General features: G+C 53.9%; 1 protein-coding gene, 2 long non-coding RNA genes and 1 pseudogene across 6 annotated transcripts; 2 read left to right on the plus strand and 2 right to left on the minus strand.

The window, feature by feature from the left end:
• Positions 1–8,490: 8,490 nt before the first annotated feature.
• TEX44 (testis expressed 44) lies at positions 8,491–9,642 on the plus strand. The gene has a single exon (XM_090288488.1). The coding sequence runs from the start codon at positions 8,491–8,493 to the stop codon at positions 9,640–9,642; it is 1,152 nt and encodes a 383-aa protein (XP_090144614.1).
• A 13,455-nt stretch (positions 9,643–23,097) lies between these two features.
• LOC150022784 (uncharacterized) lies at positions 23,098–28,283 on the plus strand. Of its 3 annotated transcripts, none has more exons than XR_016509694.1 (2): positions 23,098–23,317; positions 27,982–28,283. It is a non-coding gene; the product is annotated as an uncharacterized LOC150022784 (long non-coding RNA). The 3 variants fall into 3 exon arrangements; XR_016509696.1 differs by lacking the exon at positions 23,098–23,317 and adding an exon at positions 23,332–23,797; XR_016509695.1 differs by lacking the exon at positions 23,098–23,317 and adding an exon at positions 26,358–27,244.
• Positions 28,284–41,950: 13,667 nt separating this feature from the next.
• On the minus strand, positions 41,951–42,073 carry LOC150022785 (U2 spliceosomal RNA; annotated as a pseudogene).
• A 13,504-nt stretch (positions 42,074–55,577) lies between these two features.
• On the minus strand, positions 55,578–59,068 carry LOC150022786 (uncharacterized). 2 transcript variants are annotated; one of them, XR_016509699.1, is made up of 3 exons: positions 58,951–59,068; positions 56,379–56,491; positions 55,578–55,838 (listed from the first exon to the last, which is right to left on the minus strand). It is a non-coding gene; the product is annotated as an uncharacterized LOC150022786 (long non-coding RNA). The 2 variants fall into 2 exon arrangements; XR_016509698.1 differs by lacking the exon at positions 58,951–59,068 and having other exon boundaries at positions 56,379–56,942.
• Between the last annotated feature and the right edge of the window lie 10,736 nt (positions 59,069–69,804).

Consider the following 69,804-nt stretch of genomic DNA (forward strand, 5'->3'; position numbering starts at 1 on the left):
TCACAGGTCTCTTCTGAAATGCCTTAGCTGCTATTGAGCAAAATACCTCAAAACTTGAGTGGTTTAAAGCAAGTATTATTATCATTATTTGGCCTGGACTCAGCTGGGTGGCTCTGCTAGTCTATGTGGCTGCGGTCTGGGTGCGGGATGGTCCGGGTCCCAGATGGCCCCACTCACACGCCTGGCATTTCGCTAGTGTGCTGAGTGGAGAGTAACTGGCCACATTAATCTCATTTTCCAGCAGGCCAAGCCCATGAAAGAAGGGACTGAATTGTGTCCCCCCAAATTCATATGTTGAAACTAACCCCTAATGTGACTGCATTTAGACACAGGCCTTTAAGGAGGTAATTAGGTTAAATGAGGTAATAATCAAGTGACCTAATCCGATAAAACCCCTGTTCTTGTGAGAAGGCAAAGAGGCGTGAGCGTTGCCGCGTTCCCTCCCTCTTCTTTTGCGCCTCCCCGCCTCTCTCTCTCTTCCTCTATCCCCCCCCCCCCCGTGTATATATGGAGAAGAGGCCCTGTGAGGACACAGTAAGAAGGTAGGTGTCTACAACCAATGCTGCCAACACCTTGACCTTGCATTTGCAGCCTATAGAACTATAGAAAACATCTGTTGTTCAAACCATGGGTCCCGAACCCCACCTCCCAGCCTAAGCTCTGCCTCCTGTGCGTGCACACGCACACACACGCACACACACGCATGCACACATGCACGCACACGCACGGATGCACACATGCACACACACACACGCATGCACACACACCCGTCTTCCAGTCTTTGGTGCCAGAAAGGTGGGGGACCGCTTGTTTAAACCACTCAGTCTGTGGTATTCTGTTATAGCAGCCCAAGCTGATACAAAAGGGTCTCTTGGTTAAATAAGTTTGAAAAATGTATGTTCAATACCGATCCTCTCCCCTTGGAAATGCATAAAGCTCTGTGGCCTAATTAAAGGCTCTGAGAAGTTCTCATCCAAGAAACCTATAGTTTAACACAGTGTTTTCCAATTTTATTCAAACACAAGGTCCTTTTCCAGCACCTGTGATCCCCATGAGAAGCTGTATTCATTTCTAATTCTGTTGTAAGAAACAACCATACACTTGATGGTCTTATCCTCTCACAGTTCTGGAGACCAGATGTCAGAAATCAAGGTGCTGGCAGGATGGGTTCCTTCTGGAGCTCCGAGGGAGAAGCCTCCATGCCTCTCTCCTTGCTTCTGGTGGTTGCCAGTGGCTCTCAGTGTCCTTGGCTTGTGGGTGCATCACTGGCTCCCACCGCTGCCTCTCTCTTCGCATGGCCTTCCCTCGTTCTCAGCTCCTCCTCTTTCTCTTAGAAGGACCCCAGTCATTGGATTTAGGGCCCCCCTTAAGTACAGGATGGTCTGGTTATGTCATACTGCATTGTGAAGGTATTTAATGCCACTGAATTACACACTCTGAAATGGTTAAAATGGTATATTTTATGTTACATATATTTGAACACAAAAATAAACACCTCAACCGCAATGCAAGTCAACTCCTATATAATTATACAGAACTCCCATTTGATGTGGGGTTTGGGTGACCTTCGGTGTATCTAATATGATGTGAGTGGGACTCCCAAAATAAAATTGCCCTAGAAGAAGCAAAGACCCTTATTCCAAATAGTTCACATTCTAAAGTTGCAAGTAGACCTGTCCTTTGGAGGCCATAATTGAATTCATTGCAGAAGCCAAAGGACACCCAAGGTTGCCAGCTGAGTGTGGACACAGAGTGGGACTGAACGGGACTCCTCTAGGGGACACGCTGGGAAGAGCATTGTCTCCTCTTGGACACATTGCTGTTGGGGGAAGGTCAGGACTTACTGTTCTGTTCCCTCAAAACCTGAAGGGAACTTCCTGACCCTGATCTTTCAGCTTTGTCCTGGAAGACAGAGCCTGTCTTTCTGGAAAACATTTGCAAAAACTGATGCTCAGCCATCGTAGCAATGTGGTGAGAACGCTCTCACAGGCCCGTGCTTCTAGAGGCTTCCTCCCAAGTCTTCCCAAAGCTCTGCTCCCTCCACGCCTCGCTCCTGCCCAGAACACTCCAGCGCTCCCGAGGCCTCCAGGAGGAAATGAGACCTCCTCCCTCCAGCGGCGGCCTGTGGAGATTTGCCAGTGTTCCCACTGTTGGCACCTCCTACTGCCCGGAGTGCGTCCCTGCCCACCCACCCTGCCACCTGTCCACACTCCGTTTGCCTACAAGCCACATGGCAGGTGAGTTTCAGGGATCTGTAGGCTCCTGGAATGCAAATGACCAGAGAGGGCTCAGATCTTATAGATGGGGTTCTGGGAATACGTGCAAGTGCCTTTATCTGGGAAGGGGGGCCCATAGTTTTCATCACTTCTCCAGGTCGTTTCTTCCTAACTTAGAGGTGAAAATCCACTAGCTTAGAGCTGGGTCAGCAGTGAGTCCCAGTCGTGGGAGACACAGGCATTACAGATGGGTCGCCACCCCCAGGATGCCCCCGGGATGGAACAAAGCTGGCTCCATGCAGAGAGTCCCAGCATCTCCCACTCAACTACCAACTATAGAAGATTATCAGGCCGCTGGGAATCGAACCGGCAACCCTTTGGTTTCCAGGCTGGCTCTCAATCCACTGAGCCACACCAGCCAGGGCAGGAATTTATTTTAACTTGCAAATTTGTTCTAATACTTAAAGTAATATCTACTCATTGTTGAAAGGACGAATGAACAAAAACTTGAAAGCAAAAATTTGCTCAGGACCCACAACTAGAAATTTCTGACTCTTGCTCCTCACTTGTTATTTAACAGTAACAGTTTTTTAACTTTTAGGATCTTCTCTAAATGTAAGCAAAAAAGGTTACTGTAGAACAATTCACTGGAAAATGCAGTTTGCCACAATAAAACAATTTTAAGTTATTATAATCCCACTACCTAAAGATCATTTGTTTTTTATCTTATATTTCTGTGACTACTAATATATTTTAATCTTTTCCTTTGTTTATTAGTTATTTAGATTTCTTTGGTGAATAGTCTGTTTTCGTCGTCTGCGTTTTGTGTCACTGGGTATTTTACGGTGTCTGATCCGTGTGTCTGGGATCTTAATACATACAGAGAGAGATTAATGCTTAGTCGTATCTGTGGCAAATTTTCTGCCCCCGTTTGTGGTGTGCCCTTAAAATTTTTAGAGCGTGACCTGGCTGGTGTGGCTCAGTGGATTAAGCGTCGGCCTGTGAGCCAAGTGTCACTGGTTCGATTCCCAGTCAGGGCACATGACTTGGTTGCACATCAGGTCCCCAGTCGGGGGCGCGAGTGAGAGGCAACCACACAGTGATGTTTCTCTCCCTCTCTTTCTCCTTTCCCCTCTCTCTAAAAATAAATAAACAAACAAATAAATAATTTTAAAAAAAATTTTAGAGCGTTTTTTGATTTTTGTCTATTTTCCCCTTCAGAATTTCTTTACTGGCCTTTATGTTCAGAAAGTACTTCCCCTTCCCCAAATTAAATATTTTCTGTTCGTTTGTTTTTGATCTCTCTTTCTTTGCACTTACCTCGTTAAAATCTGAACGTGAAAGTGACACACTAACCCGGTGTTTCCCTGAATATTGAATACTTAACCTATCGTCCCAGCACCATTTTGTAACTCAACCCTCCACTGTCTTTGTGTCCCCAAAGGCAGTCACCGGCTTGGAGCCAGCATCCAGGAGACACACGCACACACACACGCACACACCCTTGCATTTCCCTGGCCGCCAGCGCTCACACAAAAGCACTAGCAAACAAGGTGTGATTTCTGACGTTGGGAAGAAGGCGAGGGGTGTACCCCAGAGACCTCCGCACAAACAACTTAAAAATTCCCTCTAGATATTTCTGTTCTCTCAGGCTCCCCTACTGCAACCCCAGGGAGGCCTGGGCTGACCCTCCCCCTCAGCACAGCCGCCTGGCTGCTCACCTCTCACTGGGCCTTCCTTTCCCAGGGACCTCAAAACCCTCCCCGCCCTCTCCTGGGTATGGGCTGTAGGCGCCTGGCCCATACCCAGCTCTTTGCAAACAAAGGCTCGGGGGGCTAATGGCGTCCACCTCCTTAGAAAGCTGGGCAGCCCCGTCCTTTGTCACTTGAGAATGCCTCTGGGGTTTCGGCCCCCACCCCCTGGGGCTGATTAACCGGTTCCTTCCAAACAAACTCGGTGGAAGTTCTAGGTGGAATTCTCACACCATCTGCTAAGGACGCCCAGGTTTTGTCCCTTCAGCGCCCTGAACATGCAGGGAGCGAGAGTTTGGGGAGATGGAGAATCTGGAGACCCACTTAGAGCTGATATGCAGAGAGGCTGCCTTGGGAGCCCCAGAGCAGCCAGCCAAAGACTCAGGCCTCCAGGGGCCTTCTCAGGTCTGCGCCCCCAGCTGCCTCACTGGCAGGCAGGGCCCGCAGGTGCCGCCCTTCTCAAGGTGGACGGGGCCATGGAGGACATGCTCCTGAAGGCTCCAGGCCCACACTCCCAAGAGCCACCGTGGGAGGCTGGGGCGTGGCCAGATCCCAATAGCCCCCTGGAACCCCTAGAGTAATGACCGTGGTCAACAGCGCCTGTCACAGCAGCTATAGAAAGCAGGTGGCAGCACCAGGGGCTCGGGAGGGAGGAGGGCTGGTACCCCCCGAATGTAGGGGGACGCCAGTTCCACAACATCAGTTTGCACAGTCGTGCAGGGGCTGGGAGTGAGGGGTTATGGGCTTGGGCCAGAAAGCCTGGCTCTCACCCCGGCTCTTCCCCGCGGGCTGAGCCCCAGTTGCCTCATCTGTAACGGGGGTGGGGGCAGTACTTACCACAGGCGTTGTCAGTAGCACAGCAGTGTCTGAACACGTGTGAAGAGCGAAGACTATAACTGGTCATCACCGTTAGATGCCCTATCAGCTCTCCTGAAAGCAGAATCAAAGTGTCAGCAGGCCGCGTCCCCGGGATGGCTCTAGGCAGGAGCATTGCTCCCTCATCCGTCCAGCTCCTGGCGGCCCCAGGGATCCTGGTCCTGCACACCACGCCAGCCTCTGCCTCCACCCCCACACGGCCGGCCTGTGTCTGTCTGTGTCTGCTCCCTGTCCCTCCCCCTCACTGTGCCATCTGTACCCTGGGGGGTTTATTTTATGGAGACGAGTGCGTGATAACGTAGAGAGGTCAATGTCATGGAAAGAATTTATTGCTTAGATTTCCCAAGATAAGGGGCACGCGTTGCCACATGGGGCCACATGAGGAACATCAGGGTGGCCGGGAGATGGGAGACAGGAGCGAGCGGAAGGCCTAGGCCAGAACCTTCCCTGGAGCTGCCACGCGAAGGGCAAGGCGGGCAGGCTGAACAGCTATAGGGTCGGCTGGTTTGAATAATGCCCATGACCTTGGAGCTCGGGCGAGGCTGTCCAGTTGCCTGGTACCTGGCTCTGGGATGGCTTAGGGTGGGGGCAATATTGGCTTGGTGAGGGTTAGCTATGAAGGAGGGTGGGGGCTCACCCTTGGATCGGCCTGTCTGCACAGGAAAGGAGAATTCCAGGCAGCTGATTTGCAGGAGAAAGGTAAATACTTTGGCCAGTAATTTGGCCTTGTGATTAATGGCAGCCAAATAGACATACAGAATCTTACAAACAAAAAACAACAGTTAAAATGCTTCTCCTCTGTTATAAAGACACTAGTCGTTGGATTTAGGACCCACCCTAATTCCAGATGATCTCAGGACCCTTAATTTAACTATGTCTGCCAAGACCTGCCACATTCACAGGTGCCAGGGGTTGGGATGTGGTCACATCTTTTTCGGAGGCACAATTCAACCCACTACAGGCTCCAGTAGGCTAAACTGGTTTGTAGTCCCCTGTTCACTAGTGTAGACCCCAGGAGACAAATGACAATTTTTGCTTTTCAGATGATGAGCCCTGTAGTGCTCAATCTGCGGAGGTGGCTTTAGCTGAGTGCCTGGGCCAAGGAGGAACCGGAGGGAGGGTGTGGGAGGGACTCCGTGTGGTGATTTCTGGACCAAGGTGGACAGAAGTCTTCGGGCGCAGGAGTCTAAAGCCAAGGCAGAAGGGAGGTGACGCGAGAGGAATGGCTGCGGTGGCCAGCGGAGCCAGGGTATCCCGGGGGGAGGTTGGATGGTGGTGTCTCAGGTTCTCTGGAACTTTTAGGCTGGGATGCTGTTCCTCAAGCTGTCTGTGGCTGTGTAACAGAAAGCCCTGGCCCAACTGACTGGAACAATTTAGAAACAAATCTCCTCCCATCACAGGATGTCTGGTCGCTGGGGCTTCAGGTGCAGTGTGATCAAGGCTTTGCCCTGCTTTTCTGCGATCCTCCTGGCTCCACCATCCTCTGTGTGGGGCTTCTTCTCAGGCCAAGTGAGGCAGGTCGCCCCCAATGCCCTTGGCTCGGTGGAAACTCACTGTCCGGCAGTGGCCTCAGGATCGCAGATAAGAGACAATAAGTAACCCAAACACTGTATTTTGTCTGGGAGAAGGAAAGGTGGCTGATCTCTCTAAGGGAGAAAAGCCTCGATCATGCCTTCCAAGTTCCTTTTATTGAGGAGGGTATCCAGGAGATGTAGAGTCAGGACACATAAATCATCAATCAATTTCAAATGCTTGGATTATTGTTAACAATCACTGATTACTGATAACAATGCAAGGAACACAGGGAACATTCTAGGTCACGGTCTGTTAGGCATCCTGGCACCAGGTGGACAGCAGGTGCAAAGCTTTATGTACCCTCCAGGTAGTTGATGTCACACAGGGTCTGCAGCTAACTTAAGAGATGAGGAAAACAGAGCAAGCTTCAAAGCAGAACGTGCATCCTTTAAATCCAATCCCCACGGGAACCCCCTGAATGGGCTTGTGGGTCATGCCTGCCTCTAGCCTTCCTGCTCTTCTGGTCAAGACTTAGAGGCCTCCGAGAGGGGCCTAGCTTGCAGCCGGGCTACAGTTCCTGAAACCACGCAGGGCAGTCCACTACGGCCAGTTGCCCTCGTGGACATAAGAGGCCCAACGAGACGTGATTGTGTACAGGAGCAGAGAAGAGCCGCATCTCCGTGGGTCTCCTAAAAAGCAAGGAAACTTCCCAGGGGCCCTAGCGGACCTCTCCTCATTCTTAAGCCTTGGCGTGATTCATTCACCACCCCCAGAGCTGGACTGGGACAGGTCCCTCCTGCTATGGGTGCTCCCAATCAATGATTCCTATCACGCACACACTAGTGCAGCAGAGGGTCTAGGGTTAACCCACCTCAAAGCAAAAGGTACCGGATGCCCCAGGGAGCCTGGCAAAGGGGCTGTTGCCCTGCAGGACTCTCCCTGGTGGGGGCAAAGCTGATAAGTCACTCACTGCAGCAACTACAGGAATATGACCCATGGGGCAGGGTATGGATTTCTGCTGAGTGAGGTCTGGGAAATGACTTGGGAGACACCGCAGGCAGCTGTCCCCTCCAAAGGAACCCTGGGCTTACCTGGGAGAACGACCCGTGGAAGGGCAAATCACCCATGAGCCCCTGGCAGCAGGCAGCCTGTCCAAAGCAGGACAGTCCACAGCAGCAGCACGCTAAGACTCCCCGGACGCCTGGCTTTCTCGGGGGTGTGCAAACCTTTGTTCTTTCCTGCGCTCCCAGCCCAGCTGAGCCGGGAGAAGATGGGGATTATTTATCCTGAACCACAAGGCTTAATCCCTGTCTTACTCTATTCGGGCTGCAGGTTTGGTGACTGTTCATAGACAGGTGTCTTCTCTCTGTCGCTGCACACGGAGGAGGAGGCTAGAGAGCTCCGTGTGGTCTCTCTTATGAGGGCACTGATCCCATTCGCCAGGGCTCCACCCTCATGACCTAATCACCTCCCACAGGCCCCACCTGCAAATACCATTACATTGGGGACAGCTTCCCACATAGGAATTTGGGGCGGGGATATGAATTTGGGGGCGGGGATATGAATTTGAGGGCGGGGATATGAATTTGAGGGCGGGGGATATGAATTGGGGGGCAGGGAATATGAATTGGGGGGCGGGGGATAAAAGCACTCATGTATAGCACCCCCAGCCAAAGACGCTCAGGGCTAGAGCTGCGCAGGCCCTTAGCCCTCGCTTATTCCTACTCACCGCTGCTGGGAGACTGACTGCAGAAGGGCTGGCCAAATCAGGGTCTGAATCACTGGTGTGGGCACGGGGCTGCTGGGAGTGGTCAGTGCCCTATAACGTTTATTATAAATCAGCAGCTGCATCCTATTCTCTTTCCTCAGAGGCCCAGCCAGCGCGGCTCCTTGCGGCACCTGCACCTGCGTTCACACTGCCTTCCTTTTCTCCGTGCCTGCAGGCTTGGCTACACACAGTCCCCGGACTGGGCCCCCTAAAGCAGCCACTCCAGAGGCTCAGGACCCTTGCTCTGCAGGTGCCTGTGACATCGCCAGATGCCCGCAGCCCCCTGTGACCTCATCACCTGGACAGCCCAGCCCAGCGGGGCCAGCACTACTCCCTCAATGAGCACAGGTAACAGAGGGCCTGGATGAGCACCGTGCCCTCGGGAGAGGCCAGCACCCCCACACATGGCGACAGCAGGTCTTCAGAGGGACCAGCAGTGGGGTCCCAAAGTCAGGTGTCCCTCTCAGCAGCTGTCCCAGCGGCTAGCACTGCAGTGTCAGCTGCACAGCGGGATGTAGATCAGGCCTCCGTCAAGCCAGCCACCTCCGCGACCACGTCGGCATCTGGGGGTAAGGACAAGCTTGAAGATGAAGCTGCTGCCGGACAGGAGCCCAAGGGGGCCATGGTCCAGCTGGCCCGCCTGGCCCCAGATGCCCTGAGACCATCCATGAGCCTCCAGAACCCAGTGTGGGTCAGGCCAGCGCAAGATTGGAGGACAACACAGAGCCCTTGGATTTCCCAAAGCGACTCCCTGGTTAAGGGAGAGATGACACGAATGGCACCTGACCCAGGCAGGAGGGGAGACTCAGATCCGTCTGCCCCTCGCTCTGAGGTGCAGTTCCCCCAACACAGGCCCACTGTGCGCACCGCAGACGCAGACAGCCGGCCTGACCCGTGGGCCACCGGCACCGTTGGAGCTGTCGAGAAACCTGCAGGGCTGGAGGCCTTGAACGCTGACACTGAAGCTTTGCCGTCAGCTGAGTGCCACGTAGTGACCGAGGGGAATTCAGAAGACCACTCAGGAGGCCTGCAGGCTCTGCCAGTGGCTCCCTCCCCAGGTGGCAGTGCCCCGACATTGCCTGGCACCCCCACAGTGGCCCCAGGGAGAAGGCCCCAGGACTCCAGCCTGTACGGGGCCAGTGAAGAGAACCCTTACATGCGCCCCATGACCAGCTTGCCGGGCAGGGACGAGGGGTCCACCAGCTCCCGAGCAGACATCCTGCTCTGGTCTGAGGCCACCATGGGCATGGCCATGGCCATGAGTCTCCTGGTGTCCGGACACAGCTCCGTGACCGACCTGCTGCGCAGCCCGGGACCCGGCCTGCCCGCCCTCTCCAGCCTCCTGCAGAACGCCCACTCGGCCTTCTCCTCTGCGCTGGTGGCAGCGACAGGCTCGGTCCTGTGCTCTGTCACCCACATGCTGGAGAGGATGGAGCAGAGGACAGTAGAGGGCATTGGCTCAGCCAGGCGTTACCTGACCAGCCACCTCACCCCACGCCACTCTGGCCCCAACTGAGACTAGACCCTGCACAGTGAGCCCCCAAGGGACTGGCTCAGCAGCCTCCCGGGCCCTGGGACCCTCGTGCCCTGCTCCTCGCCCACACCTGCTCTGCACGGTTCTCCCCCGACCAGGCAGTAAATCACCAGCAGCGTTTATTTTCTAAGCGCCAGCCTTAGTCCTTGTTCGTGCACTGGGCACAGAGTAGAGGAACAGGAGAGGCCTGGGGTGTCCTGGAAACAGAAGGTCCCCTGAGGGCTTCTCCGGTGGTCCCATTCAGGGGCGGGGGCCAAAGTGCAGAAACAGAGTCTGGGCAGAGGTGCGGGGCAGGGTAGGAGTCTCAGATCTGCAAACATTGATCCTGGCTGGACCTCCAACCGGGCAAGTGTATTCCTGAGGGAGTGAGACCCGACCCCTCCGCAGGCCTCCACGTCTAGCAGGCTCAGGCCGCCTGCTGGGGCTCTCTGAGGGGGCTGAGGGCACGGAGCCGGGCCAATGTGGGTTCAAACCCCAGGGCCACTGCTGGCCCTATCACTTCACCCTCCGAACCTCTGAACCTCCGCCTCTCCTCTGTAGAATGGATAACAAAGCCACACCATGAAGATGCTATGAGACAAAAGGGAAACCTTGCGGGTCCTAACACGTGGTGTCTGGCACTTAATGAGCTTGCACATTTCAACAGGCACTACTATTGTCCCCCAGCAAGCCAGGGACAAGGTGGGAACAGCGATGTAGGTAGCGTGACCTACCATCCCTGTTTGCCTGGGACTCAGAGGGCCCCTGGGATGTGGGACTTTCAGACTTAAAACCAGGCAAACCAGGACAACGGGGTCACCCCAGACCCAGGTCTCTTTAGGTGGTTTTCACTCTTGTCTGGGACTCTGTCCACCTTGGAAAGGCAGCCGCCTGCTTTGGAAATCCACCAACCTACCCTCTGGCTGGATCCAGTGTCATAGTGGTCACGTGACTTGGTCAGTGGAGCTCCCGCGGGACCTCGGCCTCACTCCTGCCCCCGGCCAGGTGCCTTACGCAGGTCGCACCCCACACCCCGTCCTGCAGCAGCCCAGGCCGTGGAGCCAGCCATTCCTCACTTCCAGCAGCATCTCCAGATGGCGCCCTTGGCTGACACCAGCCAGCCCCCTGGCAGATCTGTTTGCCCTACACAGTGTCTCTCAAATTGTAACGTAATTGCTAACATTTTAAAAAACCCAGAGAATTGGCCTAGGCCAGTTTGTTAAAGTGTCCTCCCGACACACCAAGGTTGGGGGTTCAGTCTCCAGCCAGGGCACACACAGGAACGCACCAATGGATGCATCAGTAAGTGGAACAGCAAATCAATATTTCTCTCTCTCTCTCTCCCACATCCTTCCTCTCTCTAAAAATCAATAAGATAAAAATATTTTGAACCCCCAAATTTATATAAGCCTATGAATTTCTGCTTCTCTTGAAAAACCCAGGGGCCTTATTACTTCAGAGCAACTGGCAGCTGAGTTGCTGGCTTTAAGGGAGACCTACCTGGCCTACATCAGTGAGTGATGTCACCCTGCCTGGCCCCAGAGGCACACATTTGCCACCCCTGCCCTGCGATGGCTCATATGAGGAAAGCTGATGTCAGGCCCCCGGGGGGTGGGGGTGGGGGAATGCAGAAATGAATCAGGTGTGTCTGCCTCTTTCCTGGAGCAACCACTACTTCCAGTAGGTGAGCCTCAAACTGTTTCCACGTGGTGATTGTCAGTTCAGATCCCAGTGATCAGCCCCCCTCCCTCCCAGAGAAGTGACTTAGTCAGACCTAAAATGAGAGGAGAGATGGGATCCCCTGACAGAGGCCATAAGAATGAAAGCTGAGCCCTGGCTGCTGTGGCTCAGTGGATTGAGTGTAGGCTTGTGAACTGAAAGGTCATGGGTTCAATTCCCTGTCAGGGCACCTGCCTAGGTTGCTGGCCAGGTCCCCAGTTGGGGGCGTGCAAGAGGCAACCAATTGATGTATGTCTCACACGTGACTGTTTCCCTCCCTCTCTTTCTCCCTCCCTTCCCCTCTCTCTCAAATAAAGTAAATTTTTATAAAATCTTACTTTTTAATGAATGAAAGCTGAGGCAGATGGGCTGGGTGCTGGGTGGGCAAGGGAGGTCCCTTTGGTCTGAGCCTGGAGCAGAGAAGGGGTGATAAAGTTGCCAGGGTGGACCCCAAATGCTGTCAACAAATATCTTTTGTGAACCAGGTAAGTGCCACTATGTGCCAACTACTGCTAGAGACTGAAACTTTAAAGGTGAACTAAAGATCAGAAGGGACAGAAACCAACCCTGATGAGGTGAAGGGTTACTGACTAGCACAGTTGCCGCGTGTGGCTGGACCTAGGGCTCAGCCTTGTCCTCAGGCTTCTGTCTTTCCAGCTGTACGCCCACCCCCACCCCCACTCCCACCTGGGCTGGCTCAGCCATCGTCCTGGAAAGACAGAGGCCCTGGTTCCCACTGGCTCTAGCAGGAGAGTCCTGGGGGTGGGTACCAGCAGGTCTGAACCAATCGCTGTGGCCATGGGAATGGGATACCAGGTCACCTGGCCTGGGCCTCACGCCACCTCCAGGGCCAGGGTCAGCCCACATCAGGGGATTCCCCCCAGGAAGTGCATTAAAGCTGGCAGAGTTGTAAAGAGCCTTGAATCCTGGCTCTGCCGCCTACTAGCTGCGTTACCTTTATCCCTCTGTGCCTCAGTTCCCTCACCTATAAAATGATGATAACAGCACCCACTACACTGGGCTGTTGTCAGGATTAAGTGAGTTAATGAGTCAAGTAAGTGCTCAGAGCAGTGCCTGGCGCACAGGTGAGTGCTAAGTGTGAGTGGTCATCATGATGATAGTGGCAGAAGGATTCTCTGCAGCCATATGCCAGTGCCAGACCCTCCTGCCTGCTCCCAGCCCCCCTCTTTGCTGCAGGATAAACAGTAGTGTTGGCAAATCCACCTGGCAAGGCATCTTCTGTGCAGGTGGGGCCCCCAGGCATGCAGGTGCCAGTGAACCTGGGGAGAAGGTCGGGGCTGCACACTCAGGGCTGAGGAGTCCAACACGGAGGGAAGTGGGCGCACCCCAGTTCTGGAAAAGGTGGCCTGAGCAAGTAAAGATAGCCCAAAAAACAGGTACTTGGGGAAAGGCCCCATCCCCAGGCAAGAGGGAGAGTTTATAGGACACAGGAGCAGTCAGCAAGCAAGAGTGATCCACCCATCACTGCCATGTGGGTCACCATAGCGAATGGGTGAAAACTGAAAGGGGGCCCTGGCTGGTGTGGCACAGTGGATTGAGTGCTGGCCTGCAAACCGGAAGGTCACTGGTTTGATTCCCGGTCAAGGCACATGCCTGGGTTGTGGGCCGGGTCTTCAGCCGGGGGTGTATGAGAGGCAACCAGTCAACGTATCTCTTGCACCTGGATGTTTCTCTCCTTCTCTTTCTCCCTCCCTTCCCCTCTCTCTAAAAATAAATAAATAAAATTTAAAAAAGCTGAGCAAGGGAGCACTGCTGAGGAGAGGCAGTGAGCAGGTACAGAAGGTGGAGTGTAAGGGGGAAATCAATGAGCAGTCAGAATAACAGGGTGGCTGTATTGGGGTGTGGGGTCAGTAAGGTCCTCCTCTGAGACCACAGTGCCCCCTTGAGGAGGACTCTGTAGGGCTGGCCAGTGGAGGTTGAATGGATACTGCCCATCCAGAGACCCCTCTGCCAAGCCCTACCCTCCAAGGCCTCTGCCATGGCCGGCCCCTTCCTGGAGGCCGCTGAACCTGCTGTGGTCTGAGCCTGCAGCACTGTCGTGCAAACCTTGCTGTGATGTAGGACTCTGGCAGCAACTCCACTTGGGGGTCTGTGCCCTTCTGCCCTCCTGGCCTTGATCCTCAGAGCTTCCGAGGGGCACATTTCCAACCTGAGTCAGTCAGCTCAATGGTGGCATCTCAGGGTATGTGACATAAGAAATATATATTGGTCTCTGCCCCCTGGCTTCCTGGCACAGTTTCTAAAGCCCTGGAACCCTCGCTCTTTGGTGTTGCGACCTGAGGCAGGACAAAGTTACAAAGGCACCCCCAGCAGAGCTGGCACTCCTCACTGCTTCTCCTGTGTATGCTAGGGTTACCGCCCGACAACCTCCTGTATTTCTCCAGGAGAGACAAGCATCTTTCTGGGCGTGTGTTCTGCCCCCGAGAGATTGGCCAGTGAGCAGAGGATCTGCTTAAAGAATCATTTAGGCCAGGCCAGGAGCCAGCAGGGCGGGCACAGCGGCCAAGCATCTGAGCCCGGCAGACACTTGGCTCAGGGAAGGGCACCAACAAGTCCTGGCAGATGGACTGTGGCCTCCACCCCAGGGTGGACGGCCCCCTTCAGGGAAGGACTTGTTCCCCCAGCTGCTGTGAGCATGATAAGTGGACAGTCTTCAGTGCCAGCCCCTTCAAAGAGCCACCTGGCCCAAGGTCATGCTCCCCTGGGTGATCCGATCCCGTGCCTTGTCTCCTCAGTGACTGGGTCAGCTTGGAACAATCCCAGCTCCAGAGCTCCTGAGGGGGTGACAGGGGTGATGTGGGGTCTGCATGGCCCTCCCCCGCCGCAGACCCCAGCTTTCTTTCGGCTCAGAGCCTGTATTCAAGAAAAACCAACCGGTGACCAGAGACTGCTATTTTCCCCATAGGAGATGTGTATGTTTGGGGAGCGGGACCCACACACTCAAACAATGTTAAAAGTTGAAAGATTTTGTTTAAAAATATATCTTTTATTGTAAGAGAAGTTAGAAATTTGAGGCCACTTTGAGTAGGGTAAAAAAATAAAATTAATCTTTGTCAGTGTTTGTACTTGTTTGGTAAGGACAATATCCTTGTTTAGTCTATGGCCATTTGGCTAATTGGTTAAAGTCACCACATGACTGCGGTCAAGTTCATAGGTTTGGCTGGTTGAGGCACAGATTCTATCCAGGAAAGTGTCTCCTACAGAAAGCAACCATAGATAGGGCAGTCCCCAGGGAATGTGATAAAGTGTAAAGGTAAACTAAGGTCTTAAGTACGTGTTTAAATATTTAAATGAAAACCCGGACCCTCCCTGGGCTGGGAGGCAGCCCTGTTTCCTAGGCCTCCTGGATCTTGAGCTTTGAGTCCCTACCAGTGGCGGGCGCGCCCTCTGCTGGAGAGAAGGTTGCCTGCCTGAACCCTTCCGGATTTGTGGTTTATCTTGTGCAAGAAGTGAGTTAAATAAAAATTTTTTCCACTCACAACGCTTCCAACACCAAATCTGTGGGTTTTCCACACCAAGAAATCCTTCAATTCTCTGTGGATCCCACTTGGATGTCCCACAAGTTAATTCTGACACTAACCACCTCGGGTTAGTAGAGATCCTACAGGTTAAATCCACAAGACTGCATCATCAAAGATGCAAACCATGTGTAGTGGGTCCCAGGTGACCCACGCTTCTGTTCGACTTAGCTACAAAATCAGGGGTTCCTACAACTCCCTCCTCAATTTGGATAATTTGCTATCACAGCTCACAGAATTCAGGAAAACACTTTACTCTTTATCACCAGAGCCTTATAAACAGTATTATAAAGACTATAAATTAGCAACCAGCCCTGGCTGGTGTGGCTCAGTGGATTGAGCACCAGCCTGTGAACCAAAGGGTTGCCGGTTCGATTCCTAGTCCGAGCACATGCCTGGGTTGCTGGCCAGGTCCCCAGTCGGGGGCGTGCAAGAGGAAACCACACACTGATGTTCTTCTCTCCCTCCTTCCTCCTCTCTCTAAAAATAAATAAATAAAATCTTTTTAAAGGAAAAGAGCGGCCAGATGAAAAAGTACATAGGGCGAGGTCCAGAAGGGCCCAGAGCGCAAGTGTCTCTGTCTCCCTGGAGCTGGGGCGCCACACCTTCCTGGCATGTGGATGCATTCAACAACCCAAAAGCAACCTGAACCTGTTGTTTAGGGCTGTTGTGGAAGTTCCACGATACAGGCGTGACTGACTAAATAAAGCATTGGCCACTGGTGATTAACTCGATCTCCAGACTCCCCTCCCCAGAGGTGGGGGTGGGGCTGAAAGTTCCAACGCTCTCCTCTCAAGGTTGCTTCCTCTGGCGAGCAGCCCCCACCTTCCTAGAGTCATTCCCACCACACAGGAAATTCCAAGGGCTTTAGAAACTGTGCCAGGAAGCCAGGGGGCAGAGAACAATATATATTTCTTACGTCACATACCCTGAGATACCACCGTTGAGCTGACTGACTCAGGTTGGAAATGTGCCCCTCGGAAGCTCTGAGGATCAAGGCCAGGAGGGCAGAAGGGCACAGACCCCCAAGTGGAGTTGCTGCCAGAGTCCTACATCACAGCAAGGTTTGCACGACAGTGCTGCAGGCTCAGACCACAGCAGGTTCAGCGGCCTCCAGGAAGGGGCCGGCCATGGCAGAGGCCTTGGAGGGTAGGGCTTGGCAGAGGGGTCTCTGGATGGGCAGTATCCATTCAACCTCCACTGGCCAGCCCTACAGAGTCCTCCTCAAGGGGGCACTGTGGTCTCAGAGGAGGACCTTACTGTCTCCAAACCTCACTCTCCTCATCTATAAAATGGTCTTCCATTTCCGTCACAGGAATGCTGTGATCAATAGTGCATATTAAAGAGAAACAAACAGCCCTGTTTGGTGCGGCCCTGGTTGGTGTGGCTCAGTGGATTGAGTGTCGGCCTGCGAACCAAAAGGTCGCTGGTTTGATTCCCAGTCAGGGCACAGGCCTGGGTTGTGGGCCGGGTCCCCAGTTGGTGGCGTGTGAGAGGCAACCACACATTGATGTTTCTCTCCCTCTCTTTCCCCTTCCCTTCCATCTCTCTAAAAATAAATAAATAAAATCTTTAAAGAAAGAAAGAAACTGCATTTAACAGCAGACATGTGACAAATGTCAGGTTTTTTTCCCCATCCTTGGGGTGTTCTGCATTGTGTATTGGTCAGGAGTCTTTAAATTGGAAGTGACAGGAACCCAACACGAAGTAGCTTACTTAGGCACCAAGGGATTGATGGGCCGGGCAGAGCAGGGCGAGGGAGGACCTGGCTCTGGAGACGCCTGATGCCAGGGACTCCAAGCTGTAAGAACTCTCTCTCCATTGCTTGTGTCCTCTGTCCCCCATGGCAATCCTGCCTCTTGAGAAACAGAGTGAAGAAATATAATGGAGTCACCATAGTCAAGTCGCTAAATTACTAAAATCAAGTAGGTTGAGGCCTGAGGAACTGATTCTGCTCTTGCTTTAACTAGTCTGGGATCTTAAATTCTTGAACTTTCCAGTCCTGCGTCAGTGCCTGGATACACATCAGAACTCCAGATAACCCTGCTTACCCTCCGAAGGGCTGGGGAAGGATGTGCACGTATCCTGACCACCTGACACCCAGCATGCAGACCAGAGGCCATAGGTCACCGACAGGATTATCATCTCTGACCAGCTCAGAGGCTGAGAATGCAGGACTGATTCTTCTCCAGAACGTACTTCTTACATAAGAGCCCTCAGCCTCCTTTCTGCTTTGGAACACTCTGGGTATTGCCTAGTTGTGTTTCTGGTTTGCAAACCCTCAGACATTTGAATAAATATCACTTATTTCTAGCCAAAGCTTCCAGACCCTCTTTGAGTTTGTTCAGCGCTCTCCTCCAGACTTCTGCTCCCTGCAGAGAACATGGCTCCTGGAGGCTCCAGGCCCAGAGGTTCACACTTCCAGGACTAAGAAGAAAAACCTGTTTCCCTGCTCCAGCCTGATAAATGCCAAGAAGGATCTGGTTGGCCCAGTCTGGATCATTTCTCTTTAACCACGTGCTTTAGAAAGATCTGAGGCATTCTTAAGTGTACTCCCCCAACTCCATGGATTAAAAAATTCCTCTGCATCTCTGAATTTTAAGTATCAACTAATGAGGAAATAGGATTCACCTAAAACACCTGGCTTTGTTTCTAACCCCCTGTATTTTATTGGCACTTGTCAAAACAGTTTTTGGTAAGGAAAATCACACCCCACAGAGGGCCTCCACTGCTTTGAACTCGAACAAGACAAGCAAGGTCCTCTAAGCAAGAGGAGGTGGTTGCTATTATCATCACCCCGGTCACAGTTGGGGAAGTCGGGGCAGGGCAGGGCAGGGCAGGACAGGGCAAGACGGCAGCTTGCTGCTGGCCCCTGTATGCACGTCTGGGCCTTATCTCCGGCCTGGATTTGGGATTCATTAGGTCATAATCTGCACGGGTGAGGGCAGAGGTGGGCAGGGGATGGCGCAGCCCAAGAACAAGGCCCAGACCAGAAACTCCCCTGGGAGGTGGTCAGGCAGGCCCCTCTCTCCCCACTTCCCCACTCCCCCACTCCAGGGACCCCTGCTGGCTCCCAAGGCCGCAGCCAGGGGCAGGGAGGTGGACGTCACCGCACACACGCCAGGGGAAGGCACAGGAGTGGAGAAGGCTCTGGAACGGGAGCAGTGGCATAAGCGGGCCCAGCGTCTCCACCTCCAGAGCAGGTGGCCAAGCGCGACAGATCTCCTAGGCGACTGGGGAGGAGGGGAATGAAAAGGCCCCGTACTGCCACCTGCTCCTTGCTACCAGAGCAGGAGCCCAGGTTAGGGCCTGGTGAGAAACTAGACTGGGACAGAAAACTGGGCAGTCAGAAGGGCGACAGCGAACAAAGGCCTCTCTCCGGAGAGAGATCCCGGCTGGCGGCGGGCCGCACCGGGGCCACCACGGGGCCCTCGCCGACCGGCCCGAGGCCAGGCGGCGCCCTTTCCTCCGCTAGGGCCGGTCCCCCTCCGGGATCCGGGGGGCAGCTCCGGCAAGGGCCAAGGACGCGGCCCCGCCCCACGGTCTCCCAAGTCTGCGACTTCAGCGCGGGGGCGGGGAGAGCCAGAGGGAGAGTCTGTGCCGGTTGCTACGCAACGGCCGGGTGACGTCAGGCGATTGAGTTTGGTTCCCAAGGTAACTGGCCGGGCAGCTGCGCCGGGAACTATTTGTGTCTTGTCCCCAGAGGGGCTGCGGAGCCTCCGGGGTCTGGCGCAGCTGAGGAAATGCGCTCCTGGCCCGCGGGCAGGCAGGGGACGGAACACAGAGGCCCTTTCAGTCCCCGGAGGCCAGCGACCCGGGCGGGGCTGGGCGGGGTCTGCGCCCGCCCGAAGGACGCCCCTCCTCCGCTCGCGGCCGCCCTGGTTTTCTCCCCGATTCCGCTGGGGAGGCCCCTGGATGGCCAGGCTTTGTCCTACTTATAAACTCTGTCCTGAGTAAACGCCTTGAAGAAAGGGGCTTCTGTTTGCAGCAGCCCGCCCCGCCCCCTCCCTGGCACACAGTAGGCGCTCAGCCCGGCCTCCCCAGGGGACCGTGGCTACCCTTTCAGAGCTGCCCCACCACTCCGGCGCTCAGACCCGCTTTCGGGTTCTGACCTTTAGCGCCTCCGGACCTGTTCTGCGTGCCCTTGCCCTCCGTAACTTGGGGGCCACAATGCAAAAATAAAACGGGAGGCTCCTTGTTCGAAATGACCAAGGCAAAAAATAAAAAGGACCGAGGGACAATATAGGAAACAGGCCCCAGCCCTACTCACTGAAGGCAAACTGCAAGAAAGTAGAAGTGACGAGCACATGGGTAAATTGAGGCAGGCGGCATCAGTCACAGAAGAGAGGATAAGGTTCAAACCCAGAATGGAAAGAGCTGAGGGACAAGATGCAGCAGGAGCAGAAAGACCACCAGCCATGCAAAGACAAAGCGATGACCTAGGTTGGGGCCTAAGAGCTGGCCCAGCCCATCTGGGGGCCCCTCAGGCCTCAAGGCCGTGTAGCGGGTTCTCCTTCCTCCTAATGGCACCTGTAGCAACAGAGCACAATCGAGCCTCTCACAACCCCTTGTCTCCCGAGGCTGCCACTACTTCCCCCCAGCACGAGAGGCCAGGCCAGGCTGGACCCAGGGGCACCGAGACCTGGCCCCAGGCCTCAGAGAATGGGCCCAATGTTGACATCCAGACCAGCTGCCTGCCCAGAAGCCAGGGGCTGCTCTGTCTGTGCTGCACAAGGGAAGCATCCGCCCCAACCCTGTAAACCCCGGCATCTCTTGCCAACAGTCTGACAGCTGAGCAAGGGCTCTGAGGGCAGGAGGCATGTGGCCTCTCTGAACGAGCCTCGAGCTGCCTTTCCCCTGGCAGTGAAGCTCCCTCCGTAGCCTGATTCACAGTCGGGAAAAGCCTCCACCCCTCCGGGAGCAGCAGGCCCCATGACCCCTGTTTCACAGGCAGACCCTGTTCAAGGATGCACCTGGGCCCACCTCTCACCCAGGCTCCCTGGTCTCTCCTAGACGATCCCTGGGGATCCAGCCCTAGGCCCAGGAACCGGAGCTGATGAGCAGAACCAGCTGCATAATTTGTGAGGCCCAGTGCGAAATGAAAATGCGAGCTCCCTAGTTCAAAATATATTAAGAATGTCAAGAATATGACAACTAAGAATCAAACCAGTCATGGGGCTCTAGCCACTGCCCAGGTTGCATGCGCATGAAGCGGGCCCAGCCGGGGAATGCTAGACACCAAGCAGGCCTCCTTCCTGGGTACAGTCCACCTGCCCCTCTCTCAGGGTCCCCCTGTTACTCTCTCCCCCACATTGCATCCATTCAACACAATCTGGGCAGCCAGGGGGCTCCTCAGAGAGGCCCCACCAGACACGACCTGGGGGGATGTACCTAGTGCTTGCCCATCAAAGGACTAAAACCACAGAACCCTTCCAGAAATGCCTATTGCAGCAAATGCTGGATGTTCAGTTCTCCAGTCAGCTGAGGAACACCTGCTCTTGAATAAAATACATATATGAGGTGTGCCTACAGAAGACGATGTAGCTGATTGATGAGGACTTGGTACTGACCAACACTGAAACAATATATTAAAAAATCAAGGACGTGCCTCAAGCCTCCTAAGCTCTACAAGCGAGGATCCCCCCCACCCAAAAAGAAATGCGAAATTTATTTATAAAATATCGTGTATGTAGTCTTGGCTCATGTGGCTCAGTGGACTAAGCACCAGCTTGCAAACTGAAAGGTCACCAGTTCGATTCCCAGGCAGGGCACATGCCTGGGTTGTGAGCTGAGTCCCCAGTTGGGAGCACGAGAGAGACAACCGATCAATGTATCGCTTGCACATGAATGTTTCTCTCCTCTTTCGCCCTCCCTTCCTGTTTCTCTAAATATAATTTTTTTTGAAAGTGTGTATTTTTTCTTACATTTTAAAATTTCATCAAAGTACTCCCCATTTGATGCAATACACCTATTGAGATTTTTTTCCACTCTCAAAAGTTTTTGGATTTGTCAATTTTGATGCCTTTTAGTGCTTCTGCCATTTTTATTTCACATCTTCCGCATGGGCAAAATGTTTCCCTCTGAGGACTTTTTCATCCAGGGAAACAAAAAAACATCTCTTAGGGCAAGATCAGGTGAGTAGGGAGGATGGGACACAGGAGTCATGCCGTTTTTGGTCAAAAACTGCTGAACACTCAGCGGGGTGTGAACAGATGCACTCATATATCACCCATCATGAAATGGGCAAACACATTGAAAGAGTCTTCAAAAAAATAATAATTCTCTGAAGCCAAACACAGCCTCTCACAACAACATCAGCTGGTACACTGATACAGATGGGTTCCTAGAACACTCACCTAGTGGGGGAAGCCTGTACTGTAAGGGGCCTACCTGCCAGAAGATCATTTCAGTTTTTTGGGGCAGTCCCCCCTCATATACCCCACCCCTGATTCATCGCACTCTGCCCTCAGGACCAGGGCAAGAAGTTCTGCCCCGGTCCTCTGGTTGATCTCCATCTGGGACTGGGTCCTGTCAACTCCCCTGCCTGGGTTTCCGCTGGGCTCCCTGCACAGCCTTGCTCCCTCTGCCAGCTTATTTGAATCCTCCCTTCCTGTCAAGGTGAGTGCCCCTCCTGCACTGTGTGTGCCATCCAGATCCCCTGCAGGCGTGAAGGACTGAGAGTAAGTGCCCCAGTGATGGGAGTGCTGGCTGCAGCCCTCTCTGGAAAAAAATAAAATGCCTTGTCCAAGGTCACGTCTTCCCCTTCCTGGATGGATCCAATGACTGACAAATCCAGGTAGAAAAGGTCCACCCCTTTGCCCCAACTCGGAGTAATGATAAAAGACTATCCCAGCTAGGGAGCAACTCGTGGGGTCAGCGGAGCCTTCCCTGAGACGGCATGGCAGCCCAGCTTCTCCGTCTGCCTGCCCCGACCCTTCCGCAGATGCTGACCCCACAAGAACTCCCTGTACATGAGACTTCTGTGAAGTTTCCTCTCATCCACCTGGGCACCGTGGGTGCCTCCCACCTCTTACACACCCAATAACAGTTGTTCTTTCATTCATTCAACGGGTCCTCACTGAAGGCCTGCTATGTGCCAGATGGTGTTCTAGGTGCGGGGGATAAAGCAGACTAAGGCTTCATGGGGCTCCAAAAAGCAACCAACCATATGATGCCATAACATCAAACTTAGCATTTCTTTTCCTTTTTTGTTTTTTAAGAATGATCCAATTGAAACTCTCTGATCTGAACCAAACTTCCTGTAGGTCAGGGAAGGTCTTTCAAGAGGCCAGGCATTAACCAGGCAAGTTCAGTCTCTCAGGAAGGAAGTGGGGTACTGCATTCAAGGGAACAAAGTGTGAGTCTAGAATGAAGCTGGGTAATGGGAGATGAAATCAGAGAGAAGGCAAGATGCAGGGTCTGAAGAATCCAGGAGAATTTGGCTTTCATTCTGAGTGAGTTGGGAGCCACTGGACAGATATAAGCAGTGTAGTTACGGACTCTTGCTTAGAGCATCGCCCTGGTTACTGGGCAGAGAAGGGATTCACCACCTACTGTTTGGCACATGTTTGTCCTTTGGCCTGATTTTTTAGTTTTAACCTACATTTTGTGCAATAGCCTGTCTACTGCTTGAGGTTGGAGGCCAGCCCTCGGATCGTTTGGATCCTCAGGCCGTCTTGCACTGAGTAGATGCAGTGTTCTTCTGGAGTCTCGCTTCTCAGTCCAGCATCGGCCCCACCTGGGAGCTCATGGGAACTGTAGAATCCCAGGCCCCACCCAGCCCTACTCAATTAGAACTTGAAATGTAGCAAGATTCCTCCGGAAGTTCAGCTGCGTGGTAACGTTCGAGCACTTCTACAGACAGAATAATAACGGGAGGACCAGACGAGCATGTGTGGCAGACAGAGGTGCACACGGTGGGCTCACGTGGGGAGTCTCTCTTAAAAGGGGCAACCACCTTGAGTCACTGAGTTTGAGAGGAGAGGAGAGCAGTAATAAAACTGATCGGGTGCTTTCTGGGTGCCTGAAACTGGTTTCTCAACCTTTTACCTGCATTAGTTAATGTAGTCTTCACCGCAGCCCTATAAAGTGGTGCTATTACCGCCATCCCCTCGTGCCCGTGTTGCAGATGGAGGATCCGATGCCCGGTGAGGCTGGGGTTATTCCGCAATGAACGCAGCTACACAGGCATTTGCCTGTACCTGGTGTTTGCGGCAGGGTCTGTTCTGATTGGTCGCTGCCGGCCCTACTGCTTATTTACTGTTTTGAACGTCGTCCTGGTTACGAAGCTAGATGGAGGCAGGATCCAAACCGTGTCGGAGCTTCGCTGTAAGCCACGATCGCTATCCATCCAGCGCCGTCACCACCCAGAAACAGCACACCTCAGGGACAAGTCATGTGCGTCTACGTGCTTGTAAGCTGTAGAGCGCAGTATTAACGCCCAGGGCGCGAATTCCTTCGGGACGGAAGTGAACGAAGCCTGTTAATGTGGGAGGATCTGAGCTGTGAGAGGAGAGGCTGCTGTGGAAAACAGCGTGCTCTCTGCTTGTTCGGGGGGTAACCGAGGCAGCCCCATGATCAGCCCCTGGAGGCTCCAATTTGCCAGACGCCATTAGGCGCTGACCAGGTTGGCCTGCGCGCACCATCACCGACTGGCCGGGCCCTCCTGCTACCCACCACCAGGGTGCGCTGCGCCCCAGCTTGCGTCCCGCGGGACCACACCTGCCGACGGGAAACGGACTGGGAAGGAGCCGTAGTGACCAGGGGCTTGGAGACTAAGGAAATAAGGAAAGGCGGGATGGAAGAGGAACTTAGACTCACTTTCAATCCCTCAAATACCCCTGGGGAGGAGCTCTTGTTCCCATTTTACAGATGAGGAACTTGAGGCCCAAAGATGTTGGGTAAGATTCCCCCAAACTGGGAAGCTAGGGAGAGGCAAGCCTGGGTCATTTGAGTCCCACCTCATTTCCCCAAGGGACCACAAGTAGCCGCCAGCTCAGCTGACCCTGGTCTCACTGGTGATCCTCCTTGGTTGGTCCTGGATTCTAAGTGGTGGCCAGAACCTCAGCCACAACAGTATTCCCATAAGTCCAACAGCCAGGCCCCAATGTCATGGCTCCTGCTTCATTGCCCTCCGGCCTTCAGGAACCCCCACCTGCCACCCCAACCCAGGAACCTCCTCATTCAGGTAGAACCTGGGGTCTCCTCTGCTCCCAGAGGTTGGCTCTAGGCCCCCCGAGTCTTGTCCTAGTCTAATCCCTTCTCCACCCCAGGGCCCCCAGGGTTCAGGCTTTGCCCCCTGACTCCCTACAGCAGGCGGCAGCACAAATCAACAAAGGGACATTTGAACCTGTAAGAGCCTGTGGCTGGGGCCAAACCAGGCACCAAGGTTTTTTTGGCGGCTCCCACTGACTCCTTTTATGGCTTCTGGGTCCAGTTCCTTCCTCCAAGTCAGAACTGGAAAAGGCCTCAGGAGTCACTGGGTCCAACTTGCGCCAACATTTTCCTTTTCTACAGAAGGAAATAAATATATATATATGGCATGCAACCCCTGCATCTCCAGGTTCATAAGACCAGGACAGGGCACGCAGCGTCCTGCTAGGGACGGAAGTTCCAGCTATGGGACGGGACCTGGGCACATCAGGTCCCGGAGGCTCAGTCCCCACGTAAAATGGGGTGGGGGTGGGAGACCCTGACTGCGGCTTCTTCTAAGGCCCCGCCGCAGCTTCTGAGGTTCTGTATCTGGCCCAGAGGAAGGCCCTAGTGAGCATCTATTTCGGCCCTCCTTCCTGAGACCTTCTCCTTCCCTGTGCCCTGGGACCAGCGGGGAGCTCGCGTGCCTGGGAGCATGTGCGTGTAAGCGATCATGTGCCCAGGAGCGTGTAGGCCGTGGTACACGCGTCCGCTCCATTGCCGGGAGCTGTGCGCACCCCCTACTGGCCGGCTACCATCGGCTGTCGCAGCTGCCAAGTGGCCGCGTGCAGCCGCCCCGAGTGGCTACCCTCCCCTGACGGCCAAGAGCTAGCTCTAGGTGCGCACGGCGGACAGGCTGGCGCGCAGCTTCCGGACCATGGGAGCTCTGGTTCTTGGTCCCCAGCCCTCCCCACCGGCATTTTCTGTTTTCCCGGCCTCCCCTTCCGCCCGCGAGGAGAGCTCCCCGGCGGGGGCCGAGAGCAGCCCCGCCCCGGCGGGCCGGTGAGGGTGGCTAGGCTGCCGATTGCGCGCCGCCCCTCTCCTGACGCCCCCGCTCCGGCGCCCCGATGGGTTTTTCCATGACTGCATCCGGCCGCGGGCCGCCTTTGTTCCCTTGGTCCCAAGCTTTGGCCCGCCTCCTCCCTGCGCGCCGGGTTTTTTCCAGGGCTCAACTGGAGCATGGTGGAGCCACCTCCCCCACACTGGCCTCCTGTGCCCCGGCATGGGCGGCGACCCCCGCAGGACCCCGAGATCATTTGCGGCGAGCCGTGCCCTTTCCGGACTCGCTGCTCTGTCCCTCCTGTCCCCGCTGCCAAGGCCTGCTGCCCCTGAACCCTACATGTGCGCGAAAAGTTGACGGTCTCCGGCCCGCGCGCCTGGGCGCTTGGGGAGGCGCTCTTGTAGCCCCGAGTCCGTCCCTGGCAGCATGTTTCGGGCGGGGGTCAGGCGGGTGCAGAGTCAGTGGAACCGAGCCGCCTCTGCCTCCAGGTTGTGGAAGGGCCTTACGTCCCCTACCGCCCCAGGCAGGCGGTGCAGTCTGGGCGCTAGGAGGTCTGGTGGTCCCACCACTGATGGCAGGCCAGGCGCGCGCACGCGGCCCGGCACAGCCACAGCGGGGAGACCACCCCCGGCTCACCGCGCCCGCCCCCACGGGGAAGTGAGCACCCTTGGGGGCAGCAAGACCCCAGACCCTCGGGACTGCTGTGCTTCCAGAATCCCCGCCGTCAGGAAGGAAAGGGAGATAGGCAGAGAAGGGGCAATGGGGAGATGTGGGGTTCCCCGGAATGTTCGAGGGAGTGAGGGCCGTTTCAGAACCTCAGGTCACCACTCAGGAAGATCCCCGTGTAACCCTTGGGGGCTGTGTGGCCTCGGCCTGCCGTAGTCCTGTCCGCGCAGAGCCGCGTTCAGTGTGGGTGTCTCCGCCCACCACTGGCGGAGCCCCCCAGCTATTACCCGGCCACGTTGGCGGAAAAAGTGTAAGAAACGCGGTGATTGCTGCTGAGTGAGGCTTGTTCAGCCCTACCAGAGAAGCCAGACAGGCAGGGTGGCCTCCAGGCTGCGGTGCAGGGGCGAGGGGACAGACGTGCAGGGGTGAGGGGCCCTGGATTAAGAGGGTATCTGGTTCTGTGGAGTTTTGGAATCTCTTCAGTTAAATATAGGAGGGGAGTGTGGGAGGAAAATGCGGAGTAAGGGACACCCAGATCCAGGGGGGCCCAGAGCTGTCTGGTTGGGGGCGCTGGGAGGGACAGTCTTTCCCCCAGGGGCGTTTCCTAAGCAGTAATGGGGGATCCTGACTTCTCTTAAAGGGCCCTTCCTCCAGGTGCATCTTTGTGCGCTGAGCCTGCTTGGTCCCTGTGTGGAGACCCCTGCCTCTCACCCCTGCTCTCTGCCCCCAGAGGCTGAACAGTCTTCCCCTTCCCTCAGGCCACCCCAGCGCCCAGGAGGCCCTGGTCCCATGTAGCTGGGATCCCTGTGGCCCAGCGGCTAACTTCAGCGCCCCTTGGGCTTGTGAACTTGCTCCGAAGTCTGGGCACCGGCCCCTGCAACAGAGGGAGGGACTTTTACTGAGTTAACCCCGGCCGGTCAATGTGTACAGCTCCTGGCCCAGGACTGCCACCTCGTATAGTGAGTGACTTGGACCCGTGGGACAAGCAGGGCCCCCAGACCCACCTAAACATGCTGAGGTGAGGCTGGCTTTAAGCAAGATGCAGTCCGCGTCCCCAGATGATGAGAGTCTGGCTGCTTTTTTTCTCCCCCGACCCTGCGCAGAGGTGCAAGTCCTGTTTAAGATCTTAGTACGAGCGGTTCAAACGGTAACCCATACAGTTTCGGCTTGTCCTCCCCGACCAGGGCTGGCGGCAGGGACAGCAGGTTAGAGGGAGAATCTGCTGGCACCAGTGTCCTGCCTGCTGTTCCTTTGGCCTCGGTTGTCTTGTGCACGACTTGCCCTTCATTCTCCCTGTTCTCGCTCAGGCTGAGGATCTCAGGTCCAGGCCTTACCCATTATCGCTCAGTTTTCTCATCTGTGAAACGGGGATAAGAACGGTGCCTACCTCCGAGGGGGGTTATTTGAGTTAAGTGGGCTTACAGGGATTTAATATATGTAAGGAGCCTGCACGGAGCAAATACCAAAGCACTTGTGTCATGACGGGAAGGTAAGCAACTTGTCCAAAGTCACCTAGTAAGTAGCGCAGTGTGATACCCACCCAGGCCGCCATGCTGCTCCCGCGTCCCTGCGCTTACCCTGCGCTACTGAAATTTTGTACTCGCACCGTTAGGAAACTATTCATGTACGTAACTCAGCTGTAAAGTGGGGGACACGGCAGCTGCGTGGGGCTAGGGGACATTTCTAGGGAAGAGTCCATTCATAATGGTGACGTCTGACCTTGTTTCCAACCTTGTGGCTGTTACAAGTGCTTTATGGGGTTTTTTTAATTGCATATATCAATCAAGAAATTGATGAGAATTAGATAATCACCTTGACGGAAAGAAACTCCAGGTCCTTCCAGCAGTGATGTGAATTCTAAGACATTTTTTCATTCTGTATTTATCGCCTGCTGGTCTGTGCCCAGCACTGGGGTGGATGCCGTTGGGGGTGGGGGGCAGGGAGAGAACTCATAGCAGGGAGACAATATGTGTGTCTATGGGACAGTAATAACTTCAGTTACCAAAAGGGGTAGTTCCCTTAACTAACGGTTAATATCTCTGACAAGGCCCTGAGATGGTCGGTCCATCATCCTTCCTCTGGGTCTTCATGCCCTGTGTAACCCCCACCCCTGAGTGTGGGTGGGATCTGTGTGGGTGGGCCTTGTGAGAGGTCAAGGGTGAGGGGATGGATGTGAATATGTGCACATGATTATGTTACATAAAACTGGAACCGCCTTCCTGCTAGGATACCTCTGCTGCCTGCTGCTGGCTTTGAAGAAGCAAGCTGCCATGTTGGGGACTGCCTCCGGAGAGAGGCAGACACTGAGGTGGCAGCTGACACTGAGCAAGAAACGGAGGCCTCCCCATGACGTCCACAAGGAGCTGAATTCTGCCAACCGCCACGTGAGCTTGCAAGCAGATCCTTCCCCAGTCAGGCCTCAGATGAGACCCCAGCCCTGGCCAACACCTTGATGGCAGCCCCCATCCAGCCTGTCCAGGCTTCTGTGAGGAACTGAGATACAATAAATCTGTACTGTTTGAAGCAGTGGTATTTGTTATGTTGTCGTCTTCTAGCAACATAAATCCAGTACGAGATGTATGAAATTAAAAGTCCTGCATGGGACTGTGAAGGGATACAAACAAATATAAAGAACCCAGCACTTTAGGAGCTTCCGGGCAGTCAAGGTGAGAAAGGAAACAGCATGGTTTCACTCTTTGACAAAAAGGAAAGTAATCTTCTAAAGAGGCAGCTTGGCTCCTGAGTCTAAGAAGAACTTGACTATGAACAGAGCCTAGTGTCTGTAGGGCCTGGATCTCAAGATCCCCCCTCATCCTGCCTTCCTGACTCCTGCCCTCTTGCCACATCATGCCCCCCTGGTTGCTGCCCTCCTTCCGGACGGCTCTTCTCCCATCTCTGTCTGTTGACTCCTATGTTTCAAGGACCAGCTTGACCTGTTGCCTCTTCTGCAAAGCTTTCTTTAGTTCTGTAGCAGAACCAACCACTTCTTCCTGATCTCCCAAATCTTTGTTAGCAAAGGTGTTATGTTGTATTATTCAATTCTAATTTTTTTGTTGAGCACCTATTAAGTTCTAGGCCTCCTGTTAGGTGCAAGAGACACTGTCACAAACACAGCACAGGGCTGTCCCTGGGGCCTCCAGCCTGGAGGTGGTACCATAGTCATGGGCTCACCTTCTCCACAGAGGGCCAGGCCCTCTCTGCGTCCTTGGCACTTAATACCACACTCAGCAGCCACAGGTCCCAGTGCTGGTTAAGTGAGTGACTCAGATGATCTCCTGATGGGCTGCTGGCTTCCTGTCAGGCTTTTGGGGATGAGTTAACTGTAAAATATTCCCCAAGTAGCTGAATTGGTTGGGTATTATGAATTAGTGATGTCATGGGGATTCACCATTCAACTCGTACATGTCAGCAGCGACTGATTTAGTTTGCCCTGGGGTGGGGGGAGGGGAGGGGGAGGGGCTGTCTGTAATTGATCAGTGGGTTCAGCAGCGTTTTCAGTTCGTTCCTAGTTTATCCAGCCTCGGCAGTATGGAAGGAGACAGGGAGCAGCCTGTGCCAGTGATAGATTTCCACACCCAATTTATCTAAAAAATGAAGGACTTGAGCAGCAAGTTAAAAAAAAAAGGGGGCCAAGCCATGGCCCTATTAGTTCTGGTTGCTTGGAAGGGCCCCTAGGCGCTTATCAAATGGGATACTCGATGCCCTCGGAGCCAGTGGCCACCCTGTTTGACGAGACCTGCCAAGGCCGCTGCCGGCACCGTCGGGTAGAGTTTGGAAATGTCTGAGGGTGCTGGATGGCAGATTCTATGCCATTTGGCTGTTGCCATGGAGAGCGGCCACTCCATCCTCCCATTGCCCTCACCCCCACTCCCTGGTCATCCTAGGCAAATATACGGCCCCTGTGTTCAGTGGCCAGGACAGTCTCCTTCCCAAGCATCCTGGCCCACAGGAAGGGATGGGATGCTGCCCCAAGGTCCCCCAGAAGAGGGGTCCTGCCAGCCTATTCTCAGGCCACCCTCCATCTCACCACATCTCAGCTGGGTTTTCCTGGCTGTGGCTGATCTCTGCACTTGGGGCCTCCAGGACCTCTGCTGAGACTTTCAAAGCCACTCCAAAACCCTCTGATGGGAACCCCCGCCCCACCCCCAGACACTGCCCGGGCCTGGAGGGGTCCTCTCTGCAGTTCCTGGAACCTACCTGGAGTTCTGCTTCATTCCCTGAAACTTGTTTATTGCAGACTGCAGCCTCCTCGCTGGGAGCTGTGGGGAGCCTTCTCCCCAGTGTTGAGGATCCTGTCTCTACTTGTTTCCTCAGCGCCCAGTTTGCCCTCCTTCCCTCCTGGGCAGGGCTGATGTCCCCTTTTCTTTTAGGTTGCAGGGAAATGGCCTCAGCAGTGGCCTAAAGAGCTGCCCCCTAGCACCATAATCTAAAATACCTTCCTGCGGAGCAAGCCCCTGTATTAAATCTCTGCCTCCCCATCCTCCCTAGGGATGCGCCATTTTTGGTGTCCTGCCTTCATACCCATTTTTCTGTTTGATTCGTCGGGTTTGGTGACCCAGATTTTGGCCTGACGTCTTGGCTGAGGGCCTGGTGTTACTTTGGCTCCCCGTTCTGACCTGGCACGAAGTTCAAAAAGGATTACGTGCTGCTACGCTCCCTGCTCCTCAGGGCCCTGCTTCTGCCCAGCCCCCAACTTCTACAGGAATTCTGTTTTCTCTTTTTTTAGGAGTTTATTTATTTTCAGAGAGAGGAGAAGGGAGGGCAAAGGAGTGGGAGAAAAACATCGATCTCTGTGAGAAACATCCATCAGTTGCCTCTCGTACACACCCCAACCGAGGACCAAAGCCACAACCCAGGCATGCGCCCTCACTGGGAATTGAACTGGCGACCTTTCGCTTTGCCCTATGATGCCCACCCCACTGAGCCACACCCGTCAGGGCAAGTCTTTGTTCTTAAAAAAGAAAGTTCTCTTTTAAAAATTAGTTATGAACATGATAAAAAAAAATTCAAAACAGAAACACTCTCTCCAAACCCTTGCTCTCCAGGTGCACTCTGTGCCGGTAACTATTCTTGGTTTCTTGTTTTCCTCCAGAAAGTATTTTCTAAGCACCGCCCCCCCACACACACCTCACCCCCCCAGTCAGAAACCCTGATTCATCCTGTTTGCTGATGTTTGTGGGGTAAGGACTCCCCCCACAGCTGATTGCAAGCCGCCAGCATGACGTCAGTGAATGCAGCATGAAGAAGGAAGGCACACAACTAGCTAGGGCTGAGAGCCAGCTCCAGCTCGTCCTGGTAAAATTGTGTGTATATCAAACAAACAGCCAGACACACACAGAGGGAATCATGGGGCACCTCCCCCTTGCTTCTGACCTTGCACTTAACCAGCTTGCGGGGCGGGAAGATGAAGCCCAGTACAGCAACCACAGCAGAATAGGCGCATCGACCCATCTGCTCCTCGTATGAGACCACCGATTGGAAGGGTCTGACCTACAGCCACTGAGCCGTGCGTGTCAGGAAACTAGGAAGGGTCGTCAGGTAAACTCTGGGGTAAAGTGGTTTTAGGATGCTAGTTAGCAGGATGACATTTTTGAACAGTAAAAACCTTGGTTTGAGTAAATCCTATCTTAAAGAAACATCTTACTTTCTAATGAAGTAATTAGGAGTTAAGAGAACGAGTAATTCAGGGCAGGATTTAAACTGTTCTGCCAGGAGGGGAATAGCTTCACCTAGTTCTTTTTATAACTTCACATGAGTGATCAAATTTCCCAGCCAGAGAGAACTCAGGAATCTACAAAACCTGGAGAGAGGAGCTTAATGAGAGACAGCAGGCGCAGGCATGTGGCCGTGAGTGTCCTCGGTCTTTTCAGAAGCCATGACATCCGCCCGATGATCTGCCTTGGTGGCTGCCAGGACTCCCTCTGAGTTCCATTAGGAAACATTTGTCTTGAAAACCGGCACTGGGAAGAGGATTTCAACTCCCTGGGTTTCTGGGTAACTTCCTCTGTGGTTGGCTTGTCACTCTGCCTCCTGGCACCTTGCAGACTCCTTGAGCTCCCAGCACCCTTTGTCAGATGGAGGACAATGAGGCCAGGTATCCTCCTGTGCTCTGTTGGTCTGGGTTATTCTCTGGAAAGCTGCTTCTAATAGACAGCTGAAATGGAGTTTAGCATACCCTTTAAACGACAGAAGGTGACCCATGGGACCCAGAGAGTAGGCCTCTCATCTCCCCATCTCAGGCCCAGGACGGGTCAGGCAAGGGGGCATAATGTTGAGCATCTGTTTATAGGAAAATGATAGCTTCTAAAGTCCCCATGTCATCTTGACCTGTGTGCCTCAGTTCATTGGGCATCATCTGCAAAGTGAAAGGTCGCCAGTTCGATTCCCAATCAGGACACATGCCGGTTGTGGTGCCTGCGAGTCAACTGATGGGTGTTTCTCTCACACATCGATGTTTCTCCCTTACCTCTCTCTCTAAAAATAAAAATTTAAAGTAAAACCTAAAAAATAATAATAAAGTACCCATCTCATGCCTTGAGCCAAGCAAGGGAGTCAATCCAAACGCTAAATGTGCATGTGTAAGGCCCCTGGATGCATCCCACCGGCATGTCCTGCAGCAGGAGGTGCAGACGACTCGGCAGCAGCCCTTGGGGTTCTCCTTGAAGCAGGGGGCGGCCCCTACCTTGGGAAGCAATCCCGCAGGCCTCATCTCTCCCAGGGGTCCATCTTGGGCGAAGCCATCGCTAATGGGCAGAGGAGAATATACAAAATGGGTGTACAAAGTTCAGGAGACTCTCAGAACGGGACCAGATAGCTGAGCAATCTCTTTGCTTAACATAGATACATGAGGACAATGTCATTTCAGTTTGTTTAGGGACCAGCAGGAGGAGAAAAGGCTCCTTAGGAGGGCAGGTAGCTCAGAGATGACTACTCTGTGTTGATAGGCAGCGCACCTGGCTTAAAGGGAGGGGGGCGGTTAAAAACCTAGAATGTGAGAAGATTTGGGTTCTAAAAGCCATGGCTGATGAGGAAATGAGGCTTAGCCCTGGGAAGAAAGTTCACAGTCTTTGGCTGCCTTCCTCCATCCTGCCATCAGGGTAGGGGTTTTGGGTCATTGGCAGGTATATGTTTCAGAACACCCTTGGGGACAGGAGAAATACAACTTTATTATTATTATTATTATTATTATTATTATTATTATTATTATTAGGAGTTCAGAACTGAACAATTCTCAAATGGATCTAGTCACATCAGGGTAGACAAGCCTCCTTTGTTTAGGTTCAGGGGCAGTAATGCAGAACACCCCACTCCTCCCAGTGGGAGGATCCTCACATGTTCCAGGGCTTTCTGTGGGGAGAGCAGGGGGCTCCAGAACAGAACTGGGCAGGGGAAACGCTTCTAGGGCACAAAGAAACCAGTAGGGGCTGAAGGTAGAGGGGACCTCCACAGAAAGGGAGTCTGGGGAGGGGATGCCCTGTGGAGCTCAGAGGTCCTGGATCAAGGTCAAGATAAAGGAAAGGGTCCAGCTGCATAGACATCAAGGAAAAAATTGGGCGCTGGCTGGTGTGGCTCAGTGGATTGAGCACCAGCCTGTGAACCAAAAGGTCATTGGTTGGATCCCCTGTCAGGGCACACGCCTGGGTTGTGTTCCAGGTCTCCAGTTGGAGGTGTGCAAGAGGCAACTGATTGATGTCTTTCTCACACATAGATATTCTCTCATTTTTCTCCCTCCCTTTCCTTCTCTCTAAAAATAAATAAATAAAATCTTTAAAACAAAAGAAAAAAATGGGAAGCAGAACAGATCACTGGAAAACATGTAAGGGAAATAATTTTTTAAAGGTAGTAAATATAAGGAACCAGTATCAATGACCCACGGACATGGACAACGGGGTGGGGATTGACTGTGAGAGAAGGGGTGGGCTGGGTGGGGGGAGCAATGGGGGAAAAAGTGGGACAACTGTAATAGAAAAACAATAAATAAATCAAAAAGAAAAAATATTGAAAAAAAGAAGTCAATATGAAACTACCAGATGCTGGTGAGGAGCGGGGGGAAATGGATGCTTTAGACCCGGGAGGTGCTCTGGACCACTGGCACGGTCTCTCCCACTGAGGTCTTGGCACAGGTGTTCCAAAAACCAAGTACGAAGCTATTTATTGAAACACAGCTTGTAACAGCAAAAAAAGCGAAAAGAAAGGAAGGCCGTCCTGAGCTCCGACTTGCGCGGGAGGTACCTGTACTGCAGCTAGAAGGGATGGGCTGGATCTTCCCGCAGCTGCAGGGATAGCCTCAAAACCACAGCGAGTTGGGGGTCTTTTTTGGTTTTATTTTTATCGTTGTCATAGTGAGCTTTAAAAGCAAGTTGCAGAATGGTCCACACAGTGATTCCTTTCACATAAAGTTTCAAAACACACAAAACACTACTATTCTATTTAGAGATACGTTTCAGATATGTAGCAAAGGGAATAACCAACCGAACACTAGCTGGAAAGAAGTCTTATAACCACGGAGAGACAGAAAAGGCCGCTACATCACAACTTGACTGAACACAACAAGGATGCCAGCCTGTTAAACCAAGCACATCATTGTCCGGGGACAGCCAACCGACCTGGAGTCTGCACGATCCTTCCCCATGTGGGAAGGCCACCCTCCCCTCCACACCTCCATTCTTATTAGGGATTTCTGGACCCAAGGGTAGGTAGGACGACGACCATGTCCAGCTTGAAGCAGCTAGAGGAGCTTGAGACCTTCGCCCATTGTCCCTTACAAGATTACAAAGGGTCTTAATATCTGAGAGGAAGGGATAGTTATTTTTCACAAGCCATGGGTATGGACTTGGGGGGGGGGATTGCTGGGGGAGGGAGATGCTGGGTGGAGGGGAGTAAAGGGGAGAAAATTAGAACTATTGTAACAATATAATCAATAAAGAAAAGCTGGAAAAAAAATATGTAGCAAAGATCAAACATACATGGGAGTTATTTTCACCAACCTCAGGGGATCCATTAGTCTGAGGACTGAGAAGGAAGGAAACGCAACATTGGGCTTTAGCTATTTCAATAAAGCTTTACTTAAAAAAAAATGTGAAGAAATTAAACCAACGTATCAGCATCTGTTAAATGGTGGTGGTAGATACAGATGTCTCTTCCTATTACATTTGATACTGTGGTATCAAATGGAATAATGGCCCCCAAAGATGTCCATCCATGTCTAATCCCCAGAACCTATGAATGTGCTACCTTATGTGGTAAGAGGACTTTGTATATATAATTAATTATTCTGGAGATTATTCTGAATTATCTGAGGGACCCAACGTAATCACAAAGGACCTCATAAGAGGGAGGCAAGAGAGACAGAGTCAGAGAGAGGACACCTGACAACGGCAATAGAAGTTACAACAGATGTGCTTTGAAGACAGAAGGGGCCATAAGCCAAGGAATGCAGAATGTCCCTAGAAGCTGGAAAAGGCACGTCTTACTTCAAAGAATAAATCTGTGTTGTTTGGGTCACTAAATGTGTGGGAACCTGGTATAGCAGCAACAGGCAACTAGCGTACTTTTGTAGGTCTGTTCATAATTTAAAGTTGTTTGCTTTTATTTTATGCTATTAAGTGAGAAGAATGGTGGTCAGGCCTGTGGCCTGTCTTTCTGCTCCTCCTCCGTCAGAGGAGGAGGCGCTGTCCTGGAACCCTGCTCTCAGCCACCACTGTGTGTAAAAGGCCGCATTGCATGCCCACCTCAAGTGGCCCTGGGATCCTGGAAGCGCTGGCTGTCAGGCTGTCCTGGCTGCTGGGTGAGCTGCACCCCAGGACAACCTCTGAAGCTGCCCTGCCCCCTCTGGTAGGTAAAGCTGCCGGAAGCCCGCAGAGCTCTGAGGGTGACCACAGAGACAAACTGGATGCAAAGCGAGGAGCGCCCCTCAGGACACTTCTGCCCCCTTCACCCACCTCCAGAAGGGGCCAGAGAGACTGCCTGGGGGCCTGGCCTGGAGTGGAGAGTCCAGGTGCTGGATGGCCAAGCCCCCCCTTCCCAGGCCAGAGCGCCTCCACGATAGGGGAGGGGCAGCACTCTGCCCAGCCGAGCCCGGACTGGGGTGCGTGAAGGATCAGCAGGAGGGGGCAGCCTGAGATCTGACCTGTTGCAAGTGTGACGTGTTCAGGAGGGGAACCCATTTATTGAACAAGCTGGGCTTGAAAGGAAGGAAACTGATAGGAGAGGGGGGCAAAAGGCATCTAAGGATCCTGAGAGAGGTGTTTTCAAGAAAACCAATGCCTGTGTATTTTTGTGTGTGTGTGTGTGCGCGTGCACGCGTACAGATGGCTGCACACCCGCGGGCCCCACGGGAGGGGCTGTGGCTGGGAGAGAAGCTGGAAAGAGGGGGTGACCCAGGTCACAGGCTGCGGGGAGGCTGCAGGGCCGAGCCCAGGCCCAGAACTCGCAGAGGCCAAGAGGAGTGGTCTTGAGCAGGAGGAAAGACAGTCCTTCTCTTTCCAGACCTGGAAACTAGGCGGGAAATACACAGACAAGGGTCTGGAAGGACACCCCACCTGCCCCGAGTTACCCCGATACGGGAGTGAGGGACAGGGAGGAAGAATCAAGGGGCTCCACTCCATCTGGATCACCTGTTTTACAGTAACAACATACCCCCAACGTTGCTTGTGAAACTAGAAATAAACTTCGGTAGATCAGCCTCCATGCGCAGCCCTGACGGTAAGGGCTGGCGTTGCTCAGAGAGGGCTCGGGCAGGTGCAGGGCTTGCCGAAGGGCGGGCTGGGCTGGGACTTGGCCGCTGAGCGGGGCAGGTCAGGGAGAGAGCTGAGGCACTAAAGGGAAGGGGTGGCAGGTCTTGAAGCCGGGAGACGCCCCATGGCCAGAGCGAGGCCCCATTGGAGAAGAAGCAGCAGCTGAGGAGAAGCAGACCAGCTGCTTCAGAGCCTCCAAGGCCTGTTGAAAGCCCAGCCCCCCACAATGTCCCCCCTGCACCCCCCCACCCCCACCCAGCGCAGCGTCTGAGTCAGGAGGCTCTGGCATTCCCATTTGTTCAACGTTCCCTAGACGCCTCTGATGGGCACCCAGGCAATGTGCCCACCTCGGGAAGGAGTCAGTGGGGGCCGGCGTGGGGTGGGGTGGGGAGGTGGCTGTGCGAGGAGGGGGGGCTCTAAGCCTCACCCCCTCCCACCAAGGCAGCTCGGCATTGACGTTCTGCCTGGTAACAGCCCAAACCCCAAAACAATGATTAAAAAACTAAAGTGTGGACACCCCTAGGCTAGAATAAGAGAACGGGAGTGACGTGTCACTTGGAAGGGAACTGGACTGTACTCGGTATGACCATGCTGACCAGCCAGGCAGCTCTGGAGGCCCCAGGAGGAGGAGGAGGAGGAGGAGGAGGAAGAGCGTGGGAAACGGCAGGGCCAGGGTGTTGCCAGCGAAGGAGCAGCAGAGGGGGCCATGTCTCACCCCCTAACCCAGCAGCCCTGGGCCTGCTCCCATAGTAGCGCCAGGTGTCCCAGGATCATGGGAAACACTGTGTTAGCACGGGAGGGGGGAAGTTCTTGGGATTCTGTGTGTCCTTTCCGCTATCTGGGAAGGACAGCCTTTGAAACCGCGTTTATGTCCCAAGGCCCCAAAGGCGGGAAAGGGCCCGTAGTGCCTGAAGGAAGAAGCCCATTAGCCCCTTTAGGCACCCACGCCGAGTCCTGGAAAACTGGCACCCCGTCCCGCCAACCACATACGTCCTCAGAGCAAAGGACTCGCGCTCTTGGCTCTCGCCCTCATGGTGCTCTTGGTGCTCTTGGCCTTCTGGCTGCGGGGCCTCTGGCCACCCTAGGACGCGCCTGCCACCCCGGCCTTTGGCTCCCCTTGCTTTTGCTCTCCCGCTCACTAAGAACCTTTGCGCGCACGCGAATAGGCTCGCTGACCTGTCATTCTTAGCTGTATCTGCGAGAAGAACCAGGGTTTCTGTGATAACGAGGGGACGTGTCTGGAGAACCCGAGGGAAGGACGGCCTCTGGGGGGCGCACAAAGGGTGATGTGAAAGCGCACCTCCAGGCCTGCACCCCGGAGCTGGGTTTGGTCCTGGCGCCCCGGGGTGCTGCAGAGGCAGCCACCACTGCGGAGGGTTCTCAGTTAGAGGTGATGGCCAGGGCGGATCTGCCTTCGGGGCCCCCGCCAGGACGCAGTGTCCTGACGGGGAGAGGCTGGAGAGGCCTGGGCCACCTCACGGAGCTCCAGGAGGGCAGCAGGGAAGGAAGGGGCTCAGGGAACCAGCAGAGGAGAGTTCTGGCGAGATGGCAGCTTTCTCACGAGGGCGCATCCTCACCTTTCCCTGCGGCAATGGCGTGGGGCGGTGCCGCGCCAGGACAACGGCGGGGCGGGTGGCGGGGGAGGCAGAGCGGTCTGTGGCCCCGTCCCCTCCTGTAAAGGACTTCTCAGCCCAGACATATGGCTCAGCATCTGGGCTCCGGTTACCTGTAATCGGACCTCCCAGGAGCCTGCCGCTTGCTCCTCTGCCAACTTCTCTGCACCGTGTCCTTGCCCACCTCCTGGGTGATCAGCCCCAGGTCCCACACACCTCCAAGCAGGGAACTGGAGGGGACGGTAGGCCCTTTCTATGGGTCACAGGGTCGGGGAGGGGCTGAGTTAACTCACCCCCAGACTCGCCTCAGCTCAGAATATTTCTTATCAACGGCATTTTTTTAGTAAGGTACTGAAATACAAAATAAATAACATGCTGGTACAATGTGTTGAGAATTTAAATAAATATAACATAAACCAGGCCCAGAAGAATTGGGTATATTCTCAAGAAAGAGAGGGAGAAATTAGAAATGCACTTTTTGTTTTTAGCAACAGTAATGCAATGAGTATTTTTGTAGCTATACATTTTGGACACCTTAAAGATTCCTTTCCGGAACGTCTAGAAGTGAAATTGACAGGTCAAAAAGTACTGGTCGTTTTAAGGCTCAATTTTCTTCCAAAAGGCTCTCCCAATTATTGTGCGTTCCTGGAAGGAATTAACAAGAAAGCGGCTGTCCAAGAACAGGTATTCAGTTGCCAGGCTGATAGGCAATAAGGGGAAATGTTATCGCGGGTGGTTTTATTTTGCCTCGCTTTGCGTAGTAAGGAGGTTGAAAATTTTCTTCTCTGATTACCGTTCGTGTCGTTGTTTCGGTCCAGCCGCCTGCTCACACCTGCCCTCTTGCTCTTCGGGGCTCTCTCCTTTATAAAAGTCCCTTGAGACCAAGGATGTTTGCCTCTATTGCCACATTAGTCTGGAAAATATATTGTATCTCCCATGTTTGTCTTTAGCCTTTTCAATTTGTTTGGTTTGTGGTTTTTGACATGTAGACATTTTTTTAATTAAAAAAAAATGTATCTAGTAGGTTTTTTTGGTTTATTTCTGTCTTGGGTGAGGCGCCCGCTCATCTTTTCAGGCATAAACGGTAAGAATAGAAAGGAATTGGGGTGAGGTGGGGTAGGGATTTAAGTTCTGGGAGGACAGGTTGAGCACGGATGGCCCCGGTTTGCTAAAGGTGGCTGGTCCAGGTTTACACTGAAGTCCCTGTTGGGGAGGTGGCGGGAGGGAACGGGGACACAGGGCAGAAGGATGTGCGTGGCCGGGGAGGGCCTGGTCAGACCCAACGTGTAGATGGAAATGTCTCTCGGTGGGTCCTGTCTGGTGATGGGACTGGAGAGCAACCTGCTGTGGCCAGGGCGACCGGGTTATCTCATCCAAAAACCAACACAGTGTCTGAAACATCCAGAGAAGGGGACGGGAGCTACACAAAGGAGTTGTCCTTGGACCCAACTGAGGTCACAGCTGTTCACTAGACAGGGAGCCTAAACACCACGCAGGAAATTCTGCCAACTCCCAAACGAAGTCACAGACACCAGGTCGAGGTCCAATCCTCAGTTTATACCCACTCCTAGGACCTGAAGGGTGTTGCCCAGGAGGGTCCTTGCCCTGGTGTTCAGGCCACACTGTCAAAGACTGTGAAGTTGCTGTTGACCACGCTGGAATGTTAAGAATCACAGGAGGGCTGTGCTAGGTTCGGCAGAGTCAGAGGAGAAATGGCAGGAGAACAGGCCATGAGTGTAAAATATTTATCTGGCCAGCTGCACACAGGCGGGCTGAGACCAAAATGGTGTCAGCCCCAAGCAACAGCAAGACAGGGCTTTTAAGGGGAGCAGGAGTTGGTGGAACTCCCTGCAGATGGTCTGATTAGGGAAGCTGATTAGGAGCGGGAGTTGATTCTGAGAACAGAGAAGTTGCTAAACTCTTGCCAGCAGACTAAGGTGTCTTTGAAGGACGCAGGCACACACTGAAGCCAGCCGCTACGGGGGTGGGGGGGTGGGGGGGGCGGTGCAGCAGATTTATTGGGGGCTTGCTAAGATTAGACCTGAATTCCTGGAAGTCAGGTCTTATGCCTAAGAGGTTGGTCCACTTGCCTTTCTTCTACATCCAAAAGTGGAAAAATCCTCCAGCATGGCTTGTCTGTGAAATTTTAAAATGCCCTGGAAGTTTTCACATTGTGCATTTAGTGTTTGCATACTGAGTTTGAAAACAAAGGTCAGAGGCATTCTGGGTAACTTACTGTAGACCTTTCAAAAGTGCTCTTTGGCTAACACTAAGAAGTCACAGAAATAGACTGTTTGGTCGCTGGCTGATTACGATGGAAAAGCCAGAGGTTTCCCAAGAGGAAACAAAGGGACTGACCACTAGGAGAGTGTGTCCCTGAGCTGTCCCATCCCCAGCGGGAAGTTCGAGGGGCTTGTCTAGGCACTGTCTAAACCTGGGTGAGCATTTTGGGGTGTGGATGAGCAGGCTGTTTCTGACTTGACCTTTCCTGGTGGGCATAGTTGCATAAGGAGGTTCGCGTTGAGCTGCCTGGTGTGGGCCTGGCATTCTGGGTTGCTGGGCAACCCAGTGTGTCTGGGTGTGTCCCCTTAGTGTTCTCTCTGCTGCTGCTGTTTCTGTGAACAGTCTGTGTGCTGGCTTCTGGGCGGTGACCACCCCCACGTGATCAGCTCTGTGCCAGCCCCTGGGCTCCACGGACACACACACACAAAAGCACAAGGGCAGGCATTGCTGGGGTCCTCCCAGACTTCTGCCTCGGGAGCTTGTGGCTGAAACTGGAAGTTTCCACTTGGCGGATGGTGCGCAGGCCCCTCTGTGCCTGAGTGTTGGACTGTTTAAGGGTCCAGGAGGACCCTCCTTGCGGCTGGGGGCTGCCCTTGGACATTCAGTGGCTTTGCAGTAGTGATGATGCCTGCCAGACACACTTCTCACAGCCTCACGGGAATCTTTTGAATTGGATATTTGGATCCAGCCCAAAGTGTCTTGGTACCAAGGGCAGTGATCCTTCTAGGCAAAAAGGAAATGGCTGGGACTGTAACAAGGCCGACTTGTGAGTGCCTAAAACTGATTCTGAAAGGGGTTTCTCAGCAAAAAAAAATAAAAATAAAAATAAAAGAATTTAAAAATATTTTGACAATGAAAGCATCTTTGAAATAGAGAACTTTCTGGGGTGATCCTTTAGAGTTCCTTTTGGATTTTTAAGATATCTATTTTAATATTGTAAAGGTGAAAAACCGAGTGGATTAAAGGAGATAATTCAGACAGGCCTCTGCACAGGGAGGTGGAGACAGGGAGACGGAGCTGGGACCAGAATGGGCTCCTGAGGGCCCCAGGCTTTTCCTGGCCCGGTTTGTGTTTCTGTTTACATCCGTGTGTCTCTGGGCGTGTCCCCTCTGCATTGTGCACAGGCTGGCTTTAGGTGTGTCCCCGCAGCCCGCGCAGGGGGCGTTTCTCCATGCAGGGAAATTCCAGGGGCACGTTCTGCCTCAGCAGCCGTGAGACAGTGTTTCCTGGGGAGGAAACCAGCTCTCAGAGCCCAGAACCAACCAGTATCCACCCCTGGTGCTGGGAGGGGGGTGGCAGGAGGAGGCAGGAGAGAAGAGGGAGGAGAGTGGCGGAAGGAAGAGGGAGGGAAGGAGGGAGGGAGAGGGAAGGTGGGGCTGCTCTCATGGAGACCCCCCTGGAAAGGAGCCGCCCCAGGGCCCTTAGGCCCCCGCCTCCCTGAAGCCTCCAGACACAGTTTAAATTTCGACCTTCTATTCTGGTCCTTGCAGCGTGGCCTCGCCCTGTAGCCAGGCAGCCGGCCGCGTTCAATGCTGTCCCATGTGCTCATTTATCAAGTCAAAGAAAAATTTTTTTCCTGCTCCAAAAATCCATTCAACATATTGTCCCTGATAGAGGGTGTATCAGACACTGAGCTGATAAGAACGGAGAGTACACTTGATCTCAGCCAAATGGCCGAGAAGCGATAACAATTTGTTTTTAAAAATGCATTTGGTCTGATAAGAAACCGCAGATACTCTTGCCTTTCGCTCCACAACCCAGTTCTGTGCTCTGCCACTGACCCGCTCCCGGGTCCTCGTCACGGGCTGGGCCGAATCGCACTCCATGGCCTGGGGATCACAGACTCTGGCAAGGGAGCAGGTGACAATGGGAGTGGCCCGTGGGGCCCTCTGGCAAAAGTCTGGGGCACTATTAACATCTTCACTTACACTGCTAATGCCCAGAAGGAAGAGGAGGACCACAAGCCGAGACCCTTGCAGCGTGTGCCGAGGAAAGGTGCCAGCCACACACAGCACACCAGGAGAGAGCTGGCAGGGTGACAGTGAAGGCAGGAGGTGCCCTGGGCAGAGTTGGGCAGGCTTGTTCATCTTTTCTATGCCACAGGCCCCTCTGGAGTCTAGTGAGGCCTCTGGACCCTTCTCAGGGTGAGGGTTTACTTTTTTTTTTAATTGTATTTATTGATTTTAGGGAGAGAGAGAGATGAAGGGAGAGAGAGACACACATCGATGTCACTTATTTATGCATGCACTGGTTGCCTCTTATATGTGCCCAGATGGGAGATCGTACCTGCAACCTTGGTGTATCGGGATGACCCTCTAACCCACTGAGCTACTGGGCCGGGGCTTTCAGAGTGAGGTTTTAAATGCATACAGCAAAATACCCAGGATTACAAAAGAAGCAAATTATCTTGAAATACAATTGCCATGTGTGATTGGTAACTTTTGTTATTTTTTAAAAAGATTTTATGTATTTATTTTTAGAGAGAGGGGAAGGGAGGAGAAAGGGAGAGAAACATCAGTGTGTGGTTGCCTCTCACGCGCCCACAACCTGGAACCCGGCCTGCAACCCAGGTGTGTGCACCGACTGGGAATCGAACCAGGGATCCTTTGGTTCATAGGCCGGCACTCAATCCACTGAGCCACACCAGGCAGGGCAGTAACTCTTTATTAATGAATTAAATCAGGACCAGATTTGGCAGCAGGCCTGATAACTACTATGATTTTGAAATCACGATGAGTAATGGGAAGCAAGTTTGCCACCCCAAACTATGCCTTTTGGAATATTGATTATTTCAAGATAATTATTTTAAGGAAAGAGGAGGAAGCCGCGACCTCCCACCTGCCCCCCCCCACACCTGCCCAAAAGAATTTAGTTGGAGGACCTGCTCTAGGAAGGCACCTCTCATCACAAATAGCTATAATTGAATAGGAGCTAGTGTGTGACTGACAGGGAGGAACCTAGCAAGGCCCCTCTGATCAAAGTCCTCTTCCATGTGTCCCGTTGTTACAGGTGGCCCAGCAAACATTCGCTTACCAAGCATTTGCTTTTTCTTCTCCATGTGAATTGCGTCCTGCCTTTTGAAGTCCAGAACCACAGCCCCCAGTCTGTTTCTGTTTGGCTCAAGGGGGCATATAAGCCCCAACGGCTTGATTTGTCCTAGGGTCTCACATGCCTATGGAACCTCCATACGTACATAAGTAATACATTTGGACATTTTCTCCTGATAATCTGACTCACATCAGTTGGAATCATTAAATCAGCCAGTAGAATTTAGAGGCAGAGGCGGATTAAGGTCGGCTGAGGCCCCAGGCACAGAAGAAAATAGTGGGCCCCTTAAAAAAAAAGAGAGAGACAGGGAAAATAAAAATACACGTTAACCATATTTTATGCACCGTAATAATGAAACCAAACTTGGTGTCATTAGAAAAAAGTGTAAAGTTGGGGTTTTGTGGGCCCTTCAGAAGTCGGGGCCCAGGGCGCGCGCCCGGTGCACCCACCCTTAAATCCACCTCTGTTTAGAGGGATAGAAAGAAAATAATTTTTCCTCTCCAATATTAGAGTAGGTGAGATTGAAAATATCTCCACAACTGTGGTGTGATATGAAAATAGCTGTGACTTCTGTTGGTGACAAAGTCCCAGGGCTCACCTATATATAACCTGTGGCGTGATGCCTATGCACACGATGAAAGGAAATGCTAGACTTCAATTAAAGATTAGGGACAGTGGATGTAAGCTCTTCCCATCCAAGTTCACCAACTCCTGGAATGTTAACTGCAAAGAATCTACGGAATGAATGTTTCAAGTGGCACTAAGTTGGGTAGAAAACATGGATTTCTAGGCTATCTCCTCAAACCAGTGTTTTTTGTTGTTGATTTTAAGTATATTTTACTGATTATGCTGTTACAGTTGTCCCAATTTTTTTCCCCTTTGCTCCCCTCTGCCCAGTGCCCCCCTTCCCTCCAGCACTCCCACCCCCCTTAGTTCATGTCCATGGGTCGTGCATATAAGTTCTTTGGCTTCACCCTTTCCCGTATTATTCTTAACTCCCCCCTGTCTATTTTGTACCAACCAATTATGCTTCTCAATCCCTGCACCATTTCCCCATTTCTCCCCCTTCCTCCTCCCAGCTGATAATTGTCCAAATGATCCCCATACCTATGATTCTGTTCCTGTTCTGGTTGTTTGCTTAGTTTGTTTTTGTTTTTATTTTTTAGATTGAGTTATTGATAGTTGTTTGTTGTCATTTTAATGTTCATAGTCTTGATCTTCTTCTTTTTCTTAAATCAGTCCCTTCAACATTTCATGTAATAATGACTTGGTGGTGATGAACTCCTTAGCTTTACCTTGTCTGGGAAGCACTTTATCTGCCCTTCCATTCTAAGAGATAGCTTTGCTGGATAGAGTAATCATGGTTGTGGGTCCTTGCTCTTCAGCACTTTGAATACTTCTTGCCAGTCCCTTCTAGCCTGCAACGTTTCTTTTGAGAACTCAGCTGAGAGTCTTATAGGCACCCTTTGTAGGTAACTCTCTGCTTTTCTCTTGATGCTTTTAAGGTTCTTTATCTTTAACCTTTGGCATTTTAATGATCATGTGCCTTGGTGTGGTCCTCTTTGGGTCTAGCTTGATTGGGACTCTCTGTTCTTCCTGGACTTCTATGTCTATTTCCTTCACCAAATTAGGAAAGTTTTCTTTCATTATTTTTTCACGTGTTTTCAATTTCTTGCTCTTCTTCTCCTTCTGGCACCCCTATGATTCAGATGTTGGTATGTTTAAAGTTGTCCCAGAGGTTCCTAAGCCTCTCCTCCTTTTTTTCAATTCTTGTTTCTTCATTCTGTACTGGTCGACTGTTTATTTCTTCCTTATATTCCAAACAATTGATTTGAACCCCGGTTTCCTTCCCTTCACCATTGGTTTTGTGTGGATTTTCCTCCATTCCCCTTAGCATTGCCTTCATTTCTTCTCTTATTTGTTTGCCATACTCAAACATATCTGTCAAGTCTGTGAGCATCATTATCACTAGTATTTTGAACTCTGCATCTGTTAGGTTGGCCATCTCCTTGTCACTTAGTTCTCCCACTAGAACCTTGATCCATTCCCTCTTTGGGGCCATGCTCTGCCTCCTCAGCCTGACCGCCTCCTGTGTTTGCCTGTGTCTTAGGTAGAGCTGTTGCAGCCTTAGATATTTGTCAGTGTGAGCTACCCTTTTCACCACGTTGTGGTGCTGTATGTGGGGGAGAGGTCTGAGAGAGAACAATGCCACTTGCTCAGTGCTTACCCGTTTTCCAGGCACTTCTCCGCTTCCCGTATCGGACTGGCACCCCTCTAGCTGTTGCCCTGGTTGTGGTTCCCAGAGTGGGTGGGTTGCAGATATTCTAGGACCACAGGGACCTTCTAAACAAATGGACTTGCTGAGAGACTGGCAGTTTCTTCCACTGCCCCAACCCCCACTGCTTTTCACAGTCAGAAACAATGAGGCTTGATTTTCCCCGGTGCTGGAGCCTGAGCTGTGCGGTTTGGTCTGGGGCTGGGGTCACTCCCCAGGTGTCCCTCCGATTTTATAATGTGTGACTACGCTTTCTGTTGGCTGGCTACAGCCACTGCCTTTCTGCTGCTGCTGCTGCCGCACTGCGTCCTCTCCGCCTCGGCTCCGCTCTTCCTACCTGTTTATATGAGTATTGCTTCTTTATATCTTTTGTTGGACTTCCATGAAGTTCAATTTTCTGGTATTTCTGGTTGTTTTTAGTTCTGAGGTGTTTGTATTTCTTCTTATTGTTGTGGAGGGTGGTGAAGTGTATCTACCTACACCTCCACCTTGGCCAGAAGGCCACAAACCAGTGTTTACTTTTTCCATTCAAAGTAGCCTCAGAGACCTGGATGGGGTAACAGGGGAAGAGAGATGGAGGGAGGCCTAGGGACTGGTCTGGGATACTCTGCCCTGGGAGGAAGGCCTTTCACAGGAAGGAAGAGGAGATGTTTGGAAAAGAAAGCTTGTTCTGTTATACAGATAAGTTTGTCAGGTAAAAATCTATCTCTGGCAATAGCCCTCTCCTGGTACAGGCCTCCCTTCCCAGTATCAGTTTAGACAGTTGAGCTTTTCCTGAAGCTGATCAGTTTTGATGGACTTTAGCTCAAATAATTCTCACGCCAAAGTGACATATTTTGGGTTGGTAAATCCTGCTCCCCTTCAGGTCCTACCTGTTAGGTGTGCCTCCCCTATTTGTTTATGGAACAAAGCAGTCTTTCAATAATTGAAAATGGGAATAACTGCTGTGGAAGGTACACAGGGAACCATACTCTTCTACTTGTTTGTATGTTGAAAATTTACATAAATTTCTAAAAAGGTAAAGCAGTTTGTTCTCAAGGGAGTTAAGCTTAAAAGTACATATATTGAACAAGTCCCTTGGTTCATCACCGCAATATTTGAAAGTCTGTTGAATCACAAAATCCTAAATGTCTAAGAAAGGTGTAGAGCCCTGGCTGGCGTGGCTCAGTGTATTTGGTGTCAGCCTGTGAACCGGGAGTTGCTGGTTCGGTTCCTGGTCGGCGCACACCCTTGGGTTGCGGGCTGGGTCCCCGGTTGGGGGTGTGTTGGAGGCAACCACACACTGATGCTTCTCTCCCTCTCTTTTCCCTCCCTTCCCCTCTCTCTAAAAATGAATAAAATCTTTAAAAAAAAAATAGAAAAAAAAAAAGTGTAGAAACCACTAGCTTCAATTCATTTCCTCTTACTCAGACCTGATTGTAATCTCCAGTTTTAGGAAGTAGCCAAGTAGCCATTTGGAAGATTCTGGAATAACGGTCAGTGTGCTCACTGAATAATCACTAGAGAATTCTGCATCTGCCAGCCTTTTTTTCTCTGGTGACAACTGGGCCTTTGACCAGGCACTTGTCCTTTAAATGTATTAACTCATTTATTCATCCATCCTAGAGAATTAATACTACTGTCCCCATTTATGAGAGGACAATGAAGTAGAAAGAAAGTGACTTGCCCAAGTTACACAGTCAGTGATGGGACAGCCAGGTAGTCCATGGATGGACATATAAAGCACAGAGCTTCTCACACTGTGGCCAAACCCCAAGACACATTCCCATCTTAGAAGATTCTGTTAAGTGTCTTCTGAGACACATCCACACAATGGAATATTACTTGCCCATAAAAAGGAAGAGACTACCAATACATGCTACAACCTTGATGGGCCTGGCAGGATGGCTCAGTTGGTTGAAGCGTTGTCCTGTACACCAAAAGGTTGCGAGTTTGATTCTCAGTCAGGGCACATACCTAGGTTGCAGGTTCCATCCCCAGTTGGAGTGCATATGGGAGGCAACTGATCGATGTTTCTCTCTCTCTTCCTCTCTCTCTAAAAATTAATGAAAACGTATCCTCAGATGAGGAATTAAAAAAAAAAACCCACATGCTAAGTTTATTGTGGATTCCATTGATAAGAACATATTTTGGAGTCTAGAATAAGCAAATCTGCAGAGACAGAAAGCAGACTGGCAGTGGGGCAGGGGAGAGGGGCAGATGAGGAGGGACTGCTACTGAGTCTGGGTTTCTTTGGGGTGATAAAATGTTCTGGAATTTGGGGTGATGGTTGCTCAATTTTGTGAGTAAGTGAAAAACTACTGTGTTACATACTTTTAAAGGGGTCAATGTTATACTACATGAGTTATATCTAAAAAAAAGTCTTTTGAGGATTCTCAATAATCTGGACGAATGACAAGAATATTTCACGTTAGTAAACCAAAGCTAGTGAAGGACAGCAGAATGCACCACCCCCAAATATGCCCCTTCGGCATACGGATGATTTTGAGCTAAAGGCAACTGAGAAGAAGCAGATACAAGAAAAGCTCTCTGCCCTGGCTGCTGTGGCTCAGTGGATTGAGCATCGGCCTGTGAGCCAAGTGTCGCTGGTTCAATTCCCAGTCAGGGCACATGATTAGGTTGCACGTCAGGTCCCCAGTTGGGGGCGCAAGTGAGAGGCAACCACACGGTGATGTTTCCCTCTCTCTCTTTCTCCTTTCCCCTCTCTCTAAAAATAAATAAACTAATAAATAAATAAATTTTAAGAAAAGAAAAGCTCTCTGCCCCCCTCCTATTTGCCCAAAAGCAGGACATACATTTGCAGAAGTGTCCCTCCTTCCCTCTCTACCAGGAGGGACAGAATTAATTACCAGAGACCAACTAAACCCTCTCAGCCTGGAGACAGCACCAGAGCAACCTACCTAACACACATCTGAAGACTGGCCCTTCCTCCCCTAGCTCCCCCGTATAGTTACCCTCCCGTAATTTGCCTTGTCCAGTCACTTCTCTGAAAATGTATTGCTCTTTTGTTAAGATGCTATACAAAGTGGGGACCAAAAAACCTGGAATTTATTTATTAAAAAATTGTGTATTTATTCTTATATGCTTAAACTTCAGTCACCTTCAAAGTGCTCGCCGTTGGATGCACTACACCTGTCAAGACATTTACTCCCACTGCTCAGAACCGTTGGGGAAGTCGTCGATTTTGATGCCTTTTAGTGCTGCTGCCATTTCTTGTTTTACCTCTTCAACATTGGCAAACTGTTTCCCTTGGAGGACTTTTTTCTTCTGGGGAAACAAAAAAACCTCACTCTGGGGAGAGATCAGGTGACTAGGGAGGGTGGGGCATGGGGGGTCACGCCGTTTTTGGTGGAAAACTGAACACTCAGTGCGATGTCAGCAGATGCGCTCGTAAATCACCCGTCATGAATGGGCAAACGCACTGAAAGTCTCCCCCTAAATTTCACTGAAACCGCACGCAGCCTCTCACGCCAGGGAACCCACCTAGTGGGAGAAGCCTGCACTACAAGGCACGCACCCTGCAAAGCATAACTCCGGTTTCTTTGGGTCCCCCATTGTATGGAACCCAAGTTCTAACCACGCCTTGAGTTACTCATCACTGGGTATTCCCATATTTATGTGTAATGCACATTTTAATAAACAGTTCTGTTTACTTGTCTCTTCATAATCTCTCTTTTGTCACTCTAATTTATAAGGCCCCAGTAAGAGAACCTAGGAGGGGTAGAGGAAAGGTTTTTTTTCTTCTCCTCCTAACAGTCAGAAATCTCCATGGTCTGGCTTCTGTTGATGTCTCAGCTCCTGTCTCTTTTGCTGCTAAGGTCCCATGCCCAGCCTTTCTGGACTTCAATTCCTCAACATTGATGTGCCTTTTCCCTCTTCAGAGTCTGAGAGAACGCTGGGCTTAGCCAAAGCATCACCACCTCCAGGAAGCCTCCTTGGTCTTCTGCCTAAGTCAGGGCCCCGGCCACCTTGTGCAGCACCACACAATCCTACACCATCACCCTGGTAATTTCCTGAGTCTGGCTTCCTGAATAAGCTCTAGGCTCTACAAAAGCAGGGATGGACTGATTTATTCACTCTTCTAGCCCCCGCCCCCCACCAGCACCCAGAGGCACTTATAAATCCGCGGAACAGAGAACGCAGGGCCCGGACACAGAGAGAGCACTGTGGCTTTCAGGGGGACTGCAGCTTTGGGAGTGAGGCCGGAGGGGAGAAACTCCAGGGGTGCCCCAGCACTAAGACAAAGGACATCCATACCTGACAGAGACCCTGTTTTAAGACCGGTTTTCCCCACTTTCTGGAAAAGTGCTGAGTCACGGTGAATCATGACTGCACCTGCACAGAAGACACTACATGACCCCTGCTTCATTATAATAGTATTATAATAAATTAGCATTGTGGGACCCCCCTTTCCCAGGCGCCGATGAAGGAAAATCATGGGAGATCGCATGTGCAGTAGCTTAAAAGTAGTATAACTACTTGTACATGCGCAACAAAAGCCCGCAAAAACTAACCAGGAAATACCTGCCCTATAAGAACAGAATCCCCCAGCCCCTGAGCCCAAGCTCTGCTCAGAGGTGTCCCGCTCCCACGTTCTGTGGACTATTGCTCAATAAATCTTCTCTTTCTGCTCTAAACTGTGAGTTCAGTTCAATTCTTTGTCTGCGATCACCAAGAACCTGGTTACCTGTGCCCACCTGCAACAGGAGGGCAGGGCTCCTTCCCTCGCAGGGTCCCATTTGACATCTAGCACCAACCGTCAGGCCCTTTCAAAGACGGGAGGGCCGTCGACATGGGTCCAGGTCACACAAGCCCTTTATTATTTCCTCCAGTTAACAGCTGTGCCTGATGTATCAAGCAAGCATCTGACTTGTTTTGAAGCCAGTCTAAAAACTGCTCTTTCCTTGACTAAAAGTTTTAAGCAGTCTTGGACGTTGTTTGGGGTATAAGAGGGCACACAGTCGTGATCTGAAGAGAGCGGTATCAGTTTTCTCAAGGCAATCAGCTACCTGCTCTTGCTACTTTTAACATATAGAATAGCAATTTGGAAGGGGGGGGGAAGTGGGTTCTCATACTAAACCTGACAAGCTCGCGGGAGGCCTGCATGGTGGCCTTACAAACTAAGAGACCGGAAGTAACCACATAGGATGGTCTGAAATGAAAACATTCCAACTAAAAGCAGGTCATGGGAGGTAGTCAGTCCCAGCCTAGGAGCTAGCTTCGCTGACAAAGGTCAGTCTTAACTGAGCAAGTCTATTGTCTTCCCGAATCTACATAACATACCTTTGGAACAAAGGTCAGGGTAATTTCCTCTTTTCCAGACCCTTCAGGGCACAATGGCAGTACTAGAGCGAAGGCCACAGAACCCCTCATTGTTCTTGGGTTAATTGTTAACTGTTAACTACATATTCTTACCCACCTGTGTAAAAGAAGTCGATTTTGGTTTACCTTTTACCCAATCCCAGAGATCTCTGGGCTTTGCTTTCTCCCGCCTCCCTAATTTCCCACCAGTGGAATTCAAGTAACCCCCTTAAGCCTCCTCCTTTGACTGCAATGTATAAAATACGGTGCAAAACTGCCATTTCTCTGAGGCATTTTCTCAATCCCTTGAGGTTTTGTTTCTTGGTAATTGTCATCAGTTTGGCTCAAATAAAGTCATAAAAATTCTCTACCGGTTTGAATCTTAGGTTGACAAACCAAAAACAACTGCTGCCACTTATTTATACAGCACCCACTATAGTCTATGGCCCTGCACGTTACAAATGCCATCTTCAAAGCCCCTGCCTCTTGCCCAACGCTGCCAGGACACGTTTCTTTTATCCATATTTTTCAGATGAGAAGACAGGATCAGGAGTTAAATAACTTGACAAAGCCACAAGCTAGTAAGTGTTGAAGGACATTCTTTTCTTTTTTAATTTAAGGAAAGGCAATTATTTAGAAAGCTTTTCACAGTTGCTGGAACTTTTAAAATTTTTCTATGAACATTTCAATATGCTTATTAGGAATTTGTGATTTCATGAACAAATGGAACAAGAAGACAGGGTTATCTCCGTGTGTGAGACCTGAAGTCATATTCTGGCTCCATTTCTTACATTTTCCACTTCTGAAGGTTAAAAGCACTTGTTTTTCACCCTTGCTGGGTAGCTCAATCGGTTAGAGCATCATCCCTGTGTGCCAAAGCTGTGGGTTTGATCCCCAGTCAGGGCACATATAAGAATCAGCCAACAGATGCATAACTAGTAACAAGTCGATGTTTTTCTCCCCTCCTCTCTTCCTCTAAAATCAATAAATTAAAAAAAAATTAAATAAAAATAAAAGCACTCATTTTTCCTCACATTAATGAAGTAATAACTAATAAAAATAGGTGACTTCTGTTACTTGGTAAAGAAGAAAGAACAAATTCATATTTCAATAAAAAGATTAATCAAAGGACAGGTGATTTAATGAGAAAACAAAAAAATGATGAAAAGTTTTGATAAACAGATGACTCCTTAAAGGATTAAGGAGGGAAGAGAGGGCCCTGACTGGGTAGTTCAGCTGGGTACAGGGTTGCCATGAAATACCAAGGTTGTAGGTTCGAACCCCAGACAGGGCCCATACAGGACTCAACCAACAAATGCATGGATGGGTGGAAAAACAAAAAATGTCCTTTCTCTCTCAATCTCCTTTCCTCTTTCTCTCTAAATCAATAAACTAAAAAAAAATTTTAATAAAGAAGAATGAGGGCGAGGGATGCGCTGGCTGCATGCCTCTCTGCTGTTTAGAACCGACGCTCTTCATCACCCAAGAGAAAAGCACCTGCCATTTCTCGGCTAGGCTTCGGAATCCCCGCCTCGTTCAAGTTTAAACATCAAAAACCAAGCAAGCACGGACATAGCATCAGGTCCTACGGAAGCCAAGGACTTGGAGACTGAGGTTGCTAGGCAGCCGCCGCAGCTCGCAGGAAGCACCTCTGCTCCAAGGTTAGCAGGTGAACTTGGCCAGGACAAACCCCTAAATCTCAGCCGCTTCACCTGCAAATGAGGAATCATCCCGGCCCTGCCCTCCACCTCGAACTGAGTCCACGCTGATCTGTGCAAATACGTTCCCCAGGGGCTCAAAGGAGCTTGGAAAAACTGATTAAGGCAGTTAATGGTCTGAGAATGCGCTATAGGGGGGGGGGGGTGGGAGCGAGACCCGAGGACGCTTTCCCTCCCACCCCGCAGCAGGGATCGCACGAGTCACGCGAACTCGCGGGGGGCACCAGAGGCTGACCCTGCCCGCGGGGCGCTCCTCGGGGCTCCCTGAGCAGCCGCGCGCCGGGGCCCGCGCTTCCGGGCTGCTCTCCGCCGGGACTTTCCCGCCCGCCCGACGCGGCGCGGCCGCCGCACGGAAAACGCCACAGGCGTCCCGAACGACGGGCATCGGACTCCCGAGCGCGCAGGGCTACAGCGGCCACGCCGCTTTATTATGGTCGCGGTTGTCTGGGAAGGTGGGTTTCGTTTTGTCTTTCCCCCTCCTCACTTTCCTGTTACTTTTAAGTATTTTTGTGTCCTGAACCGTTTGGGACTTCCGTTTCTCCACCTGTCCCTGGGTGTGAAATTCAAGCACTTTTACAAAAGGGCCTGGCATAGAAGTATTCAAGGAATGCCAGTTATTATTTCTTTTGAAACTATCAAGAACATGCATGAAAAACATTTTAATGTTTTATTACTGCTTTTAGCGAACGTCTCTTTAATGAAGAAAAAACTCACTTTTTTTGCACCCGTGTCCTCACCCCTCTCCCGAACCCACATTCCCACTCTGAAGGACTGAGTGACAAGACACAGCAGTAAATCTGAGGTCTGCATTTTCTTCACAGAATCTCTGGAAATCAGTAACAAAACTTTCCAAGAGCTGCGTCGCTCTGTTTCCCACGCGCGCAAACCAAGGAAAGAATTAGGGCGAAGGCCTCGGGGCTTCCGCGGAGGCAGCCCCTCGTTCCGCAATGGGGAAAAGGCGCCCACAACCGCCATCACGGCGCGCGAGGGAAAATGGAGGCGCGCGGCCCTCCCCCGGCGCCTGCGCCTGGCCCAGCCGCCCTCCCCACCTCGCTCCACCTCACCCCACCCCACCCCAGCCCGCAAGGCAGTTACGGCGGTTGAAGACGGGAGAGGGGAGGAGAAAGTGCGCTGCACCGCGCCCCCACCCGCACCCGAGCGCGTGGTTCCGGAGAGCCCGGCTCCAGCCCCCGTCCTCTGGCCCAGACCGCTCCGGGCCGCTAGCCGCTCCGCAGGCCGCGCTCCGCGCTTTCCCTCCAGCCCTTTGTGTCCCGGCGCGCTTGGGGGAAACGCGGGAACGCGCTGCGCCTTGCGCCTGCGCTAGGGGGTGGGCGGGGCTCCCGCCGCCCCGCCCTCCGGCCGCCATTTCGCGCTCCGGCGCGCGCGGCCTCAGCGTGATGGACGCCCGGAAGCCCAGACAACAAAGGCCGGAGCGCAGGGTCTCAGCAGCCTGCAGGTCTTTCCGTTGCCCGAGGAAGATGGCGCCCAAAGACTAGCTACGCCCGAGTATGGGGGGAAACGGGCGCCTCTACCTCCCCCGGGTGGGCCTACGACCTTGCACACGCTCTAGTATGCCCCAACTCGTGTTAGTACGTGGAACGCACGAATCCGTGGAGGCACACGTGTTCCTGCGTGCATGACCTCGAGGGTGTTCTCCCTCTCCAGTGCGCGCGCTCTTGCGCTTGCACCGCCTGGCTTACACTGGGCCGGTGTGCGTGGACTTGCGGCTGCACAAACCTGCGATGGGCACGGACACGTGCAGTCACGGACCCGGTGTGTGCACTAACCTGTGCGCAGACCTGGATTTCAAGCTCCGCCTCCCCGAGTCGGGGGCACCTGTGAAAACCGTCCCGTTTCTGTTTTGGATGCCTTCGCTCTGGCTGAGCTCACATGCAAAGCATAACCGGCAGCCCGTTCCCCTGCGCTATTCCTATCCTGGCTTCTCTTCCCTTCGCCTGCTCATTGGGCTCCTGCTGTGGCCCCAGCTTTGCATCGGGGGGCACGTGCTGACGGTGACCCTCTGCGGGCGCAGCTGTGAAGGAGGGGCCTGGCCAGCAAAGGGCAAGGAGCGCTTCCCGGAAAAAGCTCTGAGCCAAGGCCCGTGCGGGTGGCCAGGACCTGGCGCCAGGGAGAATCAGGGAGCAAGCCCGAGAACTTGGTTCTAGAAGGCATTTAAACAGGAGATGCCCCCAAATTCACATTTGTGGCAGGGCGAGGGTTGAAGCAGAGGGCCCAGGTGATGGAGAGGAATGGGGGGGTGACAAGTGGCCTCCCCAGGGAGGGAGGGGGGAGGAAAAGCTGGATGGGGGCCTGGGGCCTGTCCAGCTGTTGGCACCTCCTGCTGCTTCTGGTTTTCCGGTGTGGGGCGCACTCCTCGCCCCAGGAGAGGGGCACAGACCCCAGCCCTTGCCGGGCGCCCGGGCAAGCACCCGTGTCAGCTGGGACGGAGGGAGCTCCTGCCCGGGGGGCCGGAGCCAGGGCACCGGGAGTGTTGAGTACACTTCGAGGGCATGGGAGGCCACCTCACTTTACCTCTGCCTTCCCATTGAGAACCCCCCTGCCACACCCCCAATGTGTTGTCGCGGCGCCTCCAAGGGCATATGTCACGCGATGGAGAACCGGCCACTCCACAGGGCAGCCTTCAAAACTTCCTATGGCAAGGTTATCTTACTTGGCCCAGATCTCTGCCGCCTGAAAGGAAGGATTTTTTGTTTTTTTGTTTTAATTCTGTTACCCAAAAGATACTTCCTGAGTACATACTTGGTGTTAGGCTTGGGGAGGTAGCAGCCAGACACAGTCCGGCCTCTAGGAGTTTTTAGAACTAAATTGCAAGAAATCAAGGTCCAGGAACAGACAAATAGCTTCTTCGTACCTGACCCCACGGTGCTGAAAGTCTGTGCAGTGCGTCTTGAGTTAAAACTGGAGGGCCTCCGGGGGGTGGGATTGGATTGGGCGCATGTCCCCCCTCCCCGCACGGGGTGTGACCTTTGTCAAGCGCAGCCTAGCTCTCCTCCATCCTTCCCTCGGTCCCGGCCTGGGCACGGTCCATGGCCCATGCTGCTGCAGCTGGGCAGAGGTGACCCTTGTGCTGGGAAGCACCAGCCACTTTCTGCGAAAGAACCAACCAGGACCCTTCTCAGAAGGGGACTGAGGGCATGGAGGCTGCCCAGGGCTGCCCTTAGGGATGAAGCGAGCCTGGTGAGAGCCACCCCCACCGCCCGCCCCCCCAGCAACGGCTTCTGGGCAGCCCTGCCTGCCTGGGAGGTGGGGCTTTGAGGACAAGTGGCCCCCCTGTTCTTCCTGTGTCACTCTGGAGCTTCCTAGGAAAGCAAGCCTGAGGTTAATCTAAATCAGGTCTGTGTGCCCTGGAAGCAGGGGAGGTGGTCTACTTTCTCCTCTGCCCTTGTACTGGATTACTGCTCTGTATTTCACCGGTCCCCCAAAGGCCTGGGGTCCGGGTGACGTCATCCTCAGGGGCCCTTTTCTGGAGTTGGCGCCCCAGAGCTGAGCAGGGGGGCCAGAGCGTTGCCCTCTGACTGCGGCACTGGGTTTCGGGTCCTTGCCCAGGAAATCCTGGCGGGGAATTTCTCTGGCTCCCAAGAATAAACCACAGGGACCTAGGAGGCACCACCCTTAGGCAGCTTCTTACCTCCAAAGAGTTACATTTAAGAGAGGAGGGGTCCCTGGAGAAACGAGACTGTTTGCAGAAGAAATGCCACCGTGTGCCTGCTGATTCCTGCAGTCTGTGGGCTTGTTCCGGGGCTGCGTAAATAATTTAATGGAAAACTCCAGAAGACAGGCTGCCCACCACGTGAGCCTGACCTTGCCTGCCGCCAGCAGGCAGGTTATAAAATGTTTCCTCTCTGAGCAGTGGCCGGGGGTCAGGACAGCTCAGTCACAACCCAGAGAAATGAGACATTGCTCTGGGCTCCCGGGAGGCCAGCTGGGCGGCGGGACTTCTTCAGGGGGACCGTGCCTCCACGGGCCTGGCCACAGACTGCAGAACGTGGTGCCTCTAAGATGGCAAAGCCAGGTCCAGGCTGTCCCAGAGGTGCCCTGCCCGCCTCCCCCTCCCCCCAGGGCAGCCCGGGGCCCAGGCAGCTGGCTGGGGGTGGGAGGCGGGGAGGTTTCCGGCTGGCTCCTGCCAAGCCGGGCAGGATGTCCCCCTGGCGCAGGGAGACAGGAGGCAGGAGGACCACGGAGCACGGCCCCTGCCCACCCACTCCCAGCCCAGCCCAGCCCCCGCCGCCTTCCCCGCCTTCCCGCCAGGCCCAGGGCGGTTGCTCCAGGGTCCAACCGCCCCAGTCCGGCCAGGCGGGGAGGTGGCAGGGGTGGGGAGGAAGGAGGAGGGAGGAGGGGCTGAGCTCGGGGAGCCACTGCCCAGAGGCCGCGAAGCACAAACATTTCCTTATGTGGTGGCTCTGGGGGCCGCGGGCTGGGGCGGCGGCCTGGACACGCCCTGGGTGAACGGCCACCCTGGCTCCCCCAGGCAGGGCCGCTGCCCAATGGGATCCCAGCCTCATCCTGTGGCCTAGAGAAGAGGAAAGGCCCCCTGCCCTGGGCTTTAGCCTAGAGTGTGTCCCGCGGTCCCCCGGGAGGAAGTGGCCATCCCTTCTCGGCCAGACCCTCTCTCCCCAGCCTCCCCGGCATTTGTGGCGAAGTGCCCCTGAGATCCGAGGTCCAGGCAGAAGCCTCAGGCCTGGGCGAGGAAGGGGAGGAAGGTGGGCTGCCGGGCCTTCTAGCCTGGGGCGCCGGCCCGGCCCCTCCCCGGCCCTTGGGAACAATGCAGCACCTCCGTTTGCCTGGGGAGCTATATTTGGCCACGGGGAAAACAGGGTGACTCATGGGAGGGACAGGCCGGGATGGGGAGTGGAGGAGCTGCCTCGCTGGAAATGCGGTGCTTCTCCGTTCCAGGCCAGCGGCAGGCCCTAGCCCCTCGGGGAGCGCGCTGGACATGAGAACTCCGGGCTGCGGGGCGGGGTGGGGGGCTGCCTTTCAGCACCTCTGGGGGCGGGGACCGCCTGACCTGGGCAGGTGCTCAAGCTTCCCAGAGCCTGAGTAGTGCAGCCCCAGCCTTGACACCCTCCCCTCGTGGTTCTGGGGTGTCTGCTCAGACCCTCTGAACTGTCCTAAATTTGGAGGGTCAATATCTCGTTTCTCCAATATTACAGCCTTTGAGCAGAATTTAATATTTGATAGAGCAGGTTCCCTATGGGATATTTTGTTAAGTGGAGCTTTTAGCAGGATATTTGCTCACCCCGGTGAATCTCTAGTAGCTCTCTCTGCGAGAGAATTCCTGTCTGGGAGGCCCATGAATGCAGCAGCAGCCCCACTGGCAAGGGGAAGAAGCTCCCTGTGCCTGGCCCCTGGCCTCCCCACCAGCTTCCTGGTGGCTCCTGTTCCTCCTCCTATGGCCCTGGCTCCCTGGGGTCTGTCCCTGAGTCACAGGACACTTGCCCTGCCACTGCCTTTACTACCCAACACAGAAAATCACGTCCAGCCTCAGAGGTCCGCTGGGCTCCTAGTGGACTGGCCCCATCCTGGTTCAGTGGGGAACAGACAGGATTCAAGCTCCGCAGTTAAAGCACTCCTCTGTAAGACGTGTGGTACGGGGAGCTGAAGTCAAGAATCCTGCGAACTGAAAGGTTGCCAGTTCGATTCCCACTCAGGGCACATACCTGGATTGCGGGCCAGGTCCCGGTTGGGGTGTGTGAGAGGCAACTGATCAATGTTTCCCTTACGTGTTGATGTTTCTCTCCCTCTCTTTAAAAAGTAAATAAAAAGATTTATTTTTGGAGGGAGAAAGGGAAAGAAAAATCAACATGTGGTTGCCTCTCATGCACCCCCAACTGGGGACCTGACCAGAAACCCAAGCATGTGCTCTGATTGGGAATTGAACCAGTGACCCTTTGGTTCACAGGCCTGCACTCAATCCACTGAGCCACACCAGCCAGGGCTAAAAAGTAAATAAAATCTTTTTAAAAACTCTGCCTCCTTTAACATTCATCGTCATGGCCCTGGTCTGCCTGACTGTTCTCTAAAGGCAGGGTCCTGCTGAGTCCTGCTGCCTTCAATGAAGGTGGGGCTGGGATGAATAATAAAGCAATATTAAATGTTTGCCCAAGTGCCACCTCAAAGGCATCCACTCTGGGCCAGACTACACCAGCTTTTTCCACAACCCCATATATGACAGAGTCCTGAACACTCTTTGTTCTTCCCACCTGGACACCGCATCTGGGTGGCAGCGTTTCTTCTAGTCAGTGGGCCCCGGAAGCACGCTCAGGTCCCCAGATGTGCCTGGCCCAGCACAGGAGTGGAGCAGGCCCCTCTCTGTGTGCCCTGCACCGTCATCCCGGCAGCCTGGCCCTGCCCTGCCTTATTTTTAGCATCCTGCTGTGGTTGCAGCTCTAAGCCCCAGGCTAGTCCTTTGTGTGGCACAGCTGTAACTTTAATCGTCACAGTTTTAACAAAGAGGACGGCTCCTTGCTGCATATGGCAATAGTTCCTTGTCCCGGTATGGGCCACAGCAGGTGTCCCTGAGGTCCAGGCTGGGGAGTGGGCTGCCCCGGGCCTCCCCGGGGGGGGGTCCTGCTCATGGGTCAAGATTCTGGCCATGGCAAAGAAGATGCCAGAATGTACCCTTTGCTCAGAAAGTAAAACCTGTCTTGGGGCTCTCCCCAAGACCCCAAGCAAAGACCCGTAATTGGGTGATCAGATGCCTAACCATCGTTAGGGCTCTGGTGCTCCCAGATGCTGTGGCCCAGCCTTGCCCTCCGACGTACTGAACAGGTTTGGGGCAGCTATGAACACACAGCTATGGATTAATGTGTTTGTTGACTGACTCCTGGGTGGGCTGTAATCCCAGGGGAGTGTCTACATTCTGGATACCTGTTTCTTTTGTCCCCCCTGCAGTTGGGGGCCAGGGCAAACTCGCCACTCTGGCCCTCAGTTTGTAGATCTGATGAAATGTGTCAAGAGGAGGCTCTGGCCCTGAAGCTGCCTCAGGTAGACCAGTAGTCTGGTGGGGACCAGGCCTGGCCTGACTTGCAGACCAAAGGCAGATGGAGGGTGAAGTCCACAAAGTTCTCCCAGGAAGGAGGGAGGGGCTCTGCCCAGAGAGGTTGTCCTCCCTGAAGGGCTTTATGCCACACAGAGTGCCCACCTGCTAGAACAATGTGTCAGCTAGGGAGGGGGCAGGCATGCTTCTAGGTCATAGCACCTGATGGTGGGAGCTCAGGCAGGGTGTGGGGGGCGCAAAGTGGGGAGGACAGGACCATTGCTCCTGCTGAACCCCACTGTGGATCATCGTGACAGAAAGGAAACCCCGAAACCAGCAAGGCCAGTACAGGGCAACTGAAAGGAAGATCAAATTCAGCCGAGTCTGAGAGGAAAAGAGAGCTGTGGAGAGGCCCCCAGTGGGTCCGATGTGCCGAGGGCAGCAACAGCCCACAGCCCAGCACCACCTGCCCTCCACCCAGTTCCTAACACGCCTTCACTATCTCTGCCCCCACACTGTGTTGACACTGAGTGGGGACAGGTACCTCGCTCCCTGACACTGGTGTCGATCTCAAGACACGCTCAGGCCCAGACTCTCGGGTGTTGTCCCAGGACTAGGAGACCCTAAGACAGCCCCCTGGAGCCGCACTATCTGTCGAAGGCGGAAGGCAGGCTGCGTGCGTGTGGGGAAAGAGCCCTGGACGGGTTCTTAGGGCCAGAGCTGAGGTCCGCTGTGACCCTGGTTGGCTGGATGACCTTGGGCAGATCGCAGCTCTGTTGGCCAGTGTGTCATTGCCCGGGCTTTCAGAATGTGGGCCATTTGAGCCTTCCCTGGGTGGGAAGGCGCAGGGAGGAGAAGGCTGAAGGTCAAGGCCAGAGCCTGAATGAGAAATGCAAATGAGAACCCAATATGTAAATCAGCTAGTTTGTTCCTTTTCTTCTGACAAGGCCCAATGTGACCCAGATGCGCCCCCCACCCCCACAGTTGCTTGTGATCTGGTACCTGGGTGTCCTCACAGAGAAGAGTAGTCTGGGCACAGGGGCATTGGCCTGCTGGGGACAGGGGCCCAGCGGGAAGCCAGCACTCGCTGCCTGAGCCCAGGGCCCTTGGTGCCCCTGCCCAGTGAAATGCACAGCATCCTGCCCCTTCTGCAGTCACTTGTGTCCTGTGTCAAAAACGGACTGTTGAGGAGTCTGTCCCCCAGGCTCAGAGCGGAATGTATTACAGTCTGAGGCCAAGCGTGCCCTGTGGGTCGGGGGACTGATACGGCAAAGGCCTTTGAGGAGCACCGACTATAACAAGAACAGCTGTGGCTTTGGGTGGGGGTCTCTGTGACCAGGCCCCAGAGGCTCTTTCTGGCATGAAATACCTTGGGGTGAGAGGGGGCCAAGCTTGGGACCCTGCCTCATAGGACACCAGGCACCCAGATGATGCTGGGCAGGGCGGCACCAGCATGGGGGTGGGGGAGCGGGGAGAGCTGTCTGTTTCCCGAGGCTGCAGGCCAGGCAGGCAGCTGGGCCACAGGGCCTGGGGGACCCAGATGTTATCTCTTTTCAGCTCATTGCTTCCCAAAGTGGAAGGGGGGAGACTAGAGAGGCCACGAGGAGGAGCCAAGGGGTCCCCAGGGTTTACTGAGGAGCAGTCAAGGCAGAAGAGTGGGGCGCATCTGTCCCCCAGGCTGCAGGGACCAGACTGGGCCCTGAGGCGGGACTGCACAGCCCCAGCCTGCAGGCCTCCAGGAGCAGGCTCCAGGGCGTCCCGGGAGGGGCGGCGGGGGAGGTGGATTCAGGAAGAAATGGGTTCCAAGAGCTCTGCACAGAGTAAGCCCCAGTCAGACCCTGGGAACTTGAGGCCAGGAAATGAGGGTAAGTCCCCAAGGAAAGGTAAGAGGGTCCACCCCCCCCACCGCCCAGTTCCTTCTCACTCCCTGCCTGCTGGAGATCCTGGATGAGGCCAGACGCCCCCATTTTACTGGAACTCATGTTTTCCACCAAAATCAATGAACCCCAGCTCTTGAGGGTCCTTAGAATCCTCCCGAAGAGCTGGGTAAGAAGGAAGGAGGCGTGGGGCTAGGCTGCAGACCTGGGAGGCCTCCTCTGAGCACTGACCCCCCAGGGCTCACGCATCTGATGGCCGCCCCCAGACCTGAGCCAACTGGAAGCCCCTCCCTCCCCTCTCTCACCCCTCCCACTCCCTGCTCTCCAGGCCCCAGAGAAGAGAGCCCCTTCCCGCAGGGCAGCCTACTTCCTGCCTTGGTCACCTTCGAACAGCTCTCAGATCCCGGCCCCCAAAGAGGAAGCAGAGTGGCTCTGGCTCTGTGCTGGCGGTCTCCCTCCCCCACCCTGGGTCTGGGGCACCTGACTCCACACTGATCGCCAGTGTGGGTTCCTTCCCATCTACACTGAAGCCACCAAGTCCCTGCATGATAACAGGAGCCCCCTGAGCACTCCCTCCCTCTTGGCTCCCCTTCATCACCACCACCCCCGGAAAGAGATGCCCGTCTCCACTCCCCCCTCACTTGCTCATCCCTCAGCACCTGGCCCTGAAACTGCTCGGAGGCTGGTCTTGGCAGGGCTGTGTCTGGCTCGTCATCTTCTCTAGCCCTTCCCGTCCTCCCTGCTGGAGCTGTCTCTCCCAGAGTGGCAGAGGGCGGGGAGGCTGGCAACAGGGGCACCGGCATCAGACTCTCTAGGTTCAAGGAGGCCTCCCTGCCAACCAGCTGGGTGGCCTGGGGCAAGTTCCTTCACCTTCTGGGCCTCAGTCTCTTTGGCTGTAAAGTGGAGAGGACAGCAGGGAAGCCACCTCCCTGTCTGTGAGGGTTCAGAAGCACGTGCCCCCACCCCTCCGTTTGGCCTGGCTGTCACAGGGCAGCTGCTTCTCAGAGGAGCCAGAGGGAGCCCCGGTTCTGAGCTCTGCCTCGTGGACCCTGACACTGCTGCCCTCTGACAGCGATGGATCAGATAACCAAGGCAAAGGGTCACAGGGGATTGCAAGCAGTTTGGGCTGATGGGAGAAGTTACAATACGCACGCTCTCCAATGCCCCGTGGTTCGGTCATTTGCAAGGATTACCATGTTTCTCCCTCTGCTGCCAGTGCCCCCAAGGAGGTCAACCCTGCCCCCCACCCCCCCACTGCAGCCCACCCTACCATGGGCATCTTTACCCAGAGCCAGAGGCCCTTGGGGCATAAAGGGTGGAGGTTGGCAGCCGATGGGTTAACTGTGGGGCCTGACTCCTTAAAGGGAATGCTTCTTAAGGTACCTCCCCCTCCACTTCTGGCCTTTCGTTGGTCCCCAATGCAGTCAGCACCCCTCCCCTCCTCTCTCAGCCCCCTCCACTCCCTCAGATCAAAGGGGACAAAGGGCTCCCCCAGGTGGCCAAACATGCCAAGGCCAGAAGCTGGGGAGTCTGCAAGGACCTGCTTCAGAACTTTTGCCCCTTCAGCCCCATAAATAAATATATCTGCCTGGTCAGACCAGGTGTTCCAAGGTGGGGTTCGTAAAGTCAGGTCACCTGTACACGCATTCACGTCTGAACGAAAGGAGCAATGTGTGCAGTCCAGCGCTGTGAAGTGTTCTGAGCCAGGCTGTGGGGACTTTCTGGCAGCCATGATGAACTGAACGCTGGCGGGAGATTGCTGCAGGGCCTGGCCTGACACTCTGCCTTGTGTCATGGGTCACGGGACACAGACACATGGAGACAGGAAGCATAGCGCAGAGGCCCAGCTAGAAGCCAAAACACACCAGCACCAGTAATCACCACCATCTATCACATGCCTTCTGTGTGCCTGTCACCCTGTCCCAGGCTTTCCATTCTTTCTTTGCTTCTCATAACAATCTAGGAAGTGGGCGTTATTACAATCCCCATTTAGCAGAGGAGAAAACTGAGGCTCAGTGAAATTAAATCCCTTGTCTAAAATCACGCAGCTAGGTGAAGCCTGAATTTGAACACAAACTGGTCTGATTCCAAATTCCTTCCTCTGACGCAAGCCTGCCAATGCTCAGAAAGCTCGTTCGGCACAGTAACTAGGAGAGACACGAGTACATCCATGAGATGCTCGTGACTGAAGATGTACAACTCCTTCCTGCCCCAGGAGCACACATGGCAGGTGCTCAGCAGAAGCAAATGGAATGATGACTGGCCAGTTACAAGCACCATAAGTACACACGTGAGAGAGAAAGGGAGGTAAACCAGCTGCCCTCCAAGGTGCGCACCTGGGCCCTGACACGTGCTGATGCGTATAGAAGATGCGGCGCTTGGGTACTGGTCCTTCTAGGACACAGACACCTGGACATCAGAAAGTTCCAGTGATGAGCTACAGCTCCCCCTCGGCTCATGGGCAGGCTGAGGCCCAGCATTCCCAGCCCAGATAAGTTCTGGTGACAGCCACACACAAGCAGGGACACATACATGACTGTGGGCCTGATCACATACTCCCCACCACACATACATCTTCTGAAGACAGATCCTGCCACCACCATGTGCTCTGTGCAGACACAGCTGAATTGGCATTGTGGGCACACAGCCCAGCTCACATTGACAAGTACACACACACAGCTCTCAGCCAGAAGAGGAAGACAGACCCACTTGGCTGGGGGGGTCTGAAAATCGCTGCATCCCCATAGACATTTGGGAGCTAAGCCCTGGGGTCAGCACCCTGGGTTCAGGGTCTGGCCTCAGGTAGAAGTTGGCCCTCGAAACAATAGTGTCCAAGCTTCAAATAACAGTGCAGTGCCTTCTCATTTCAGTTCGATGTATGCAGAAGTATGTATTTTCCAATGTCAAGTCCTGAATGAAACATGCAATAACAATTACCCCCTGGAAACAAAAAACAGTCTCCCACTTTCCCAGGAAGAGCCTGGGACTGTCTTCACCCTCGCATTTTAAAGGTCGGACTAAGGCCTGGAATGGCCACGATGGCCACCAGGGGGCGCGCGAGCATCGAATAATCCCTCCAGCCCGGCCTCTTCCCCAAACCTCATCCATTCATTCCTCAATACGTTAAGAAGCACCCATTCTGTGTCTGGTGATAGGACCCAGAAGATGGGGGGGGATGGGAGGGGAGGGGAGGGGAGGGGTGGGGAGGGGAGGCGAGAAGAGAAGTGGTTAGCACAAGCGAAGAGTTACGTACCAACGCTTCAGTGAGACTGGAGGTTAGTTGGGGAAGGTGTTGGTAGGAGGGGCTGGGTCAAAAATACCAGCTAGAATGTACTGAGCACCAGCTGTATCCAAGCTCTGATAGATTTTGATATGAATTAACTCATTTAATCACAACTCTATGCACTCGGTGCTCCTATTTATTCTACTTTTATTGTAAGTATTGTGGGTACACAGTAGAGCAAGCATTATGAGTTATTTACTTCATAGAGTTGTTGTAAGGATTAAGTGGATCAATGATTATGAGCACACTGCCCAGCTGTCATCATCATCCCCGTTCTACAGATGGGGAAATCAAGGCACAGCAGCAGTGACCTCAGGGTTTAATTGCCAGCAGGCTGGTTCCAGAGTGTGGGCTTATCCAGTTACTCCCTGACAGGTCCAATCAGGGGGTCCTGGGGGCAGTGGGGAGCCACTAAAGAACTTTAGCTGGGAAGGGACAAGACCTAGTTTGCATTTTATGCTGTCACCACGGTGCAGCTGTGACCAAGATGGCAGTGGAGGGGTAGAGAAGACAGATTTGAAAGACATTAAGGAAGCAGTCTAGAGGGTCTTGATGATCAATTTCATGCCAGAGCTGGGGAAGGGAGATGGCAGAAAGCCCATGGATGGTGAAGCCAGCGAAGAGAAGGTAGGGGCTTGTCAGGCATCAGAGGTGAGAAGTCTGTGGCCCTCAACCTGCTCTCTGCCCTTCACGTGAGAGATGGCTTCAGCTCCACACCTCATGGCTGAAGATAAAGGAAAAGCGGCCCCCAGATCCCTCTGCCCCTTCTTTCCTGGAGAACCTGGGGGTGGTGTGAGGGACAGGAGCCCCAAACTCCGGTTCTCCTCTGTTCAGGGCCTGCAGGGCTCTGGGCTCCATGGGGCTGGCACTGCGCTGGTCTCTCCCACCCTGCCTGGCACCCTGACCCTTCCCCATGGGGGCAGGACCCGGGAGTCCCACCTACCCTTTCTGGCTGTCCCCAGCATTGGAACAGTGATAATATCCACCCCCCTCCTGCACACCCAGTGGGGGCTTCAGCTTCATAAAACCTCTCTTCTGTAGGGTGACATTTAATTCTCACAGCTACCTGGCAGGAGGCTCTTATGATCTTGGTTTCACAGCTGGAGGAGTCACCTTTGGGGTAAGGGACTTGCTCTGGGTCACACAGCTTGTGCCTGGACCAGCCCTCTGCCAGGACTTGGCCTCAAATCTCCACTCCCAGCACCATCGGGCTCTTGGCAGCCATCTTGGGGAGATGGAGGCAGCTGTGCTCTGCAACATGTCTCTGCAGAGCTGAGCACGGGGCTGCGAGAGGGGCATGGTCTGCAGTCCTCAGGGATCCAGGGCAGGACCAGGGTCCAGCCTCGGTCCCAGCTAGGGGAACGAGGAGAGGAGGGGAACCAGCTGGGTGGGGCAAGATCCTCCAAAGGGTGGGGGCGGAGCGGGACAAGGCTGGACAGGCAAGTGGGGACAAAGAGGAGGCCAACACACCTGGAAGCCAGGCAGCCTAACCCGCCAGCCCAGATTCAAAGCTGAGCGGAGCCTGTGATTGGTGGTCCGGGCCCCTTGCTCCACCCCTTCTCTCTCACTTCCTAGGCAGCTGGGAAAGCGGGATGCAGTTGAGAAGGGCCCTCACTCATCGTAAATCCTTAAGCATCAGCTGTGGCTTAGCTGGCAGAGAGCTCAATTAACTCCCTCTCGGCCCCAAGCCCTGCTGGGACCCTGTCCGGCGTTCTGCCGCAGCCATCAGCCCTAGTGACAACGCAAGTTGCCAGGCTGGAGTGGCCCGGGCCTCAGGCCCTCCAACCACCAGTCCTCTCGGCCGTCCTTCAGCCCGCGTCCTCCTCTGCTCCCTCCTCCGCCCGTTACACCTTCAGCCAGTCCTACCCGAGTGTCCCCTGTTCTCTGACCCCTCTCCCAGTCCAGCCACGAGGCCCTGGCCAGGCTCCCGGAAGGGGCCCTAGCCCCTTTCCACTTGGGCACCCTGGCCCTCCCGTGCCCGGGGACCCTGCCCTTCGCGCCTTCCTGCCCACGTCCTGCGGCACCCCCCGCGCAGCTGGGCCGGGGGCGGTGGTGGGGTGAATTGGGTGCACAGGTCGCCCGCCTCTGCAGCGGGCCAGGCGACGGGGGCTGGGCAGGAATCCGACTCCGGCCTGCGCCCCGCCCTGGGGGCAGATGGCGGGGGCGCGGGCGGGTCTTGGGCCGCCGTTTCGGGCTCGAGTTTCGGCTACGAGGGGCGGGGCAGCCCCGCTGAGGCCGCGGCCAATCATCGCCAGGCCTGGACTCCCAGCCGCCAATCACAGCCCTGCTCTGTTGCCCCCGCCCCGCCCTGTCCTTTGTTCCCTGTCACCCCGGCGGTCCTCGGAGGGGTTCCCAGCGGCCCGGCTCCCGGCCTCGGGTCCTGCGACTTCCGGCCCACGCGGACCGGGCTGCGTGCACGCGCGAGAGTGCAGGGCCCGCCCCATCCCCGTCCCGGGGCCCTCGGGGCGCGCCGCCAGGCACAGACCTGCCCTTGGCCTTGCACCCTGAGCGCCCGCGGCTGCCCCGGGGACCCCGGGGGGCCGAGCCAAAGCCTCAGAAAAGCTCTTTTAAGAGGCTGAACTTTGAGCATCAGGGCCCGGGCAGTGGCCCCGCTCAGGCCCCGCCTTTCCGTCCTGGGCCGCGGTTTTCCTCCCTCTCTCCCGCTTCCTTGCCTTTGCTCAGGACACCCACCCAGTGAACGCGTTTCTTCCTTCTGGGCCTTCCTTGGGGGTTGCAGCCTCTGTGATGGCCGGGGGAGACACAGGTGCCTCCTCCCTCAGGTGTTCCCCCCAGTCACTCACCTAGCACGTGGTCCCCCTAGGCCGGGTTTGGTCTGTCAGCAGTGAGGCCCTGGGGGGCTCAGACTCCGCCACCCCAGCTCCTGGCAGAGCGTGAGGCTCCACCACTGTCCACTGCAGAGGCAGCAACAAGTCCTCATCCCAAACGCCTTGGGGGTCCCTCGGCACCTTCAGGCCTAACCTTGGTTGCACCTGAGACAGACTTGTTATCCCAGACGTGTTACAGGATTAAAAGAGCTAAAACCTGTGAAGAACAGTGTGTGCCTGGTAAGGAGCCACACTCACACAGGCCACAGCTCCTGCCTCTTCCAAATTCCCAAATCCAGGTGACACTCCTCTTTCTGTCCCTCCGACTCCTTGCAGTCCCCTCCCTTGACCTCAGCCTGCTCAGGACATCATCCTCAGTCCCCTTGTCCCCGTATTCCCTCCACCATCCATGAGCTCATCTACTCCGAGACCTCCACCTGCCTGCCCTGCCCGGACCTGTCTCCTGTGACCCCTGGAGACCTCTAGCTGAACATCCCTCAAGTATCCCAAACCCAGTTTGTCTTAAACTCATCCTGCCACCCCAGCGTCCTATATCTATCTGTAAAGGACTCACATCCTCCCCACTGCCCAAGCGAAAACCCGGTGTCATCTCCACACCCGTTACTGGTCAACCACAGTGACCAAGTCTCCCGGCTCTGGCTGCCCCATGCACAGGGCCAGTGCCTTGGCCCACACTCTTCTACTTTTTGCCTTGCCTCCTAATGGGCCTCCTCGCTCTCTGCCTCCACCGTCTACAGGGCCTGCTGCTGGCAAGGGTCGTCCCCCCATTGCCCTCGGCCGAACATCCGCTCCCAACACCTGGATGTAACCGACAGGGCCTGGCCATCAGCCACCTGCACACAGAACTCCTTCAGTGAAAGCCCCAGGAGGTCTTTCCAGAGCCCCTAGTAGAGGTGATGCCAGGCCCTGGGGTGACCAGCGGGACGGTTGAGGCTGGGGAGTAAACCAGCTCAGCAAACCGGCTCTATAAACAGGTACCCGGAGGTCTGGGCCCTGGCTCTGCGCTTGCGCACTTCGTGACCTTGGCTCTGTCGCTCACCCTGGATCTCATGCCCCACAGCGGTTTAGTATCACCTCTTCGAAGGGTTAGAGGGGGAGAACCTTGGACCCAGAGCGGACAATGGACAGGGGCCACCTCCCCTCCCAGGCACTCCCCAGAGCCCCAGCTTCTAAGTCACCTGGGGGGGACAGGCTGGACCTGAGATGGAGGAGCCATCTGAGAGGCATTGGGGAGGAGGGAAGGTGTGGGGGTGGGGGTGGGGGGGAGGGGAGGCTGACAAAAGAGACCAGCTGCTGTTTGCACACAAACCCCAAATTGATAATGAGTGGGGGGGCTGGGGCGGGGCGGGCGGGAAATGTCTTGGCAGGAGCCTCTGCCAGCCAGAGAGTCTGCCCAGAATCCTCATGCCCCTCCCTCTGCTGCCCCCCACTCTGGGCCCTCACTGCTCACACCCACCCTCACATCTGCTCCTAGGACGGCAGCAGGAAGGGCAGGAAGGGCAGGAAGGGCCCAGGCCAACAGCTGGTCTGGTCCCCTCAGCCGAAGGCTCAAAGCCTCCCCTTCAGACCACACACCCTGAGAGCAGCCAGGGAGCCCACAGGAAGGGCAGAGCCTGTCAGGGTCCGTGGGCATCAGAGGACCCGGAGCAGGCCTTGTTTCTGAGCTCCTGGTCAGAGCGAAGGCCCTGGGAGGAGCTCTGAATTCCCAAAGCTCTGGAGGAGAGAGGGGGCTCCCAGATGTGAGACCTGGAAGAGTCCTCTGCCCCTGGGGCCTCCCCGAGAGCAGTAAAGGGGCATAACCAGGTCTGGGGGGTAAGCCAGGATGCTCCCGTCAGCCCTTTGGCCCCCCATAATACCAGGAGGGCCCCTGGGTGGCCCAGCAGATAGGATGAAGATAAATAAGGCTGTCAGGGAAGACTGCTGGGACCTTTGGTAGCAGGACTGGGAACACCCACCACTGTTAGGTCACCTTTGCCTGGAGGGTCGTGGAAGGGCTTCCCTGCCTGTGGCCCTAGGACCCTGCTCCCCACCTGTACCCATCTCCCCTGTCCCCAGGGTCTGGCTGGCCTGCT

Source organism: Furipterus horrens, unplaced genomic scaffold (assembly GCF_987537825.1).
Source record: "Furipterus horrens unplaced genomic scaffold, mFurHor1.1.pri manual_scaffold_1, whole genome shotgun sequence".
In the NCBI taxonomy this organism is placed as follows: domain Eukaryota; kingdom Metazoa; phylum Chordata; class Mammalia; order Chiroptera; family Furipteridae; genus Furipterus; species Furipterus horrens.

Excerpts from the sequence above, each read along its gene's own strand:
- TEX44 (XM_090288488.1), top strand. The coding sequence starts at position 8,491 with ATGAGCACCGTGCCCTCGGGAGAGGCCAGCACCCCCACACATGGCGAC.